Source organism: Nicotiana tabacum, chromosome 7 (genome assembly GCF_000715075.1).
Source record: "Nicotiana tabacum cultivar K326 chromosome 7, ASM71507v2, whole genome shotgun sequence".
NCBI classification, from domain to species: Eukaryota; Viridiplantae; Streptophyta; class Magnoliopsida; order Solanales; family Solanaceae; genus Nicotiana; species Nicotiana tabacum.
In genome coordinates this window covers 137,788,923-137,861,011 of record NC_134086.1, presented here as the reverse complement: position 1 = coordinate 137,861,011, position 72,089 = coordinate 137,788,923, and the positions used below count along the sequence as shown (strand labels likewise).

The 72,089-nt window shown below is 36.2% G+C and overlaps 3 protein-coding genes across 5 annotated transcripts; 2 read left to right on the top strand and 1 right to left on the bottom strand.

Moving 5' to 3' along the window:
* The first annotated feature begins 40,241 nt into the window (after positions 1-40,241).
* Positions 40,242-51,239, top strand: LOC107831097 (uncharacterized). 2 transcript variants are annotated; one of them, XM_075217701.1, is made up of 19 exons: positions 40,242-40,552; positions 41,051-41,160; positions 43,990-44,148; positions 44,486-44,551; positions 44,668-44,757; positions 44,886-45,188; positions 45,291-45,388; positions 45,842-45,877; positions 46,119-46,239; positions 46,422-46,658; positions 47,305-47,400; positions 47,514-47,579; positions 47,756-47,794; positions 47,864-47,998; positions 48,142-48,503; positions 48,742-48,835; positions 49,015-49,191; positions 49,445-49,561; positions 50,516-51,239. In XM_075217701.1, the coding sequence occupies exons 2-18, from the start codon at positions 41,062-41,064 to the stop codon at positions 49,541-49,543; spliced, it is 2,277 nt and encodes a 758-aa protein (XP_075073802.1). In that variant the 5' UTR covers positions 40,242-40,552; positions 41,051-41,061; the 3' UTR covers positions 49,544-49,561; positions 50,516-51,239. The 2 variants fall into 2 exon arrangements, with proteins under 2 accessions (XP_075073802.1, XP_075073803.1); XM_075217702.1 differs by having other exon boundaries at positions 40,250-40,548.
* A 4,485-nt stretch (positions 51,240-55,724) lies between these two features.
* LOC107831098 (uncharacterized) lies at positions 55,725-56,108 on the bottom strand. Its single transcript, XM_016658823.2, has one exon. It carries the CDS (start codon positions 56,106-56,108, stop codon positions 55,725-55,727), a length of 384 nt encoding a protein of 127 aa, XP_016514309.1.
* Positions 56,109-57,402: 1,294 nt separating this feature from the next.
* On the top strand, positions 57,403-69,025 carry LOC107831099 (phytyl ester synthase 1, chloroplastic-like). Of its 2 annotated transcripts, none has more exons than XM_016658826.2 (13): positions 57,403-57,767; positions 59,158-59,209; positions 59,350-59,405; positions 60,145-60,303; positions 60,398-60,502; positions 60,965-61,071; positions 61,541-61,662; positions 62,415-62,523; positions 63,533-63,663; positions 66,087-66,456; positions 67,859-67,972; positions 68,323-68,420; positions 68,546-69,025. In XM_016658826.2, the coding sequence occupies exons 2-13, from the start codon at positions 59,160-59,162 to the stop codon at positions 68,844-68,846; spliced, it is 1,722 nt and encodes a 573-aa protein (XP_016514312.1). In that variant the 5' UTR covers positions 57,403-57,767; positions 59,158-59,159; the 3' UTR covers positions 68,847-69,025. The 2 variants fall into 2 exon arrangements, with proteins under 2 accessions (XP_016514312.1, XP_016514310.1); XM_016658824.2 differs by lacking the exon at positions 57,403-57,767 and adding an exon at positions 57,997-58,831.
* Positions 69,026-72,089: the final 3,064 nt, after the last annotated feature.

Here is a 72,089-nt window from a genome sequence, read left to right as displayed (position 1 = left end):
CGATTCCATCGTCCCCAAGAGCCCAACCCTAATGTCCCAAACCCTAGCCGCCCCCTTCACCTTCCCCGTAAATCCGGCGACAAGGACGCCGGTGACCACCCCCTTAACACCCCTGATGCATCTCACCACCCCAAACCCAAATCTACTACCCCCTAGCCTCGAATCACCCTCCATCATCTCGAATCTTGATTTGAAGATTCGAGACCAAACCCCGATCTACACCAAACCAACCCAAACTCACACTGGACAACCCCCTGACCTCCCTCGTGACCAAACCAAGCTTGGTTTGGTCCGAATCTACCCACAAATCCTAAAATCCCAAATCTGAAGATTCAAATTCTGGAATAGAAGAACCTGGGGAATCCGGTCAGTTTCATGGGGATTTTGGGACCTAATAGGCTTTAATCAAGGTGTTCTCGGTCGAGAACACCCCGATTAAGGTTTGTTCGGCCTCAAATGGTCAAAATTGGTTCAGGTCTGGTCCGTTCTTGGTTAAGCTCCCACAGTAAGTTTTCCTTTTCCTTTTAGTTTGGTTTGAGTATTGTCTAAATTTGTTAGCATGTTTTGTTGTAGTTGTTTGTTATTTCTGATATTTTCCTTTCAATTTCTTCCGTCTTTGTAAAGACCATTTATTTGGTCGCTTGTTCTTCTGTGTATATGTTGACCACGTCTTGTGATATACATGTTCGTCAATTAGATTAGTCGTCGAGTAGATAATTCATACAGATTCTCTGTGTCGTGCAAAGTTGTTGAAGGCAGTCGATTGCCCTGTTCGTATTGTTTGATTGATTGGCTGATTATTTCATGTTATAATTAGTATAGTCGACCTGATAAACGTCGTCGATTAATTTTCTATGACTAAATGATCAAATGGTCTAACAACTTCACATGACTGATCGAACCCTGTGATTAATTGGATGCTTGACATTGCCTGAAATTAGCTTGTAACTGCATTGCAAAACAACTGAAAGATTCAGTCTAGGGCAGCTTTGAATTTGAACTTTCAGAAGTTCAAAATGCCCTGATACTGCAATGGGTTAGTACAGTAATAATCAGGTTTTAACAAGGGTAGTCTGGGGTTTGAAAAGAACAGAAAAAGCTTAGTTTAAGTGAGCTGACAAATAGGGTACTGAATTAAGATTAAACTAATGTATTTGTGGGGAAAAAACATAAGAGCATGGGAGTTTTAATACTTAAATGAACCCATGACCCTTGAATAGAGCAATAGGTCAGGCGTGGGGAACAAAAATGACCTGCATCAAGAAGATGCTTAGGCATGGGAAATGAAGGGGATGGGCAGTCACTGAGGCTGTGAAGTTCTAGGCAGCCCTTAGGGGTTCCCATTCAGTTATAAATAGAGTTGTTTTTAGTTAAGAAAGGGCTGGACATTTTTTAGTCTTCAGAGAAAGAAAGAAATATAAAGAAATTTCCAGAATATTGCAACCAAACACTGTCTGAAAACTGCCTAGGAGTTCAAGTTGGCCAAGCTGTCTTTGCTGATTGTTGTTGGTTATTTACCGAGCTGTTTGTGATTGTTGAACTGCTGGTGTTGTTACATTGAATACTCTGGTTTTCTGCTGGATTCACTGTTCTGTTTCTGGGATTGTGTGTTTGTTGCTCGACCACTTGTGAGCTTCATCATCGTTGGCTGGTTGTTGTTGCTGTGTAGTTGTTGTGTATCTGCTGTTGCTGTGTTTGTTGCATACTACTCAGCTGATCATTCTCCTTTTTCTTCTGCTTTGCTATTACCAGGTACACGATTAATACACTGGCAATGTAACTTGAAAGTTGAGCATGAATACAAAAAAGAAGAGTTGAAGATGTTTATTTCATACATAGACAGTTATATGGAACATCATTGTAATGCATAATAGTTTACATTTCTGTTTGGATACTGGCATTAGCCCTCATACTTAGCAAAATGACAGTTGTAGGGTAACTTGATATTTTAGTATGTGTGTAGGTTGAGGGATGAAAGGTTTGACAGTATACTAGGTTATAGCTCAGAAACTAGACATATGTCTGTGATTAACATGACCATGAATGCATGAAAGCTGCCAACCATTAGTTAATCTTCTTCCCCTTTGATCAACTGCCTTGTTATAACTGATAAACTACATCTTAGAACAAAGAACCAGTTCAGGGCCTCAACCTCACGAAGGTCGAGCCCAAGTCGAAACGGGCTAGGCAGGCTTTCACCGGAAATCACTGGCTCAGGCCTGGCGAATCCCGCATAAGCTGGGTTTGGGCCCATGAGGTCCGATTGCTCGCCCATGGGTGCGGCCCTATTTTCTGATTTTTATTTGAAAAGGCATTCGGAATTCCGTTATAAATAACCTGCAAGCATGTAATTGAGTAGGATCATTTTACTTTCAATTAGTAGAGACAAATGCGACAAGAAAACATAGCCGCTATAGGATATCCTTTAAAAATAAAGACGAGATGAGCCTCGACAAATAAAGAACGCACAAGCTGCGGGGCCCTCGTTAAATGTATATGTCAAAGCATTCAGTTTCCGGGGCGGACCGTTTAGCAAATTCCACGGCCCTATCCAAAATAACAATACGCTAGTCGCGTTAGGCGCGTATTAATAATATTATCTCCTTAAACTCGGGTGCACATTTATGTGACCCAAGCCCAAATCTCAATGGAATCGAAATGTGTCTCTAATCACGGGTACATTGATTGTGACGTGGTCTGAGATGCATTTCCATGACGTTGCAAATTCTTTCCTTTTAATAATGAATGAGACGAGCCTCGACAAACAAAAAATGCACAAGCTGCGGGGCCTTCTAAATGTATATATTAAAATACTTAGAGTTCGAGGACAGGTCGTTTAGCGAATTTTACGGCCTTCCCCAAAATAACAAGACGCTAGTCGCTTTAGGCGCGCCTTTAATAATTTATTTTCCTTAACTCGGGTGCACATTTATGTGAACCAAATCCAAATCTCAACCGAGTCGAGATATATCAAACAACTACGGGTGCATTGATGTAACGTGGTTCGAGATATGTTTCCACGACGTTGCAATTCTCGTAAAATAATAACAATAATTAAGAAAGCGGTAAAAAGATAAAATTTTGCACATAAGTTCATATTTGTATAAAATCAGATAATCAAGCCGAATATAACAGTTGAGCGACCGTGCTAGAACCACGGAACTCGGGAATGCCTAACACCTTCTCCCGGGTTAACAGAATTCCTTATCCGGATTTCTGGTACGCAGACTGTAATATGGAGTCATTATTTTCCTCGATTCGGGATTAAAATTGGTGACTTGGGACACCCTAAATCTCCCAAGTGGCGACTCTGAAATAAATAAACTAATCTCGTTTCGATTGTCCTTTAATTGGAAAAAACTCCCTTGTACCCTCTCGGGTGCGGAAAAAGGAGGTGTGACAGCCGTCGTCGTCGCTCGCTCGGCTTCGGTCAAATGATTGATTTATTAATTTTTTGGACCAAATTTATTTGTTAATAGTAAATATTAACGTAATATTATCCGTGTTTGTAACGGACCAGTTGCAATAGCAGCCGCCTAGTGCTCCTCCCACCATGGCTAAGTGCTTGCTCCATAACAAGCTAGTGCATGCTCCACCATGGAGAGGGGGTGGGGTCTCACAACTGACTGCTATAAATATGAGCAGCAGCAATTGGAGAATCACACAACGAAACAGAGTTGAGAGCTATTGATCTTCTCTTCACCGAAAACTCAACGTTGGCTATAATTTGCATTCCTTCCTCTCAGAATTTCCATTCGACTTCTAAGTTTTCCTCCCCTGTTCTGCATTGTTTTAAAACTACAAACAAAGCATTCGTAAGTGTGATTTGCTGCCGAACTTTGTATTCTCTGAAACACTGGGGTTTGAAGTACCGCTACACCAGTGTGTAATTCGTTCTATCCTGGGAGGAAATAATCCATAACCTTGGGTACTAGGAGGGGATTAAATTCCTTAAGGAAACACTGTGAATTCAGTGGGCTCGAATTAATTTCTGTTTTATTTATATTTATGTTTATAAGCTAACGTTCTAATTTCCAGAATCATTATTTACAAATACAGGCATAGAAACAACAAGTATCGCATTTAGTTGAACCCGGTGCTAAAGGGCTGGATCTGTCCCTGCCTACAACGGTCTCAAGTCATATATCATCATCATCATATATCATATACTATATTATAAGTGTGAATATCAAATGTGGAAGTTAAAAGACAAAAATACCCATCAAAAGTTAAATGAATGTTATGCCCTTCACATAAAAATCAATATATTAAATATATATCTTTTGTTAGTGATTAAGTGAATAGTTACGCGTGCACTCTTTCATCTTCTATTTAACGTATTAACTTTTAACTACATTAAACTAGTATTTATAAACGGCATTGCACGTTAATAATGATACATGATGGTTTAAACATTTAAATTATTTAAATGTCAAAAAATATTATTACATTAGCATAATACCTGAATTCAAAATAAAAGGACATCATCAAAACTTATATAAATGATCAATTTAGTCATGTTAGTTAGATAATTATGTATTATAGTTTAAAAGTATTTAATGTGATGGTATCTTACTGAACATTTCTTTGTAGACGACGTTATTTAGTGTATGTTTCCTTTTAATACTTTGGTTGATCTTTCATAACCAGAACTCTTGTTGTCGATATTGATATCCCTCTTGAAAGTGCAATATATAGTTGTTCGTGTAAGAAAATAAAATGCGGTAAATATAGTCAAATATTTAGGATGTTTGCCTTTGTGTTTTATTTATTTCCGAAAATTATTTACACACAAATTTAAAGTATATTCTTTAGTTTAGGAAGACGAAAGTTGAATTCGGGGATAAAATATACTTAGAACATATTGATCAGTATCATAATTTTTAAATGTATGACGTTATTGTCAAAACTTTTAAATACCATCTGTGTGCTATTACATAAGCTATTCGGCGGATCTAAGTTTTTCAGTAGCATGACAGGCATATTTTTCTTCAAATCAATCTATATGCAATGAAAAATTAATTTTAACTTAGTCTATTATATATACGGTGACATTAACATAGATAAGGAAAAATAAACTTGACAACAAACTTGTATGGTAGAAGGCCATTTGGTATTAAAGTATTTAAGTATTCTTCTTAGTAGTAATTGTTGATATCATTTTCTGCTGAGTCAAAAACTGAAAAATACTTTATTTTTACCATAAAACTTCGCAATCAACCTTTTTATTTAGTTGACCAACATATTCATTTTTGCTAGCTAAAATAACTTTTTAATTTCTATCATGCAATTTGCATAAATTGCGTTTTAATCTAATGATGGAAATATTTCCTTTATTAAATACACTACCATTACCATTAAGGTTGATAACTAAGTGTTCTAGAAGAACCAATTCATCTTTAATTGGATGCTCTTCTTTGTTTCCGCCATGAAGCAAGAAGTCACCGAATACTGGATTCGTTTTTACTTTATATTTCTTGTCAGTTGAATCTTTTTCATTTGATATCATAAGTATAATTTTGGCAAGGTAGTACAGTCTCTTCTTTCGTCGATTTTGGAACTACTGGTAGTACTTGACAGAAATCACCGTCCAAATCATTAGTTTTCACCAAACGGTTCATTGATATTTAATATATCTCTAGAACTCCGGGCATTATTTCGATCATTTGACACTTAGCCATAAGTTTTTCATCCCATATTATCAATTATGCTTTCCTTTTAATTTTAGCACTGTGAGCACGTGATTTTTGTTTTACGCAACAATCGCTCCAAAAGAAACAAAATAATAGCAATTGGTCTTGCTGTACATTTGTTGGATTTTTACATGGCATTTTTTTTGCTAGTTATTTGTGATTTTCCCATGATTGTTTTATTCAAACAAAAATAAAAAAAAATATATGTCTATATGTCGTGTGAACCGTAATCCGTTTATTAAAAGAAAAAAAATATAATAAAATGTGTGCATCCTTCATATTATTTTGTCATTAAGTGTTTAGTATAATTAAATGTCAATGCAAGTGATAATTGTTATTTTGAGTATTAATTAATATTGGTATGATTTTATTTTTTTTAGGAATTTTATTTTTTAAGTTGTAAGAAGGGAAACATTGGATTTGGGCCATAATTTCAAATGAAATCAGGCCCAAAACCAATACTAACGACCCAGTCCAACCAGGCCCTCTGCAAGACGCCCAAACGATGTCGTACAGGCACCATCTCTGTGAGCCGTTGATAGATTCAAAGGAACGGCCCAGATCTGGCCAATCCTTTACTTAAACGACGCCGTATGAGGCCTTCTAATCCCAGCCGTTAATCCATTTCTCATCCTACGGCCTCAGGACACGCCCATAAACCCGACCCATTACACCCGGACCAACCCGACCACGGTACTAAACCAAACGGCACCGTTTGGATTAATCTTTAGATCCAGGCCATTGATTTCGAGTGATCTAACGGCCCAGACCCAACTATCTACCCCGTATATAAACCCTTCCCCCTTCACCCCGCGCCTAAACCAAACCCCCCTGCCTTAGGTCGTCCTCTTCACAGAACCCCGGAACCCTAGCCGCCCCCTTATTCCTCACCATTAATCCCGGCGGCATGAACGCCGGTGGCCTTCACCTTAACACCATAGGACCGCCTCACCCCCCTGAACATGGATCTGTTGACCGTTTAGTTCGAATCATCCCTTAGGTTCTCGAATCTTCATTTGAAGATTCGAGCAAAACTCGATCCACACCGATGCACTCCAGTTTCATACCAGATAGTCCCCGGACCTCCCTCGTGACCAAACCATGCTTGGTTTGGTCCGAATCTAACCATGGAAGCCCAAGTCCCAAATCTACCATCCACGAACCCTAGAAACCCCAAGCCTGGTCCGTGTCCGTTTGATCCGAGTGATTAGGGTCTAATGGACCTTAATCGAAGTGTTTCTCATTTGAGAAACACTTCGATTAAAGTTCTTTCAACCCCAAGAAGGGTCTGTTCGAATCCAAGCTAAGACTTTTGATTTTTCGGGATTTAAGGTGAGTTTTTGTTTTCCTTTTTCTTTATTTTAATCCATGAGCTGATTAAAGGTCTGTTTGTTGGCCAAATGTCTTGTTTAATTCGTGTTTTGAATTTTTACCAACTGTGTCCTGTCCACTTTGCCTGAACCTCTGTTGTTTGATCGGGTTTTTCTTCTATTCATTGATAATGTGTAGATGTGCATGTGTTGTGCAATTGGTTGAACTTCAAATTTGACTGATTAACTGATTCCTCGAGTACAATTTTGCTTAGTCAGTACAATTCAAATCATGTGTTCGATACTGTTAAATGTCTGATCATGGTTTCGATGATACATGTTATGATTAGTATAGTCGAGTCGACATATGTCGTCAATTAGTTTCAGTTGTCCGAACAATAACCAATTGACCTGCTTCTGTTAAGCATTGCCTGAATCAATTAGGAACTGAGTTTAGTTACTTATAGTTGTTAATTTGATTTCAGAAATCTAAGGTTTGGTCTGTAATTGCAATCTGAATTGATGGCATGTGCACTTGTGCACAACATGTGCATAAAGGCCCTTTTTGAATTAAAATAGTGTGATAGCATATGCTGTCAGATTACATTCTGCTGCCCATATTCTGCTTTAGTTCCAGAAATAATAAACCTTACTCAAAAGGTAAGTCTGCCAGGGAATATCATGGGGTTGTGTTTTTATTTAAATAGTAAGTGGAAACTGAAAAGAAGATAGCACATGGGAGGGGTGTTCTGATTGTCGAACAGGCTGTTAAAGGGCTTATTTTAGGTTTATAAAAGGGAGAACTTCCATCAGTTTGAGGAGGACATTTTTGATAATAATAGAGGGAACTGAGAGGGAACATTTTTGAGAGTTGAGTTCTGAAAAATAGAAAACTGGAAAAGAATTCTTTTTGATAGCCAAAAATAGATTTCAAGACTGAAAATTGACATTGGATTTTTGAAAAGAAAAGAGATAGTGAAAGGGATAAAAATACAGAAATCAGAAACTGGTTTTCTTCTTGCTTTTGTTCAATTCTCAGTCTGCTCAACCTGTTCAGGCAGTTCTCTTTTCTTTCAAGTATCAGCTAAGTGTGTTAGTTTGGTTTGCATTGGTTGATTCTCTTGGAATTGGATTGTCTTGATTTCTGTTTCTATACTACTGGTCATTGCTGTCATTCTGCCATTTTTTCCATCGGCTCTGGTTGCCTTTTGCACTGGGATTTTGTTCAATTTGTCCTGCTGCTATTTATCTGTTACTGCTGCTGCTTCGTTTACACTGCTGCTCAACTGACTCCCCTGCTTTCTTCATTGTAAGCATCTCCTCAGGTACACATTTCGAATCTGTCTGATGTAACTAATGTCGCAAGGAAAGTTGAATCGAAAGATCTGAAGGAATTATAATCATCTGTTGCTTCACTTACAATTTTTTATAAATGTTGTTAAGCTGTGTAAGTTTTAGTCTGTTGGTCTAATAGAGAATACATTAGTAAGTTTGTATTTAATTAAAGTTTATGCTGATTTGAAACTGCGACATTCGACTCGTTTAGTAGTATACAGGATGTAAATACAATTCATGGAATGTGCAACTATTTAATACAATTGTTAAAATTAAACTCACTCCTCTAGCATGCTTTGAATAGGTAAGGGCGAACGGCTGTTAAATCTAGCCAAATATAATACAGTTTTGAATCACCCAGTTTTGACTTTCTTAGGCAGTTTTTAGGACGAGTTTTGAACATCATCGGTAACATCCTTTAATAAGGAATTCTATTGATCCTGTTTAAGCAAGTTAATTTAAATCCGACTTAAGGATGTTGTTCGGATTAAGTGTCGTATTTCGTCAATCTCATATGTAACTTCTTTGTCTAATTAAAGCATTTTTCATAAGGTATGCCGTCTCTTCATTTTGTGAATAATTAATTGATAAGGATCCGGATTAGGCCAAAGCATATACTTGAATTAGCATGTATCTTTCTTCTTCTATTTTTAGAGACAAACGCATTAGAAATGTAGTCGCTTTAGGATATCCTTTTTCTAAAAATAAAATAATGAGACGAGCCTCGCCAAATAAAAATGCAAATTGCGGGGCCCTCAATAACTAACCATAATAAATATTTAGAATTCAGGACAGGCCGTTTAGTGAATCTCATGGCCTTCTCAAAAAATAATAACGTGTTAGACTCTTTAGGCGCGGCTTAATTAAATTACATTCTTAAATTCGGGTGCGCATTTATGTGACCCAAATTCAAATCTCAACGGAGTCGAAATGTGTTAACAACTACGGGTGCATTGATTGTGACGTGGTTCGAGATGCATTTTCACGACGTTGCAATTCTATAAAAATAAATGATAATAATAAAAGCGGTTTAAACTTAATAAAAGCACATAAGTCACAACATGTATTTAAATCAGATATTTAGTCATTATAACAATTTAAGCGACCGTGCTAGAACCACGGGATTCGAGGGTGCCTAACACCTTCCCTCGGGTCAACAGAATTCCTTACTTAGAATTTCTGGTTCGCAGACTTCATTTGGAAAAGTTGAAAATTTCCTCGATTTGGGATTCAAGATAAACCGGTGACTTCGGGGCGGGCGCGCAAAAAGGAGGTGTGACAAGCACCATTGCTCTGCTTTGTTATATTTGTGATGTTTATTTCAGTTGTTTGAAGAGGTATATCAAGTCTAAAGTGAGTGACCTCACACTCCTTGTTGGTACAACACTTGTTATTATTGCTAACAATATCATGCATGTTGGTATGATATTTGCAAGTAATAGACGACATAGAAAAATTATTTTCATTCTACCGGAGACATCTACAAAGGATAATCCCCCTATACCAGAGTCAACTCTTTATAATATAGTCTTAAAAGCTTGTTCTTGTTTAAGATTTAGCTTTGATTGTGCTTCCCTAGATACTTGTAATTTGATTCTTAATACTATGCTAACCTTTTTTACTTTGTGATCTAGTTTTTTTAATCTCTAACGCTCTTTTATGGAATAAATTTATGTACCCTATGATTTTTTTTAACTTGAAAAATAATTTTACTCGTATGATGAATTTAAAAATAATTGAATTGGATTCTCTTGTTAAATAATTAATTGAAAGATTTAATTATTTGGTCTTAACATAAGAAATAATTTATTTTATGTTAATTAGATTCTTAATATTAGTTCATCTCTTCTTTTGAATATTTAATCTTAATTATAATTTTATCCAGCATAAATTTTATTTTCAAAAAGTAAAAAGATCGATTTAACATTTCCTCTTAGATTTTTATATTTGAAGAATCATTACTGCTATTGACTCTTACGAATCATTTTTCTTTATCTTTCTTAAATATTCTTAAATATTTCTCAGTTGTTGTTTAATAACTGGTATATTTTTCAATATTACACGAAAATTGATAAGAAAAAATATTATTTGAGTAGGAAAATAGTTCAAATATAATATAAAAATATATTGGGGCAATTTATTTTTCTCAATTTCAAAGTTTTATGCAATCAATTTAACATTACTTTTATCTTTTTTTGGTATTGGAAATTATGAATTGAGAATATGTTGCCAATACGGAGATATTTATGAAATTGGTTTTATTAAACTTTCCTACATATTTTTAATAAGAATGTAATAGACAAAATTTTACTAATTTTCAAATCTTAAATATTAAAAAAATTAACATATAAGGTATTGTAATCCAAAAAATAGGTTATTGCAGTTATGTCCTTTCCCTATGTGTACTTCTGTTTAATATTTTATGGCTATTTTGGTTAATCAATATTATATTCGTGCTTTTATAATAATATATAAAAGATATAGATAGATATAGACTCTTTTTATATATAAATTTGAACAATATAATACATTATCAAATTATATAAGTAATGGGACATTATAATAAGTTTTCAAATTAAATTAGTAATAGGAACTTCAAATTACCCGAATAAGAGATACGTCCAATATATGTATATATATCTCGATCAAATTAGAGCACTTTTCTTTGATGTGTTTTTGTTTTCATGTTTTAAATGCTTAAGAAATAAACTAATGCATATACATCAATTTAATTTTTATATTCTAACTATATTTGTGAAGTCCGAAATTATAGAATATTATTCTTTGAAATATTTGGCGTGAAACTACTAAATTTTTTTAATTGTGTCAACTTAATGCTCATAGGTTAGGTGAGATTGTGGGGTTCATCACGAAGGATTCCTAACGTGTAGTATTATATCCTAAAACTAATAGGATTACAAAGCTAATATCTAAAATTTCGGTTATATCCTTTTACTATAAGTTATTATGCTTAATATTATAAGATTATTTTTGTAAACCAACATTGTATTCATGCTTTTATAATAATATAGATAGATAGATAGATAGATAGATAGATAGATAGATAGATAGATAGATAGATAGATAGATAGATATAGATATAGATAATAGTAACACCCGAACTCTTTCATCATCTATCCATTATACAGATTTAACTCAATGCGTATTCGTTTTTTTTTTTTTTTTTTTTACATTTTTCAGCAGTAATAATATTTGTTTATATATATCTTATGACTTCTTTTGTTTCAAATTATAAAAAAGTCTACAATAACGTATAATATCACTTGCCCCTTTCTCTTCTTTCTAACAATTTATTATCAATTTTGAAATTATTTTTCCTATATAAGAACATTCGCTCATTTTATTTGATATACCTCATTCCATCTGCAATACATAATCAATTTGTATGTGTCAAAGTAGGTAAGTTTATTTCTCTTTCTATTGCTCTTTGTGGCTGTTATGGTAATAAGTTGCTCCTTATCATATATAATAACTTTTGAGGGTTGTTATCATGAAATTGTACATCAAATCGATAAAATTATTTTTCACCTTGGAATTTGAAAATTGAATTGTCTAACACTATTTATGATTTACAGCTTTAGCAACAATATTGCACAAAGTTCTTGTTGTAACAAATATCAGAATGGTAATACACCAACAACATCATTTATAAAATTGTATTAGCTAGGTGAGACAAGATCATATCACATGTTTGTACCAAACAATATCAGAATTAATTTCATTGCACGTTGTACCTAAGTAACTAAATTTTTTAACTTCATATGTTCAAACGATGCCTAATTATTTTACGTTCAAGAATCAAGTCGGCCGAATTGGTTCACCGTTCATAAGTTTGAAATTGTATTTTTCCCTTCAAATTTAGTGTAACTTATCGCACATATGTTCTAATATTATTTTTATTAAGTAAAAATATCAGTATTAATTAGCATACTATACACGTGCAACGCACATATCGGAAAATTAGTATAAGAAAAAAAGGCATAAGTATCCTTTGAATTGAGGTTGGATTTTCAATTATTTTTTTTAAAACTTCGTGCTCAATCAAATACTTCAAATAAAAAAAACAGAGTAAGTATTTGGCATAAATTATTTTGTATTAGGACCAGCTTCAGTTCAGTATCTCGCGTTACAATCTAATATTTAGCAGTTTTCATAAGACAAAATCTAGAGATTATATATTTTGTATCGGGAACAACTTATGCCATCCAATCTTTAACAGTCTTCATAAAATAAATCTAGAAATTATATATTTTGTATTAGGACCAACTTCAGTTCAGTATCTCGTGTCATCATCCAATCTTTAACGATCTTCATAAAACAAAATCTAGAGATTATATATTTTGTTCTAGGACAAACTTAAGTTCAGTATCTCGTTTCACCATCTAATCTTTAACGATCTTCATAAAACAAAATCTAGAGATTATATATTTTGTTCTAGGACAAACTTAAGTTTAGTATCTCGTTTCACCATCTAATCTTTAACGGTCTTCATTAAAAAAAATCTAGAGATTATATTTGGCTAACATTTAAAATCTAAGTCAAATACAGGACTAGTTCAGATAGATGTACATAATATGATCCTATGACTTATGCAGTAAAGGCAGGACTAGCTCCCTCTGCGTTACGCTATTCTTATTGTAATTAAATTCAATCAAGCTACACTTGAAATCTTCGTTGTCGATACTTGAGAATAACTATTTGATTTTTTATTTTGTGTTATACTTAAGAATGTTAGTATTAATTAGTGTAATATATACGTGTAACGCACGTATCGAGAAAATAATACAATAATAATTGGATTTCTAGTCAAATATTTATAGATATTTAGTAAATTTTTAATACAAATACGGACTTAGAGAAAAAACTATTAAATTCACGGGAACTCATAACCTTAAAGCTGGATCTGCCGCTGATTACATGGACGTTCCAAGCAACTTTGAGTCCTTGACGAATGTACTTGGTAAAAAAAGTGGGTTAATCTCATATGGTCGCGAAATTTTATCTACTCTAATTGTAAAGTTACGTAATTACTTTTTTTTTATATTAAAATATTGCACTTAACCCACAAGAATAATAAATCACCAAAATTTTACCTACTAAAATAGTAAAGAAATGAATTCTTACTTTATCTGAGTTAGGATTAAGGACAATATTGAATAATCAATACTAATGGGTAGGATAATTAAATTTGATGATCTTCTTTCTAGGTTGTAGATGTAGAAGATATTACTTATTGGTTGAATCAATTAGAGTCGGGCCATTTGGAATTGAAGCCCAAGGCGAGTGAGTATAACCAACTATTGATTTTTGACAAATAACATAATTTTATACGAGTTATGCGTGGTTAGAGAAATAGTTTTGGTAAAACTAGCCACCCACATTTTAAGTATGAGCTTTCAATACCAACTAAGTACGAGCAATAAGTGTTGCAAATGAGATATGTCCCTTGAATATCAGTATTGACTATTGAGATTTCCCCAAGCCAAAGGGCCAAAATTGAGTTTTCAATATGAAGTACAATGTTTGAGTAGACACATACACATGTTTGTTTACCCTAAAAATTGGATAACAATTAAACTTATAATGTGATTTTAAGGATATGTGATTTCACATAATACCAATTTATAAACGTAAAGATAAGTTATGCAAATTGACAATAATATAACGCAAACCAGCGTTTAGACAAAGCCCTCGAGCTTGGGCACTTTCGAGCTAGTTATGCAAGAACAGTTTAAATGCAACGAGCTGATAAACAAGAGAATGTAAATTAAAGAGAGAATATTATATTGCTTTGAATTGTGTGAATGTAAGGTAATTACAAAATGACTAGAACCCTCTTTATATAGTAGAAGAATCTTATCTATGATACAATTCTAATTACGGAAGTAAATTCCATGATTGGCATAAATAATCGCCCTTCATTTGATCTATTCCGGAATTTTCACTGTGATCTTTGACCGATTACAAATATCTCATCTTTTTGTTATCGCGCTTTGTTCGAATTCATATTTGGTCTCGATCGTTGTTGGCCTCGACCTCGGCGAGCACCTCGATTCTCGAACCTGATAATTTATCTTCGTGCCCTGGCCTAATCCATTACGAGGCGGACCCTCGACGTGATTCCCTAATCTCGATTAACTGGCAAAATAGGGCAAGCCATTTTTTAACCGTACACAGATAGTCCCCTCGTTTCTTGAAGTGTAATGAGAAGAAACAAACTGAGCCTTTGATTTTTTACCTCGGCCAGTTATGACGTAAGCGACGAAAGCGACTGAAGCATTGCGTCAGTACAGTTCCCAAAATCATTAATGAGCGTCAGTTGATGGTCGGCCACTAGTGTCTTCAAACCGTCATAGCAAATATTATAAATAGATATTCTTCATAATTTCTCAAATTTTACTTTCAAAACTTCTCTTAATCTTCAAAGCACTCTACTTCCTTCAAGTTTTTCAATTCTGCAAGTTCTTTGAATCTCATTATCAACCTTTTCTCAAAAAAACAAATCTCATCTTCTTCTTTCTCTGAATACACATAAAAATGGCAAAAACATCAAAAATCGTTCCTCAAAAAGAGAAAGCTTCTTCATCACAGCCGACCGGCGATAAAACACCGGTGGAGCCACGCATCGATGAGTGTATTCTCGGGATGTGCGATCCTACTTCCGGCTTCAAAGTTGAAAACCCCCGTCGGTCCCTGGCCTATGTGAGTCAATGTTGAGATATATATGCTCGATAAATGAGGGCGACCTTAAGCAGGTGAAGAAAGATTGTCATTGGGAAGGTAAAGAGGTGGTGATTCTGGCCCCCGAAGAGGACATCACTATTTACGTGAAAGGGTTCTTAAGTGTTTACACTTACCCTTTTACGCTGGGTCCCGTCGATCCTGTTATCCTCGACTTTTACCGCCAATACCAGATAACCTTAGGCCAGATCCATCCTTCTTTCTAGCGCATTGTTATTTTGCTTCGTTTCTTTGTGAGCAAGGTCAAAGGGATGCCTTTTACCCTCGACCATCTCATTAGACTATACAGCCCCCATCTCTATCGAGACGGATTAATAAGGCTTCAATGTCGGGCTACTAAGGTGCTATTCTCGAGCACATACAAGGACAAGGATCGAGGATGGATGGGCCAGTTTGTCCGAGTGAGGACTTCCGACAAGATCCTCGCCGAGAAGATGTCATTCCCCGAAGAATGGAACATGAAGCCTGAGTACAAATTCACCTATAGCTTCTTTTTATTGTTTTGTTTCTTTTGCCTTTTCTTATTGACATCCTTTCTTATGATGCAGCGGTTTCTTAGGTGCCTGGTGCAATCCTGAACCTTGAAGACTGGGTTCGGAAACTGGCATCGACCTCTTCGTATGCTGAGCGCTCGTGGTGCGATTTGGCAAAGGGCCGATGGGAGGCCAAAATAATGGTAAGCCTCTTTTCTCGTGTTTTATGCTCTTCTAAAATGTTTCTTTCTTTTTTATTTCTGCTTGATTTCCTTTCATACAAGTTTTGGAGACAATGCTGTCATGAGGTCCCCGTATGGGAAGGAGGAGGAGGTCCTGAAGCTGGCCAAGGATAAGAAGAGGAAAAGGGTCTCTCCCTCCAATACTCCAAAGCCCAAAAAGAGCAAGGCTCGCAGGTCAAAGAAAGATATCGCCTCCCTGCATATGAATGCAGTTCAGGAGCTTTGAGATGAAGAATAGGAGAATGAAGATGACGTCTTCGAGCTGGTGGCTCGAAAGAGAAGCGTCGAGGTCCCAAAGGCCACTGAGCCGGTGATGATTGAAGAGGTTCAGCCTCGGACCGAGGGGATCTCGGAAGATGGCCCGAGCAAAGTCCCCGAGTTATCAGAGGCTAAAGATGCCTCCTGTCGTGACAGTCAATCGGTGGACGTACCTGGAGGGGCCAGTTCTGAAGCCCTTCGAAACAAAGAGAACGACCCAAGTGACTCGCTTGGGGAAATAGATATTACCGATTCGTCGCCCCTCCCCACATTTTCCTAGGGGCAAATTCAGGAAGCCCAGGCCATGGGGACCCCCGATGTGGGAACGGCCCACGAAGGGGAGGACCCTTTCCGTGGTTTCTTCATGGGGATCGAAGATGCTTCCAATTTGGGTGATGCATTGAGTATCTTTGATGAGGATCATCGACTCCTGAGTCAGGTCAGCCTTATCTCCCTTTATCAATATCACTTTTTTTTTTATTTCCTCTTGTCTGATTTTCCTTTCTTTCTTCATAGGCCCTGGCGCTTCATCAGGAAGCGTTTTCTAAATCCCGGGCAGAGCTGAACCGGTGTGAGGCCGACCTTAGAAGGATTACGGAGGAGAGGGATGCCCTTAAACTTCTTAGTGGGAAAAAAAAGAGGAGATCAAGGACCTTCGAGCTGAATTGGCAATAGCTCATAAAGGGCAAACCGACCTTATTGAGCAGGTAATGTAAATTTTTGGAAGCTCGTTATATTAATTCGGGAATGACAACTAACACTTCGGTCTTGTAGGTTCAGCAGAAGGCCGAAAAGATAGAGCAACTTCACGAGGAGGCCAAGATGAAAGAGGCGGAGACTTTAGGGTGGAAACAAAATATGGACCGCCTTGACTCTAAGAAAGATACTACTTGGGCCCAGCTGTCTTCGGCCGAATGTCAACTCCGGAGCATAAAGGAGGAAGGCTTGGCCCGAGCCAAGAAAAATTGAGGAGCTTGAGGCTCGATTGGAAGATGAGATTGCAAAGGGCATATCTGAGGCAGAAAAACAAAGACTGACGTAGAGGTGCTCGTGGCCATCTACAGAGCTGATGCTAAAGGTGCTCACGCTCGAGCAAATGAAATTTATGATGATGCTCAGGCTCGATCATTCTGTGTTGTTGAGTATGCCAAATGCCAGTCTCGGAGAGAGACTCGCGAGGAAATTCATGCTCGTGGCTTCGACCTTACTGTTGATATTGAGAACGCGAAAGTACTCGAGGCTGAGGCCAAAGCATTGCTCTTTTCCGATGATGATGATTTCGGGAGCTCGAGTGGATCCGAGAGTAGAGGGGATGAAGATGAGGCTCCCGGGGAAGATTAGGCACTTAGAATTTTCTCTTTTTCAGATTTTTCGTGTAAGACCCAAAGTGGTCTTTGTAAATATTTTTGTATATATGAAAGATCTCTTTTATTTCCGATTCGTTTTCAATTTTCGTTTTGTGAAAGTTCTGTTTTGCTTCTTGTCTTATATTTTATGCCTTGTTAGAATTTTGGCTCACTTCCTTGTCTTGCGAAAATTTCGTCGAGATCTTTATAATTGAGTGAGTATTTACTCGAACTTGGAGTAGAAAAAACTCTGAGTTTCAAATGAGTGAGGGTGGATTCTCGAACTCAAAAACATGATGGCCCTTAAGCTCTTGAATCAGGCCGATATGGCCTTAAAAGAGCAACTTTTTCCCTTTTCGGCTTACAAAAGTTTAATCATATAAAAATTGTGCCTTATCACGAGATAAATATGTACCCTTTAGGATTAAGTGTTATCGAAAACCTTTTATTTTGTTATGCCTTAGCATAATCTTGTTCAAGAGTTCGAACAATTTGGTACCCCTTGAGGTTTTTGAGTGTTGATTCTATCGAAACCCTTTGTAACTTTGCCGAGGGTAGCCTTTTTTAACCGGTTTTATGAAAATGTTTGTAGGCCTATTTTATTACGAAATTCGGATGTCTCCAAACCGTGTTAGTTTGGTCGTAGCCTTTAACTCGAGATTTGCCCTTTGGTCTTGTTTCTCAATTGTACTTCGAACTTGTTCGAGGTATCAGTTCCCGGGTGGGGTGGACGTGGCCTATAAAATCAAGGATTGCCTTTTCAAGGTCTTATGGTCTCGAAATTTTCGAACAATTCAATTTTTGGATGGCAGTCCCCGAGTACAGGGTTGATAGCTCGAGCTTTAGTTGCGATCAGCACTTGAGCCAACTTTCGCAATAGATCATGAATAAAGTAGAGATTTCATTAAGGCATGGAACATCTAGTAAAGAAAAAATACTTCTTTCCATAAATTATTCATGTGTACATGTTTTGCCATCGGGGCTCGAGTAATCTACAAGGATACGGTTCATTTGATTGTTTGGCCCTTTACAAAATTTTACTTATTGAGATGGAGTATTTTCCTTGAGACCATAACATCCGAGAGTGATTAAATCCGAGGATGATGCCCCCCAGTATTCGAGGTTGATTGTAAAGTAGCCTCGGATACTGTTGAATTGTCCCCAGGTAGCACAAATAATTGTTGCCTCGTTAAAAACCTCGCCGAAAAAATCCATTTGGGAAACAAACCGATCTAAGGGAAAAAGAGTGAAACACGTGCTTTAAAACCTGGGGTCTTTGTGTTAAAGAATTTCTCGATGTCTTCGATTGAACACCTGCAATGAGTTAGTATTAAATATAAATGAAAAAAAGGAGAGAGTCATACCTTAACAATAATATCGTTTGAGGAGTGATATGTTCCAGTTATTCGGCAATTGTTTGTCGTTTACCGTGCCAAGTTTGTAAGAACCCTTTTTCGATGACACTGAGGACCTGATATTGTACTTCCCAATTTGAGTCGATTTTCCCCTCATTTGGTTCTCAAGTGTTGGGGTAACTTTTCTCATAACTAAGTCCCTGATTTGAACGTGGCAAAGATTGGCTCTTCGGTTGTAATATCTTTCAATGTGCTGCTTCTGTGCTACCATTCTCACGATGGCGGCTTCCCGTTTTTCATCTAGCGATTCGAGGATTGTGTTCATAGCCTCGTGATTCGACTCTTCTATTGTGTATCGAAACCTGACCTCGATCGGGATCAGGGCTTCGACGCCATATACTAAGGAGAATGGCGTTGCCCCCGTACTAGATTTCGACGTTGTTCGATACGCCCAAAGGACTTCGAGCAAAATTTCTCTCCATTTTCCCTTAGCGTCGTTCAATCTTTTCTTTAAATTCTGAATAATGGTATTGTTTGTTGATTCGGCATGTCTGTTCCCACTAGGATGATACGACGTCGATAATATCCTTTTTATTTTGTGATTTTCGAGGAACTTTGTTATTTTACTACCGATGAATTGTTTTCCATTGTCGAATACTATCTCGGTAGGTATCCCGAATTGCCATATGATGTGATCCCAGATGAAGTCTATAACTTTTTTTTCTCTGACTTTCTCGAAAGCCTATGCTTCAACCCACTTAGAGAAATAGTCAGTCATAAATAAAATAAATTTAGCTTTATCTGGGGCCGATGACAGAGGGCCGACGATATCTATTCCTTATTTCATGAACGACCATGGGAATAGGACTGAATAAAGTTTCTCCCTGGGCTAGTAGATCATCAGTGCATGTCTTTGGAATTTGTCGCATTTTCGAACGAACTCCTTAGTATATTTTTCCATATTGACCCAATAGTATCCTGCTCTGATGACTTTGTGAACTAGTGATTCGGCATCAAAATGGTTCCCGCAAGTACCCTCGTAAATTTCTCGTAGTACGTAGTCAAAACATACTGCCAACGGCCCATCGAACATCCTTCTATACAATGTTTCATATTCAGTCAATATGAATCATGCAGCTTTCGTTCGTAGAGTCCTCGATTCTTTAGGATCCGATAGAAGCTTCCCGTTCTTTAGATAATCGATATATTTGTTCCTCTAATCCCAAGTTAGGCTTGTGAAGTTCATTTCGGTTTGGCCTTCTTCGACTACCGACTTTGAAAGTTGTGTGACATTCCCCGAGCTAAATTCGTTGTCTTTGACTGATGACCCCAAATTTACAAGGGCATCGGCCTCACTGTTCTACTCTCGAGGCATATGTTGTATGGTCCATTGTTTAAACCAGTGTAGGGTTACCTGCAATTTGACCAAGTACCTCTGCATTCGATCTTCTCGAACCTTGAAGGTCTTATTGACTTGGTTAACCACGAGTAGGGAATCACACTTGGCCTCGATAACCTCTGCTATCTTTTAGCCAGCTCAAGACCTGTAGTTATGGCCTTATACTCGACCTCATTGTTAGTCAACTTAGGGGTTTTGATAGATTGTCTAATCGTATTGCTTGTGGGCAGCTTCAAAATGATGCCTAGCTCGGACCCCTTCACACTTGAAGCACCATTTGTGTAAATGGTCCACATCCCCGAGGATGTACCCGATTTTAGCGATAGTTCCTTTTCAACCTCGGGTACAAGGGCTGGCATGAATTCAGCCACGAAGTTTGCCAAGATTTGAGACTTGGTGGCCGTTCGGGGTTGATACTCAATATTGTACCCGCTGATCTCGACGGCCCATTTGGCCAGTCGGCCTGAGAGTTCGGGCTTGTGCAAAATATTACGAAGGGGGTAAGTGGTTACAACATAAATTGGGTGACTTTGAAAATATGATTTTAATTTCCTAGAGGCACTTATTAGAGCAAGCGCTAATTTTTCTATGTGTGGGTACCGGGTCTCAGCTTCACCTAAAGTTCGACTAACGTAGTAAACAGGAAATTCTGTACCTTGCTCTTCCCAAACTAGGACACCACTTATCGCAACTTCCGAGACTGCTAAATATAAGTAAAATTGCTCGTCCGCTTTTGGAGTATGAAGCAATGGTGGGCTCAAAAGATGTTGCTTTAATTCTTACAATGCCTATTGGAATTCCGGAGTCCAAGTGAAATTGTTCTTCTTTTGAGTAGTGAGAAGAACCTGTGACTTCGATTCGAAGACCTCGAGATGAACCGGCCTAAAGCGACTATCTGCCCTGTTAATCTTTACACGGCCTTAACACTGTCCACGACTGTGATGTCTTTGATTGCCTTGATTTTATTGGGGTTGATCTCGATTCACCAATTTGACACCATAAAGTCGAGGAACTTGCCTGAACCGACCCCGAATGCACATTTCTCGGGGGTGAGCTTCATGTTGTATTTTCTCAATATGTTGAAGGTTTCCTACAAATGTGTCAAATGGTCCTCTGTGCGCAGGGACTTAACTAGCATGTCATCAATATAAACCTCCATTGATTTACCTATTTGCTCTTCGAACATTCGGTTTACTAGGCGTTGATAAGTAGCACCAACATGTTTTAGTCTAAACGGCAATACATTATAGCAATAAGTACCATACTTAGTAATAAACAGAGTCTTTTCCTGATCCTCCGGGTTCATCTAAATTTGATTGTACCCGGAATAGGCGTCGAGAAAGCTAAGGATCTCATGGCCGGCCATGGCATCGATCATGCAATGGATGTTCGATAGAGGAAAAGAGTCTTTGGGACATATTTTGTTTAAATCTTTATAATCTAAGCACATTCTAAGTTTGTTCCCCTTCTTGGGGACTACGACTACATTTTCTAGCCATTCAAGATATTTTACCTCCCAAATGGACCCTATTTTCAGAAGTTTGGGGACCTCGTATTTGATGAATGCATACTTAACCTCGGATTGTGGCCTTCTCTTTTTCTTTACCAGTCTAAACTTTGGGTCCAAGCTCAATTGATGAGTGGTAATCTCCGATGGCATCCTTGTCATGTCAAGGTGGGACCAAGTAAAACAATTCATATTTTTAATAAGGAATTTAATAAGTTTTTCACTGAGCTCGAGGGTTAACCCCATGCCCAAGTATACCTTTCGATCGGGTAGATGCTTGATCAGTATGACTTGTTCCAGCTCTTCAACCATTGACTTCATGGCATCGGAATCATCGGGGATTATGAAGGTTCAAGGTATCATATAATCATCATCCTCGATAGTTTCCTGCTGCTCCAATCTGGTCGAGGTCAGCGACTGTGGTTGCTATTTGACTTCCTGCTTTTCCTTTAATTCTGGGCCCTTTGTCGATGTTAGTGCCGATACTGGTATTACCTCATCAATTGGAAACATCTCGTGGGCTACTAGTTATTCATCATACACCATTTTGACTCCTTCCGGTGTTGGGAATTTCAAGACTTGATGAAGCGTTGAAGGTACGACCCTTATATTGTGAATCCAAGGTCTTCCGAGCAGCGCGTTGTATCTCATATCACCTTCGATTACATGGAACTTTGTTTCCTGGATAGTTCTAGCTATGTTTACTGGCAAAATGATTTCCCCTTTGGTGGTTTCACTTACCATGTTGGAGTCGTTGATTAATCGAGTTGCGGGCACAATATGATCATGGAGGCCGAGTTGCTCTACGACTGTTGATCGAATAATATTCGCCGAGCTACTTGGATCAACTAACACATGTTTAACTTGAATTTTCTTCATAAGGATAGATATTACCAGTGCGTCATTGTGAGGCTGTTCGATCCCTTCTGCATCCTCATCGTTGAAAGATAAGGTATCTTCTACTAAGTAGTCCGGGTACATTTTTCCCTTGTGATTGTAACTTTGGTGCGTTTAAATATCGGGCCCTGAGGAATATCGACCCCACCAACGATCATATGAATCAACTGTTGTGGTTCCTCGTATTCGTTTTTCCTATTTGCATCCATGTCTTTGAAATGATTTTTAGCTAGGTCACTCAAGAACTCTCCAAGATGACCTTCATTGAATAAATGAGCTACCTCTTCCCTTAATTGCCTGCAGTCTTTGTTTTTGTGACCATGGGTTCCATGGTATGTGTATATTTGATTAGGGTTTCTTTGAGTCAGGTTGAGCTATAGGGGTCTGGGCCATCTGGTATCTTTGATCTGTCCAATGGCTGATACAATACCCGATGCATCAACGCTGAAGTTGTATTCTGATAACCGTGGCGCTTCCTTGGGCTCGACATGTTTATCGAAGCCACTCTTACTCATGAGAGCTCGAGATTTTTGTCCTCAATCATTTCTTCGATCATTCCAAGCGGGATTACGTTCTGATCCACTATTTCTATGATCCGCATTGTATGGTTGGTACCGATGTCTGTTTGATCGGGACTCTCTATCGATGTCCATTTGCATTCTACCTTCGAATCTATTTGGGTAAACGAAACCAGAAGGGGCTCCTAACTGATCATCCTCGACTCTGATCTTCGATTGGTACCGATTATGCACATCAGCCCAAGTTACATCTGGATATTCAATCAAATTCTATTCAAGTTGTTGTGATGTTTTCGAACTTCTTGGACAGCCCAATCAGGTGACCGGGGGTAGGTCCATGCGTTCCATCTGGAACCGAGATACGAATTCCCTTAGCATTTCATTGTCTTTTTGTCTCATTTTGAAGAGGTCTGATTTCCTAATCTCGGCCTTTAGTGCTCCGGTGTGTGCCTTTATGAACGAATTAGCAAGCATGGCGAAGGAATTGATGGAATTGGGCGGCAAATTGTGGTACCATATCATTGCCCTTTTCGATAAAATTTCTCCACATTTTTTCAACAGAACATATTCAATTTCATCATCTTCTAAGTCATTTCCTTTTATTGCGCATGTATAAGAAGTGACATGCTCATTAGGATCAATAGTTCCATTGTACTTGGGAATTTTTGGCATGCAGAATTTCTTTGGAATGAGCTTCGGAGCCGCACTTGGTGGGAAAGGATTTTGTACGAATTTCTTTAAATCCAAACCCTTTAAAATCGGTAAAAATGACGTGGGGTAGCCACTATTTAAGGCGGTATTTATTTTTTATCTAGCAATTCTGATGTTGAGCAAAAATAGTCACTACTCTATTAAAATTAATATAAAAAGGTATTTTTACCCTTTCTTCCATTGCTTTTCTTCCCGAACCCTCGCTTCTATCTGCATCGAATACATTGGCTCTGGTTTCTTGGTATTACAACTTGCATTTTTGTTTTGGATCATAGATTTGGTGCACCAGACAAAACAAACACACACACACACACATAAGCAAAAACGAGCAATACATATCATGTTTCTTTGAAACTTAATTTTATTGTAGAATTAACATCCGATACCTACCATTTGGTGTAGAACTTGCTTTTTAACAATGCATCAAACATTGTTTATTTCTGAGTATAAACAATATTTATACTGAATTCACAAGTAGTCCTGAACTTAGAGTTCCAAGTTAAAAAAATAAGGACATGTAGTCCTGAACTTAGAGTTACAAGTTAAAAAGTTAAGGACATGTAGTCCTGAACTTAGAGTTACAAGATCAAAAACTAAGTACAGGTAGTCCTTAACTTAGACTTACAAGCTCATAAATTAAGGACAGCTAGTTATGAACTAACAAGCTCATATATTAAGGACACTTGGTCCAGAACTTAGAGTTGGAAGTTAAAAAATTAAGGACATTTGGTCCTTAACTTAGAGTTACAAGCACAGAAATTAAGAACTGGTAGTCCTGAACTTCGAGTTCCAAGTTCAAAAGTTAAGGACATATAGTCCTGAACTTAGTGTTACAAGTTCAAAAGTTAAGGACTAATAGTCCTAAACTTAGACTTACAAGCTCATAAATTAAGGACAACTAGTCTTGAACTTACAATAACAAGCTCATAAGTTAAGGACACTTGGTCCTGAACTTTATGAGTAGAAGGGTATTTTTGTCCAGGCGGGAAAAGATTATTAAAGTAGTGGCTAAAGACTAAAGATATTTTAAACAGTGGCTTAAAAGTAAATACATGTCTTATTAGTGGCTATGTTATGCCCTGCAGTATTACGTCAATGTTACGCTCCGCAATATTATATTACGACAATGTTACACACTGTAGTATTGTATGTTGAAATTATTGTAAGATAATTGACATAAGTTTATGGACAAGATTATATTGGATATTATAAGTATTATGCTATTTCAAACAAGTAATAAGTAAATTCGTGAAGGTGAGAGGGTAAGCGAATCGAAGAAAAGAGGTTTCATCGAAGTTTGTTAATTTGGAACAAAATACGGTCTAAGCTATAATACCTTATATTTATATACTAGTGCCATACAAGGTACCACATGACCATGATAATAAGGTGTATTAAAAGTGAGTATTATTTTAAGTAATTTAAGATAATTCTTAATTATGTGGGTAATTAGTTAATTATTGGATTAGTAGGGAGAGGGGGATTAACAAGTTAATTAAGGAAATGATGGATAATTATTGAGGTGGATACGCATTAACCAAGTGGCAGCAAGTAGGGACTCAAATAATGACTAGGCAAGTCATGGATTAGGTGGCACATTTAGAAGAATTTTTTGGCCAAGTCATACATAAGTGGGGCCCACACCCAAAGAATTAAGACTTCTCTAATTCACTTGGTGTCTCTACAATATAATGAAGAAAGATTTCAGTAAACTCTTAAGAGACTTTGGTCCTCTACTTTCTTTGGTTTTCAAACGTTTTCAAATGTGAAAGGTTACTTTCTTAAATAGAGTTCAATTCTTGGATCAAAAAGTAAGGAAAAAGAAAAGGAAAAATACAACAAGTAGTCTCAACGAATGAGATATCAAGTTGGAACCTTGAAATTCTAAGAGAACACAGTACAATCTTTCTCAAGAATATCATACGATTTTTTTCCTACTTCGATCCGCCGTTACATGTTTTTCGCAAAAGACGGGTGTTGGAGAGATTGTCAAGAGAATTCGATTAAGTATGTTAAGGCTATCCCTTCTTTATTTTTGGTATGATTCATATGATACAAACAAAACGATCAAATGCACAACTTCCATAAATGACTTTATTCATAGAATACTAGAGGTCTTATGTTCTTGATTCCCGATATGTCTTATTATTTTATCGTCTGTTCATGGGTCTCAAAATATACGTAAGTTGATAAAGTTTGTTTCATGATATTAATGAGATGTAAAATGGTCTTATGACGTTCCGAGAGATTTTATTGACGTACTTCTCATGCATTGCATTCATTTATATATGTACATTGAACCATGACCATATGGCATTATATACACGTATATATATATATATGGGAAAAGGTTACGGCGTTATATACACACTACCACCTGTCAGCTGGTATACGTTGATGATTTTGCCCTCAGTGGTCGAGATAATATGATGGGATGCCCTTAGAGGCTTGATGATGTTATGAACATATGTACCTATGCACGACATGACATTCATATGCATATGCATCACACTATAAGTATTTCATGATTTACAGAATTATCCGGACTTACAGGTTGAGTCATTTACTCCATGTTTCTTCCATGTCTTTTATATACTTATTTATGTACCTTACATACTCGGTACATTATTCGTACTAACGTTATTTTGTTTGGGACATTGCATTCATGACTGCAGGTATAGATAATCAGTTTGATGAGCCCTCATAGTAGACAAGGTTACCGTTTAGTGAAGTATCGGTACTCCACCTCATTCGGAGTGCAGTCGAGTCTATGAGTCATCATGTCAGAATTTTGCTATAGACTTAAGGATAGGCCGGTACCCTGTCCCATTTGACATCAAATACTCTTAGAGTCTTCGTAGATAGAGGTTCATTTTGTACAGTATATCAGAGGCATTGACGGCCCATATGTATTCATGTTTTAAGAAAGATGGTTCATTGATATATTATTTTCCCACTTATAGTTATACATTACGAATTGTGGCCATGTTGGCTCAGTTATCAATGATGGTAAGATAAGAAAGATATGTTACGTTGGTATTCCGTTGGGTAAGGCACCGGGTGCCCGTTGTAACCCTTCGATTTGGGTCGTGACAAAAGTGGTATCAGAGTAGTTCTGTCCTAGGGAGTCTACAAGCCGTGTCTAGTAGAGTCTTAATTATGGGTGTGTCGTGCACCACACTTATAAGCAGGAGGCTATAAGGCATTTAGGACTGTCACTCTTTCTTCTTACTCTAGATCGTGTGGTAGAGCTTAGTTGTAAGAACTCAATTTCCTACACTCTATCTTTTTCGTAATACGACGATGCATACATCTATAAAGATGGTTGGTAAAAGATTGCATGTGGCTATGGAAGAGTTGAGTTAGAGGAACTCGATTTTGCATGATGCTTATGATGAGTAAATGTGAGGTCTTCAGTAGATCATGTGCGTACTAAAAGATATAGGCATTTTGAGTTACATTCCTACGACATGAATATCTATACACCTATATGGTAAAAATCAACGAAAGAATCAGAAGGTACAAGTTTCAACAAGTAAAAGAAGCAAAATGAAGAAGGGTACGAGGTACCTAGTTAGTGAAGATGATCATTATCTACAATTCAGGAAAAGAGATATAACCATTTTTAGTTACTTTCGACAGTAATAGAGGTATGTACAATCGGCCACATCCATCTCAGTTATGCCCTATGGGGGCTAACAGGTGTATTTTAAGAGAAGGACGTGATATCAGGATCTGGTTAGGGTTAGAGTAACCCGAAATGATGAATGGATTGTTTCGTTAGTTGACATTTCTGAAGGATATTGCAAATGTGCTAATAGATCTCTTGTGAGACACCCAGATGGTGCACTCTAAAATAATACAGCTAGATATGAGTACTACAAAGATAGGCACTGGAATCCTGGAAAGGATAAATATTACCTTAGTGTGGCTTCCGTCCATAGTAGAAAGAGAATATGGGCAACCCGAAGAGTTAGTGGATAGATCAAGGGGAGCTAAAGGCAAGATAATGAAGCATTATGAGTAAGATGTGACACATGGATGACAACGGTATATTAAAAAAATGACAGTATTACAGAGTCTATAGTCAAGTCAAGGAAAAGACGAGAGGTAACAGGCCCCTAGTCAAAAAAAGAGTACAGTCCGTAAAGTCATATCCTCATTTTGAGAAATAAGTTTGTGACTCTAACGTGATTATCAGAAGGAAAAGTTAGACCCCAGAGTAATAGGAATCATTATGGGCTGGTAAATAAGATAAACTAAACATGAATTAGGGACTGAGTGATTTGATAATAGTCGGCATCATGAGAAATTCAGAGATTGCGTTCCGACAATAATGGAATAGACGACAGAAGAATAGCCTTTAAAGGTCATTCAAAAATACGCTTCCCTAAAGCAAGCAATGTGAGCAAAGTTAAGCTTAAGGAACTATGTGTGCCAGTTACACTAGGTGTCACCCTCGTGAGTAAGGAATTTTGTTATCCTTGGTATAGAAGGATTACTACAAGGCGAGTAAAGGTCATCGGTGATGTGAAAAGACGCTAAAAATTAAGAGGTAAATCATCTATAGGTAGATCGTCGAAGCTCTAAATCTCATTACTCCCCTAAAGATGGGAATATAGAGTGATGTGGCACTACGTCAGAATTAAGTGGTTCTAGTAACTATAGAATGGCAAAGGAAGAATGCGATAAAAATGAGAAAGGGATGAGATTACACTTATTCAAAGCCTACAGATATGCTACGATTCCAGAACATTATGCAAACACGGCGTCAAGGAGAGGAAGTAAGGTTTCCTGCCCGAGATGTTATTGATAGATAAGGAGCCAGTGCAAGACATAAGTTAAGACAAAGGAAATAACCCAAGAAAGATTTTGCGGGTTATTGATATGAGAATGGGCCAACGAGTAGTTAGTAGTTGATTTAGGAAGAGCTTAGTTACGACTAGCTAGGAAGTTACACACAAATTAACAGATCATGCAAGATAAACATAGTAAAACTCAATATAGTGAATTCAGTCTCGCAGATATGACATCGTGACCTTGAGAAATATTCAGATAGAAGTTGGGGTAGATAAAGATATAGTATGAGTGTTACGAAAATAAAAGAGAGTACCACTAGGAAGTCAGTCAAAATAGTAGTTCAGAAGCAACCCTACAAGCACAAGGGCATGGAGATAAGTAACTACGGATAATTATAGGCGAGGACGAACATCAAAAATTCCGTCAAGCATACGATGGGGTAAGCTCGCAACTTTACAAGAGTCACAGGATCCTCCCTAAGTACTACAATGAAAGAATAGCTGAGGAAATAAGGAAGAAGGCTTCAACCTAAGCACATTGACCTAAAGAGGAAATGGTCGTGTAACAACAGTCTCACGACAAAATTGTATGCACTCCAAAAGAAAGTGGCACCTACCATGGCTAGTGAGCGGGGAGTAAAACCAAAAGTAATATTAGAGACCGTATGAGTTGCACAAAAATTCTAGCATGCACGCAACAAGGGGGCAAAAAGACTAGGAAAGGTAATAGCTTAAGTTTGAAGAAAGCTGAGAAGAAACGAAAAAGATGATTCGATCAATGATCCAGAGTTAGTTACGTGATGAATGCACTTAAGATTTCGGAGTATTCTCCATAAACCATATATGTTGACAATCATACAACCGTAGAAGACTCCGCTATAAGTTAAAAGAAAGAATTGAGCCCAGGGCATAGACAAAGGATTGGATTATTAGAAGACTGTATCGTGGATATTCCATAGCGCCCATGAAAGGCTAAAGTAATAACTAATACCATAAGCTGCAGAACGGAAGATAGTTTAAGCCTACATAAAGGTTGATCAGAGGGAAGAGAAAACTAAAGAGTTACATCAACTAAGTAAATCAGGAATCTGATTATTGGGCCTAGAAAATTATATGCCTCGTAATTGAGAACTGTCACACCTCTTTTTTCTACCCCGAAAGGGATATAAGGGAGTTTTTCCAATTAAAGTGACAATAACCAAAATGGAATTATTTATTCAAATTCAGAGTCACCACTTGGGATAATTTATGGTATCCCAAGTCACCGGTTTAAAATTCCGAATCGAGAAAGTTGACTCTTATTTATGGTCTGCGAACATAGAGATCCGTGTAAGGAATTCTGTTAACTCGGGAGAAGTGTGTTAGGCATTCCCGGGTTCCGTGGTTTTAGCACGGTCGCTCTAATCATACTTGGCTTAATTAAATTGTTTAATTACTTATTTTTAAACCTATGTGCATTTTTACCTCTTACCGCTTTTAATTACGAAATTAACCTGAAACGAATCACGCGTACGTGTACTCATTTCTTTTGGCGCGTCAAGAATCATGTCACGCGTACGTGTCCACAATTCATCACGCTTTATTATTATTAAGAAAATTTGGCCGAAGTTGCACGGACGCATACCTCGATTAATTTTTAGAAAAATCATAATTATGTTACGCGAACATATGCACAATCACGATGATTTGATTAATTAATAATGTTATAAGCATGTTGTCATGTTTATAATTATTGAAGAGGGGCTAGCTTATGAATAAATATATATCATCTGTTAACAAACAAGCAAATTAGTGAGATTCAATTACATCTGAAAGATAAAAATCAAATTGAAATAAAATAGATCTCAACTTCCATTAACAAACTTATTCACTCAAAACCATTTAATATCTCACCTTTTTTTCTTTACGTAAGCTATCAAAATTTCAAAGATACGGAATAACAATAAAATAAGACGAAGGACAATACATAATAATTAAAGCCTGGACTTCGCACACGTACACTTAAACGTCCGTTTGAAATTAAGATCAACAGAAGACTATGTAGAATCAATAAAAATCAACTCAAAATAACTAAACAAAAATCCAATAAAGCAATATAGGCTAATAATGAAAAAATCAGAGACAAAGTAAGAAGAGAACCTCAAAACATAGCCAAAGCCAAAGATTTCGATTAAACAATAAAATCTTTGCGTAAAGTTGTACGACAAATGTATTGTTTGAATGAGAGCGACATCTAAAACTTGAAAGAAACAAAGGACTTCCACCGGAGCTCGAATAGAAAACTCGATCGGCCTTGCCGATCCCATCTCGAAACTACACATACGACCTCGACACTAAACCCGGCATAAGAGTGCTACTGTTTTATGGAAAAAGGAGACTGTTTTAAAGTGTTTTTAATGGGGTTTTTCGAAGTTGGTTCAGTTGCGTTTTTGAAAATTTTCAGCTGTATTTTTGTTGGATTATAGTGAGAAATTTGAGCTGAAAGTGGCTAAGTTTTTGGAGTTTTACATGGCTGGAAATAGAGGGAAGAAGATGGTATTTGGGGTGATATTTTTTGACAATTTTTTGGACTCTAATGGCTAATTTTATGGTGGAAGAAAGATTGGTCGTTGCTGTATCTTTTTAGGATGGAGGAAAAAGAAACTAAGCTCTCCAAAAGAGAAGTTGCGGCCGCTAGAAAAACTTGGAAAAGGAAGGTTTCTAGGTCTCCTCCTCTACGTGCTATATGGGTAAGGTGTTATATGATGTGTGTGTATTAGATGGTCTAAGGTGTGTGAATTAGGGGGCAAGAAAGGGTTAATCACGTGAGGAATCAATTGAAATTGAAAACAAATCTTATTCTTGTTACTATGCAAAATTCTTATAGTAAAATTGCTAAAATCCTTCTTGCAAGTGTGTGATTTTCCATTGGCTCTAAATTTTTCTTATTCTTTTTTGATTTTCTTTTAAAGTATAATAAATAGAATCTATTTCTATTAAATAAATAAATTAAAAAAAAAAGCAAGGTAAAATATTAATCACTTCAAATCTCTGGATTAAAAACATATATTTTTGGAAACTTTTCTTCTTCTTCTTTTCTTTTTTTTTTTAAATGAAGAAAAAATTTATTCTAAAAAAATGTGGCTCTTTTATATTATTTACAATTTTCTTAAGTATAACCTATAAAAATTTGAAACAAAAGTTAAAATATAAAGATTAAACTTAAAACTATATAAATACTAGAAAGTGGTAAGAAATTCAAGAATGGTCAAAATTTAGGTGCTCACAAGAACATTATAGGATCACTCTTAAAGGATCGCTCTTAAATATCAGAGGTACAAGAGAGATAGTACAACCGTCATATTCTGTAACGGCTCTACGATAAAGCCAGTTAAAAGAATACCAGCCCCATAAGAAGTCGGTATGAATCTCCAACCGGATTGTGTATGCACCAGAGATGCAAGTATTATGATAGAGCTTCAAGTCGTGGATGTGAATTCTACCTATGTGGAAGGAAGGTTATGAAAGAGATTGAAGATGTAATGCAAGATTTTAAGGTAAGTAAGGTGAACAACTTACGAGATACTCAAATGCGGAAGGTTGTGAATAGTCCATACTTCGCATAGAAGGCTAGAACCGCTGGGAATCAGTATCCAAGAATGATAGCAGCGTCGTCAGTGGCATATCTTCCAGCCTATAGTTTCTAGGTACTAAAAGGTCTAGTTAAGAGAGTAAAGAAGAGTTAGAGATAGTATGATGCCTCGCTTGATGTTCCAGAATAACACAAGAAAATCTATGGTACAAGCAAGATGAATGAAGGTTGCGAGTAGTATAAATGGATATATGTAGGTCGACGCTAAAGTATGGTAGAGCGACAAGGTCTTAAAAAGGCATGCGTTAGGATAAGGAAAGGCGGGTAAGAAGGTAACGAAAATGGATAAGTCCTTAGGATTAAGCCCATGAAAACAAGAAAAGCTGATTAGGCAAGTCACTTCAGATATCCACCGATAAGACGTAAGCCCTAGTGGCAATATATTACGTAAGAAGTTTCAAGTTATCAGTAGTAGATTGTAGATCAATAATGAGGTGAATCAACAATGGATGGATAAAAGTTCAACAGTATGAGATGATATTTCTTGGCCAAGTCATATATAAGTGGGGCCCACACCTAAAAACTTAAGACTTCTCTAATTCACTTGGTGTCTCTACAAGATAATGAATAAAGATTTCAGCAAACTCTTAAGAGACTTTGGTCTTCTACTTTATTTGGTTTTCTAACGTCTTCAAATGTGAAGGGCTACTTTTTTAAATGGAGTCCAATTCTTGGATCAAAAAGGAAGGAAAAAGAAAAGGAAAAATACAACTAGTAGTCTCAACGAATGAGATATCAAGTTGGAACCTTGCAATTTTAAGAGAACATGGTACAATCTTTCTCAAGAATATCATACGAATTTTTCCCTACTTTGATCTATCGCTACATGTTTTTCGTAAAAGACGTGTGTTAGAGGGATTGTCAAGAGAATCAGCTTAGGTATGTTAAGGCTATCCCTTCTTTCTTTTTGGCATGATTCATACGATACAAACGAAACGAGCAAATGCACAACTTCCATAAATGACTTTATTCATAGAATACTAGAGGTCCTATGTTCTTGATTCCCCATATGTCTTAGTATTCTATCGTTTGTTCATCGATCTCAGAAAATACGCAAGTTGATAAAGTTTGTTTCATGATATTAATCAGAGGTAAAATGGTCTTATGACGTTCCAATAGATTTTATTGACGTACTTCTCATGCATTGCATTTATTTATATATGTACATTGAACCATGACCAAATGACGTTATATACACGTATATATATATATATATATATATATATATATATATATATATGGGAAAAGGTTACGGCGTTATATACGCACCACCACCTGATCAGCTGGTATACGTTGATAATTTTGCCACAGTGGCCAAGATGATATGATGGGATCAGAGGCTTGATAATGTTATGAACACATGTACCTATGCACGACATGACATTCATATGCATATGCATGACACTATAAGTATTTCATAATTTATAGAGTTATCCAGACTTACAGGTTGAGTCATTTATTTCATGTTACTTCCATGTCTTTTATATACTTATTTATGTGCCTTACATACTCGGTACATTACTCGTACTGACGTCCTTTTGTTGGGGACGTTGCATTCATGCCAGCAGGTATAGACAATCAGTTTAACGAGCCCCCAAAGTAGACGAGGTTAGCATTCAGCGAAGGATCGGTAAGACTCCACCTCATTCGGAGTGCAGCTGAGTCTATGAGTTATCGTATCAGAATTTTTCTACAGACTTATGGATAGGTACCCTGCCCCATTTGATGTCAAATACTCTTAGAGGCTTTGTTGACAGAGGTTCATTTTGTACATTAAGCTAGAGGCCTTGACGGCCCATATGTATTCATGTTTTAAGAAAGATGGTTCATTGATACATTGCTTTCCCACTTATAGTTATATATTACTAATTGTGGCCATGTTGGTCTAGTTATCAATGATAATATAATAAGAAAGATATGTTACATTGGTACTCGATTGAGTAAGGCACCGCTGCCCGTCACGACCCTTCGGTTTGGGTCGTGACAGGCTAACTGTGCGCTTCTCCCTTAAAATCTGGGGTGCCCTCGATATTTGATCAACCTGTGAGTTGTATGTTTCTACCTTTTTATCGTTAGCCTCAATTTTATTTTCTCCTGATTCAATCCGTTTAGTGAGCTCCTCGAGCATCTTCATGATGAAGGGGTCAGTTCCCGATTTGTTATCGTTCGATTTTTCCGGTATAAGCTCGACCCTGTGAATAACTTCCCGTGATGCATGGAGTTCGATTCTGCTTGGTGCTTGATTCTGATTTTGAAGATGTGCTATCGCAACTTGCTAAGTCTGCAACATTTCAAATATCATTCGAAGGCTAATCTCGTCTTCTTCACCACTTTGTGCGTTCTGATCGGCTGCCCGAGCATCTCTACGGACGCTATTTTCAGGGTCATCGCCAAAATTTCCATGAATCGCAACACGAGAATTGACATCGACTGGATCTACGGCCTGTGGCCCGTTGAGGTTGATTGGAGGTACTTCGTTTCCCGGGGCAACTATGTGCTCGTTCTCGCCATGAAGACCAAGGTCGGTGTCTGTGTGAGTGGGCACTGCTTGAGAGTTTGACATGTTGATTCCTGAAATCAAAGAAACTTACGAGAACAAGTGTAAAAGCAATGTGTGTTATGAGGATTAATACTAGACAACCACTATTATCCTTAGCCCTACGGTGGGCACCAAACTGTTTACCCTAAAAATTGGATAATAATTAAACTTATAACGTGATTTTAAGAATATGTGATTTTACCTAATACCAATTGATAAACATAAATATAAGTGATGCAAATTGACAATAATATAAAGCAAACCCACGTTTGGACAGAGCCTTCGAGCTTGGGCACCCTCGAGCTAGTTATGCAAGAACAATTAAAATGCAACGAGCTGATAAACAAGAGAAAGTAAATTAAAGAGAGAATATTATATTGCTTTGATTTGTGTGAATGTAAGGTGATTACAAAATGATCAGAACCCTCTTTATATAGTCGAGGAATCCTATATATCGTACAATTCTAATTATGGAAGTAAATTCCATGTTTGGCATAAATAACTGCCTTTGATTTGATCTGTTTCGGGATTTTCGCCGTGATCTTTGACCGGTTACAGATATCTTGCCTTTCCGTTATTGTGCTTCGTTCAAAGTCATATTTGGTCTCGATCACCATTGGCCTCGACCTCGGCGAGCACCTCGATTCTCGAGCCTGATACCTTATCTTCGTGCCCTGTCCTGATCCATTACGAGGCGGACCCTCGACGTGATTCCCTAATCTCTCGGGCAACCCTATTTTAACCGTACACAATGTTAAACTATGCTCTCATTTTATTCCAGTTATGTATATATAAAAAAGAGCAATCGCATAGCATGATTTCTATCTTGCTTGTCTCATTACAACTATAGATTATATCATCGTTCAATGAGTTAGTGGGCTCGCATCTTACGTGTCATGCATTTTAGATATAGGAGCGACAAACTAACTAAAGGCTTGAGATTAGCCATTAAGTTAGCTGCTCTAGAAAGTCCGAGTTACGTGGAGGTGTTGTCTATATTTTGTTTAAGTATTCGACATTAACAGTTATATTAGGCATTTTAGAGGTTCTTTGTGATTATATAACAGAAAAATAACACTGTATAGCCGCTCTTAAAATAATAGTCGAAAAAATATAATATTTTTTTGTCTACATTCTATATGTTATATATAAAAATTATACAATTTTATACACTTTTTTGATTATCGAATATAAATAGTTTATGACGTGAGCTAAACATGATAATGTCCCTTATATAACTGATATCATTATTTGTTGAATACGTTGGTAATGAGTTACGAATTTACGTCTATCTATACTATATTAAAAGCACGAAGGCCCTTAACGAAATGTCGTTCGCCTTTTTTACCCTTTAAAATTGGAGTTCACACTAGACAAAATAATCATTTAATTATTCTCCTAATATTTAGTTCTTGAAATTGACTAAAATATTTGTTATTAAATTATTTTCCATTGAACTAGGCAGGAAATCCTAAAATTTAGGACTTTAAAGTCAATTAAAACTTTACCTAACTTAAATATTTTCCTTATTTGAATTATATATGTCACATAATTATAATTCTTACATGTTGCTTTCATGGATATATATTATGTGAAAAAAAATAACGTATGTTTTAAATAAAATTAAAGTAAATAACTGATCCATCAATTTTATGCCTAATATTTAAAAAGGCACGTAAGAAATAGTGCATTTAAGTCATAGTTTTGATTTAAAAAAAATGAAAACATTAATGATAATTCATATTAAGGTGGCATGAATTTAGACTTTAAAAGCAATTGTGACATTCTATTTTCTTTTAACAATAAGGACGTAGAATTTGAAATATACTTACAAGTTTTGTCCATTTTTATTGTCTAAATATTAAGAAATAATCAAATGATAATCTTTTTTAAATGTGACATTATTTTAAATGGTAGAATAAGTTGATCAATATATATTTTGTACACAGAAATATGGATATAAAAAGAACATATATATGTAATTGGTCGCGAGTAAAAGTACTTTAGAAAGAAATTTTAGGTAAAATAAGATAATAATTGAGCAAAAAAAAATAATATAAAAATTGATAATAATAATCGAGTTCGGATGCCTATATGATTATTAAGTTATTAATAGAATAAGGTTACAACTTTAGCAGTACCGTAAAATGAGTAAAGATAAACAAAAATTAATTGTTGGTAAACTATCTTACATAAATTTTTTAATAAGTAACATGAAATATACATGCAATGTACGTACCCAAGTCCTCAAGTAAAGTTGAATGATTTTTTTACCTTTCAATCAAACGCTACTCCTATAATTTTTTTTGTACAATAAAGCAAGCAAGAGAAACTACTGAAGGAAGAACTATTAGACTAGATCAAACTCTTAAAGAAGAACTACTCTTAATTTTATATAATAACATAAACATATTTTTGAATATTATTTATTTTATTTATAAAATTTTATATTTTATTAACACGAGGGACACGTGCAACGCGCGTATGCTAAAACTAGTATATGTAAGTGCGTGTGAATATTAGCGTTTGAACATATTGGTTTAGTGGGTGAACCCATTAAATACTATTACAATCCTTTATTCTAAATTATGACAAAAGTAATAATCGTAAAAACTTAAAGTAAATACATATTTAAGTTTTTTTTTATCCTTACTTTTTATATATGTAAGATAAAATGGTTTCCAAGTCAAAATAAAGATTTCACTAAAATGGTTTCAGCTCGGGGTGTTAAATGGACAGGTCGGATTGATTTTGAGTAGGTTAAAATGAGTTGAATTAATAAATGGACGGGTCATTGTCCGCCCAAAAGCTATTGAGCGGGATAGGCTAGATCAAGATGGGCTAAAATTTGAGTCATATCCCAACCAGCACTAACTCTTATCAAGCATTGATTGATATGTGTTGTTTTCTTATTATTGTTTAATTATCAAGTACTTTTTTCCTTTTGTTATAGTCATATACAACTTATCAAACAAAAAAATTACTCATTGATCAATTTAGGCTAAAAAATCACTCCAATTTTAGATGAACTGAGATGAGCTAGGTTAAGATGGGCTAAACTCAATAAATAGCCGGGTCAATGACTAACTCAACCTTGAGCAAGCTGGGTGAATTAAATGGGCATGTGCTCAGATTGCCACCCCTAGTTTCAGCTTCCTCAATACATGCAAATTCTTAAAATAATGAAGAATTAACCTAAATAGTCATCTACCTAATCGCTTAAACTAAAAATAACCAGCGGATATATATAATCTACATATATCGACTAAAAAGATTAATACTTAATACGACAGGTTATTTGTGTAAAGATTCCTAAACTAATTTACATATACTACAACAACAACAAACCCAGTATATTCCTACAAGTAGGGTCTAAGTTACCTAGTGGAGGTAGAAATGTTGTTTTTTCAATAAACCCTCGGCTTAGAAAGAGTGAGAAGAAGAAGAAGAAAAAGAGAGAGAAAAAAGGGGAAGCAGAAGATGAGAGAGAAAATGGGAAAAGGGGGGGAGGGTGAGAATATGTAGTACTAAATTCTAACAACAGGAAATACGATAGCAAATGTGAACTAGATAACATAACGTAATAACGATCTACTTAAGAATATGTAGGAACATAAGTGCTACTAAAGTAACTGGTAAGAAAAGTAGAAACTTACAACCACCTACTAACCTTCTACCCTTACTTCGACCTCCACACCTTCCTATCATGGGTCATATCTTCAGCAAGCTCAAGCCGCGTCATATCCTGCCTAATCACCTCTCCCAGTACTTCCTTGGCCTACCTCGACCTCTTCTCAAATCCGCCACTGTCAACCTCTCGCATTTCCTGACAGGAGCATCAATGTTTCTCCTTTTTACGTACCCGAACCATCTCAGCCTCGACTCCCGCATCTTGTCCTCCATGGAGGTCACTCCCACTTTGTTCCGAATAGCTTCATTCCTAATCTTATCTCTCCTGGTATACCCATTCGTCCATCTCAACATCCTTATTTCTGTCACTTTTATTTTCTGCACATATGAGGTCTTGATTGGTCAATACTCCATCCCATATAGCATAGTTAGCCGGGCCACCACTTTGTAAAATTTACCTTTAAGTCTTGGCAGCGGATTCCTATTATATAAGACGCTGGATGCAAGCCTCCATTTCATCAATCTCGCTCCAATACGATGTGCAACATCCTCATCAATCTCCCGATTACCCTGGATAATAGACCTGAGATACTTGAAACTATATTTCTTGGGAATAACTTAGAGTATCAAGTTTCACATCCACATGTGTCTTGTGAGCCCCGTCAATGAATTTGTTCTCTAAGTATTCTATTTTAGTCCTGCTCAACTTGAAACCTTAAGACTCAAAGGTCTGTCTCCAAACCTCCAACCTTTCATTAACCCCGCTTCACGTCTCGTTGATCAATACTATATCATCGGCAAATAGCATGCACCATGGCACTTCCTCTTGTATGTGTCGTGTCAGCACGTCCATCGTCAAGGCAAATAAAAACAGACTAAAAGCCGATCCTTGTGCAGCCCTATCACAACTGGAAAGTGCTTTGAGCCCCCTCCCACAATCCTCACTCAAGTCTTAGCACCATCGTACATATCCTTAACCACCCTAGTGTACGCTACCGCAATGCCTCTAACCTCCAAACACCTCCACAAAACTTTCCTCGACACTTTATCATACGCTTTTTCAAGGTCGATAAACACCATATGCTAGTCCTTTTTCCTTTTCCTATACTACTCCACTAATATCCTCACCAGATGAATAGGTTCCGTAGTTGAGCGCCTCGGCATGAATTCGAACTGGTTCTCAGAAATAGACACGCTCCTTCTCATCCCGACTTCCACCACCCTCTGTCAAATCTTCATAGTGTGGCTCAACAGCTTTATAACTCTATAATTCTTGCAATTCTGGATATTACCCTTGTTCTTGTACAACTGAACCATCGTACTCCACCTCCATTCTTTCGACATCCTTTTCATCTTAAAAATGATATCAAACAACCTAGTGAGTCACTCCAAACCTGCTCGACCCACGCTCTTCTAATTCCACTGGGATTTCGTCTGGCCCCGTCGCTCTGCCCCTGCTCATCTTGCGCATAGCCCTTCCACCTCCTCCACCTTAATATGCCTACAATACCCAAAATCTTGCCGACCCTCAGAGTGCTCCAACTCACCCAGTACAATACTTGTGTCCCCTTCATTATTCAACCGTCTACTATAATTCCCTTTTTGAAATAATTTAAATATACTTAAAAAAGGAAAAAACTTCTTTTATATAATTCCCTTTTTGAAATGAAATACTAGCCTTTTAAGGTACACTATTTGTGGTGTCCCATATACGAGCGTGAAATGTAAAGTTGAAAGAATATGTTATACTCCAATGGTCTAAAAATAATAATTGGTCAACTGACCCCCCAAAATAATAAGAAAAAAAAGAAGAAAAGAAAACACAAAACATCAAGAAGAGTTCTGTAATTAGAAAAGAAGAAAAGAAAAAAAGAAAGAAAAAGGAAGCTCCAAAGGAAGATCAGTTCATCTCAAACCCCAAGCATTGAAAGCATTAAACAAACACACCTCTCTCTCTCTCTCTCGAACTCACACAGACTATACCCACACCGATATTTCCCTATAATCTTCGTCCACTCTCAACAGCGAAGAGAAAAAAAAGTGCCCTAAATAGAAATCGGAGCAACCAATTGTATCAAAAAACGTAAAAAAGGGGTTTATTTTTCACACCCAAAGCTTCAGTCTTTGTGCAGATTTTAATGAAGTAGGTTGGTTTTTTATCTCTAATACTTCACTTCTTTATTTTTTTACCAAATCCGAATAGTGACCACACCGTTGTTCTTTTTTTTTTTTTTTGGGTATCTGAATTTAGATAAATATCTGATTTTTACGTGTTTGACTTGTCTATAAATGGGAAAGGTTCTTGTTGTTTGATCCGATTTTGTTCTATTTATAATTGAGTAAACAATTGCTTTCGTTATTGATCGTGATATTTCTTGAATTGGGTTCGCGGTGAATTTTTTTGGGTGTTTATGTCAATTGATAAAAGATTATCCTTTTTGGAGTTGAAAGAAATTGGAGAAATTTTGAGGTTGAGATTATAATCTGCTTAGAATAGAGTTGTTGTAAGTTGTAGGTTGGTTCTTGACGAATATTTTAGATATTTGTATGGTCTAAACTAAAGATTTCCTTTTTGGGGTTTAGAGTGATTGGAGATTTTGTCCCCCATAAACAGAATATTAATGTGTGCACATTTTTTTGGTTAGGGATTTCTGCAATGCACCGTGTAGCAAGTGCAGGCAACACATCCAATTCGGTTCGGCCTAGAAAGGAGAAGAGGTTGACATATGTTTTGAATGATGCAGATGACACTAAGGTTAGTGATTGTTTGAAAGCTGTCCTTTTTTCTGTGTAAACTACGGTGACTAACTTTTCCACTAATGTTGATTGTTTCCCTTAGTGTCCTCCGCCCCTTGTTCTCTCACTTTCGTCCTTCTCTTATGCGCATTGTGTTTTATTTATCTATTCTGGATAGCCGGGAGCTGAACTAAGCAGAGTGGAAATTGTGATTGCTTCGTTTTTGGTTCAAGCAGCACCATGTGATTGGACAGAAAAGAGAAATTATCTAGTATTGGAATGAAATTGATGTGCATAGAATGAAATGAATAAGGAGAATTCATATGCGTACCTAGACAAATTTGAGATGGAAGGTAGTTAACTTTTTTATTTTCCAAGCGTCAGTTCTAATAAAACATTCTCAAAGTGTTCCACACTCCCAAAAAGGCCGTTATTCCCTTACTTTTACTGATAATGGGGATGTACAAGTTCGTTCGCGTGCATTTTGATTAATCCACCTATTCTTGCTACTTCCCACTAGCACAATGACTTGGTAACTTTCACTAAGGCTTAGATTGATGTGAAGAATTCACCTGGCATTGCCTCGCCTGTGATTTGAAGCTTGTTCCCAAGGTTGTTACTCCATCTATTCAACTACTAAGGCGCCCTTACTCCCTGATACCATTGAACGTTCTTTGTTACCTCTCTTTTGGGTGCCTAAGATTTGTATGACTTGTCCATGTGCGGGGTCCAAAGATCATAGAGAAAGTCAGCCGCTTTTCAGGTGGTAGTTTATTTGAAGCAGCCATAAGCTGTAATTTGCTAAAAAAACGGATGTCCTTGATTTGAAAGTTCAACTGAGCAGAGATCAACCAGCCACATAAAGTGTTCACGCCATATATGCTTTTGCTGCTAGGAGTTGCTCATTTTTTTATATTTCATCTCCTTAATTTTAACATACAGCCAAAGGTACCGATAAACATATGCTAAAATGGGAAAGGATAAAACAATATGAGGTGTAGCATATGGGATTGGGCTGCATTTTAGTTGGTGTAGAGATCAGATGAGATGGTGCCTCTTTTACTATACTGATATACTCGGCTGGAGTGAATGGTGGATGGTTGTCTAGAAGCGTGGGTGAGAAAGGGCTGTAGAAGAGTATATCTCGGTTATTAAAATTACGATATAAATTCCTTCTCAGAAAAAGAAGTTAAGATATAAATTGAATGGCGAAGAAGTATGCTAGCTAGGGATGGAATCTCTCTCTCTCTCTCTCTCTCTCTCTCTCAAGGGCTGAAGGGTGTGGTTGTTTGTACATTGCTTCTACTATTAAAGACAAAAAAAGCTGAGAAGGCTTATCAGTCCAGCTCTGCCTATGTTGATAACCAAATTTTAAGTGGATGCTCAGTGTACCAGTTATACTTTGACTTGTTAAATATCTTGTACGAATGCCTTGGCATGGATTCGTAAATTATACAATGTCACTTATTTATTCGCGTTACACATCCCAAAAAAATAAAATAAAAATGGAGAGCTGTTACCGATAAAATACCATTCTGTATCAAAGTTACCATGTGTTTTGGCGATGTTAAAAATATAAAGTAGTGATTTAAAATATCAATATTAGCTACCAAAATTGTTATCCTTTTCTTTTTCTTTTCTGATGAGTTCATAGCATCAAGCGCAAATGGAGAAAAACTACAAATATGTATGTGTAGTCAAAAACTAATATCTATAAGCATGAATACCAAATATATGGAGAAAGAAATTGAAGAAATTTACGATAAAATGAATATCAATTGCTTAATGTTGCCTCTTCAAGATTACGCTTGTTAGCAAGGAAAAATATACCTTAGAGCCTTGATGAAAACAATGAAGCGCCCTCTAAGCGAGATGAATCGTTCAACATGTTTTGAGCCTCGCTTCAGGGCTTAAGCACGCCTTTGACAACACAACAGGGCTCTTAACTTGTTATCCATCCGATGCAAGCTACTTTAGCCTGTGCTTTAATTTATAAATCATCTTCCAAGGCCACTGTCCTCTTCTACCCCCTTTTAGCCATAAGTACGTTGTAGCATGAATTCTCTGTATAACATCGCATCTTTTCTAGCTTTCTAGTGCAGGACATACGTTCTCTTACAATTTAATTGTGCTTTTGTCTATAGATCAAACACAACTCAAGAGAATATGTGATTCCAACAGTATTTTCTTGTCAATTTTATTATTTCAAGTCTTTAATATTAAATACGTACTAAGTTAGAAATAGTAATTTTCCAATCAAGCTTTCTAAAATACATTGACGCCTGCTCTGAAGAAGCCTATGTATAGTCAGTAGTGTAAAACGTTTTACGTTAGGTAGCAGATTGCAAGATCACTCCCATCTACAATTCAAAGCAATGTAGCATTAGCTGACACTTTCTTCTGTATTAAGCTGAAAAGTTTCTATGCTAACTCAGATTCATTCCTGTGACTTAAGTGATTAATATTTTCCCTTTTTACATCTATATCTTTGAAAGGTTATGCTGTCTCCGTCTTCTCTGTCTATCTTTTGTTGGTTGTTATAAAATGCATTGATGTGAAGGATCCATCTCACCTCCTGTCCTGGCAACCAAAAAAGAAATGAACTCCTTGATGTAGTTTGACTTAAATTAATTTAAGTTCTATTACAAGGTGGTTATCTTGAAGATTGTTCATCTTTCTTTCACTATTTTTTGCAGGTACACTATATTAGTATATATCCATTAAATGCATCAGTTTTGCATGTATACCTTTCATTTTTTGCAGTTCAACAAATTCTGTTCAGTTACTTTGTTTTTCATCTCTGCTAAATGATTTATACCGTTGGTTCATGACATTTTTCTGTTTACAGCATTGTGCAGGTGTAAATTGTTTGGCTGTATTGAAGTCATCAGCAGCTGACGGATGTGACTACCTATTTACTGGGAGTAGAGATGGCACGTTAAAGAGATGGGCGTTGGCTGAAGATGGTGCCACTTGCTCTGCTACATTTGAGTCACATGTCGACTGGGTACTGGCCTGTCTGGCTTGCTAGTATTATTTCCCTGGGCTCCTGCTGAAGTTTAATTTCATCTAGTTTTCGATATATATACTCGAGAAGAATATGTGTTCCTCAGATGAGGATCACCAAGTATTAGTTCCAGCTTCTGCAGTGCTCCATTTTGGCGTGGAATTCAGCAGATTAGACGAGTGAATCTCGCAACCTGGTGCACATACCAGGATGTGTTGTTGACTTGTCCTTGAGATGCTTAATTTAATACTTGGTGATGCAACTATATCCTGTTATATCTTGTTTATTATGAATATCACAGACGTTGAGTTGTTCTTGGGGCTCATTAATTGTGCAGGTAAATGATGCAGTTCTTACAGGTAGTAACAGATTAGTGTCATGCTCCTCAGACACCACAGTCAAGGTTTTATTTCTCTTTTGAACTTTTTATTATATATATTTGTGTACAACTTTTACAGTTTCTATATAAAACTAATTTCGAAATTTCTTTTGCTCTGCAAAATTTATGTGGATCATTAGGTGTGGGATGGCTTATCAGAGGGCTCTTGTATTAAGACACTCCGTCAGCACTCTGATTACGTCACCAGCCTAGCTTCAGCAGAAAAAAATGTACAATTTTTCTACGAAACCTTTTAGTATTGATTAATTGTTTGATGAATCAAAGTTATGGCCGAATATTTTGGGTTTAATGTGAGTATTTTCCTGTAATTTCTGATTTGTTGTTACCATAATAACAGAGTAATGTTATTGCATCTGCTGGTCTTGGTGGTGAGGTTTTCATATGGGATCTTGAAGCTGCACTTGCTCCGACATCTAAATCAGGTGATGCAACAGAAGAAGACTGTTCAAATGGTGTCAATAGTTCAGGAAGTTCATTGCCCATGACAAGCATCCGTCCTATTAGTTCGAGCAATAACATTTCCTTGCACACCCAGTCTCAAGCATATATTCCTGTGGCTGCAAAAGGCCATAAGGAGTCAGTATATGCATTGGCAATGAATGAGAGCGGATCCCTTCTTGTTTCTGGTGGAACTGAGAAGGTATATTTCTGGTTGTTAGGTTAGTTTTTAATCTTTTGGAATGTGCAGTTAGCTTACTACCAAAGCAGCTGTGTGTATGACTGTGTTCTGATTTTCTTCTAGGTTGTGCGTGTTTGGGACCCAAGAACTGGTTCCAAGACCATGAAGCTAAAAGGTCATACAGATAATATTAGGGCACTACTGATCGATTCTACTGGCAGGTATGTTGGATAAGCGATGCTGTGAAGGCATGTGAAGGCATTTTGACTGCTTTTAGCTCAAGTTGCAATATTCTTTGTTCATCTAAATACCATTGCTTCTAGCTGCAAAAAAAGAAGCGGGAAAAGCTAATTTAATTGTCTAGGCATAATAATATGTTAAGACTCACAAAATCTTAATCGTAAAACAATATACTACTATATAAGTTATTATCAAATACATAAAATAAATGTATAAATAAACTTGTGATCTCTTAGGCGGCATTGTTCTGTCTCCCAACATGAACTTATATTATTGGTCCATGTTCCACGTAGCTTTAGAGAAGTACATTTTTTATCCATATCTAGAAGTTTTGCTCTTGGGTTAAGTTCTTACACTGGTCGAGGCATCCGTAGTGCCTTCAGAGTGCGACCCATTGAATTCTTTTGAATAATGATTTTACTCCATTTTTGTAGGTTCTGCATATCTGGGTCATCTGATTCCATGATTAGGTAAGTATTGATTGTTCCATTACCTAGTTTTCATAGACAACAGCTTCCTTTGCGTGGTAGGTGGTTTGGGATTGAATCCTTAAATTCTGGCAAGTTTATGTTAGTGTAGCAAACAGCTTGGCTATGCTATCTGCATTGTTTTGTGAAAGGAGGTCATACATATTTTCCAAATCATATTTTGTGTTCACACTACTCTGATTTTCATCTGATTAGAAACTTCACTTTGCCTTCAACTCTTCAGACTGTGGGATCTAGGTCAGCAGAGATGTGTGCATTCTTATGCTGTGCATATGGATTCTGTATGGTCACTTGCTAGCACTCCGACATTTAGTCATGTTTATAGCGGTGGAAGAGACCTCTCTGTAAGTGAACTTGATACTTATCCAATATGGCTCTAGCAAGAAAAATGGTTCTCTCTCTCTCTCTCTCTCTCTCTCTCTCTCTTATGTATATATGTATCTCTCTCTCTCTATCTCTAGCTCTCTCTACCCGAATTGCTTTCAGAGCCATTGTTCTCTTTGCTAAATTTTATTTGCACTTGCAGTTGTACTTGACAGATTTGGCAACAAGGGAGAGTGTATTGCTCTGCACGAAGGAACACCCTATTTCGCAGTTAGCATTGCATGATGACGGCATTTGGGTGGCCACAACTGATTCATCTGTACATAGGTGGCCTGCAGAAGTGCGTAATCCCCAGAAAGTTTTTCAAAGAGGGGGCTCATTCTTGGCTGGAAACTTGTCCTTTTCCAGGGCGAGGGCTTCTCTAGAAGGATCTACGCCTGTGAGTTTCAGCCCCTTTATATCCTTTTCTAATGTTATGGTTAAACATACTTGTAATTGCATCTGCCGGGTTCCAAAATAACTGCTAGTTCTAGATTCCTGTTGAGAAAGGATGCATTTTAAAGATGAACATGCTTATGAGAATCGCAAACTGGCTTATGTTTAACGACTGAGCACATGAAGAATATATTTGGATTTTGAGTTTTTGTTGGGTTTTCTTATTTCACATGGAGTTTACAAGGTGTACAGAAGAAATATTTCGCCTTTTTATGTTCTGTTTGCTCTGTGTTCTCCTGGGCTTAACCAAGAAAGTTTCATCAAATTCAAATGCCTATTGTCTATTGGCATGCTAACATAAGTTGCTATATGCAAGACTCTATTCGGGAACTTATTAAAGAGGAGAGTATTAGGATTTATTATTTTTTGTGAGCTCTCTATGGATCATTTGTATTTCTAAGTCAAAATCTTTTTTTCTTTTTCTTTTTCTTTTTCTTATGCGACGTAGCAATTGTAGTTGATCCTTGTTTGCTTTAAATTCCATAGTGTTTGAGGGAATAAACAAGCAATTTATTCCCAAATATTCTTTTCTTTCTTTATTTCTTCACATATTTAAATCTTGAAAAACTGACAGTTGGCCAATAATGTAGGTGCCTGTCTATAAAGAACCATCTCTTAGCATTCCTGGAACTCCAGGAATAGTGCAACACGAGATTTTGAACAACAGAAGACATGTCCTGACTAAGGTAAATTTGTCTTGCCTTTTTCCCTTGTGGCTTCTGACTTATTTTTTTAATGGGTTAAACTATCTTTGAAAGAATATAATCATGTAACCTGATTCTGGATTGTGCTTTTAAAGGATGCTGCTGGTACAGTGAAGTTGTGGGAGATCACTAGAGGTGCTGTGATTCACAACTATGGAGAGGTTAGAATGTAATGTTTCAAGTGATGTGCTAAGTGATAATGGCATGTGTTGAGAATGCTTTTACTTAATTTCCTTTGAGTTATGATAATTGTCACCTTCTGCCTCTAAGTTTTTTTTTGTTGTGTCTTAAGTCTTAACTTCCTTTCACCGTGTTTTCTTTTCTTTTTCAAATGTAGGTTTCATTTGAGAAGAAGAAAGAAGAACTTTTTGAGATGGTAAATATCTTTGTAGAATTCTCCAACTTTCATATGCAAATTTCCTTCTGATATTGTTTGCCTCTTCAGGTGAGCATCCCTGCATGGTTCACCGTGGACACTAGGCTTGGAAGCCTGGCTGTACATCTGGATACTCCACAATGCTTTTCTGCTGAGATGTACTCTGTTGACCTCAACATTCCGGGGAAGCCTGAAGATGACAAGGTGTTTACTGATAACGCTTCATCTGAACTTTTAGATATTTCAGATCTTATTTAGCTGCCATTTTCCTTTTGAAATAGTAAGTATTACTATATATTTATGCAAGAGATGAACTAACTTTTGTGTTTGGATTTTTTAATACTTAGGTTAATTTAGCTCGAGAAACTCTTAAAGGGCTGTTGGCTCATTGGTTAACCAAACGAAAGCAGAGATTTGGATCTCAAGCTTCAGCCAATGGGGAAGCCCCACCTGGAAAGGATGTATCTACAAGGAATTCGACTGCATCAAGAGTTGAAGTAGACGGTAATGCTGACAATGATTCTGCAGTATATCCCCCCTTCGAATTTTCTGCAGCATCCCCTCCATCAATTATTACAGAGGGCTCTCAAAGTGGTCCATGGAGGAAAAAGATTACTGATTTAGATGGAATGGAGGATGAGAAGGACATGCCATGGTGGGTAATGGATTGCGTGATGAACAATCGCTTGCCTCCCAGGGAAAATACCAAGTAATATTTCAATATAACTGTTTTCTAAGTTGTTCACAGTCCTTGGCTTGCATATTGATATTATATAGTAGCATTTTTTTTACAACTAAAAGGAAGTCTTTCTGGAGGGCAGTTACATCTCCACTAACCCTCTGAGCTACAGCAATACAAGAAAAACACGTTATGATCTTTCCTTCTTGACGTGCAAAATTACTTTTTCCACTGACCAGTTTTTCCCCTTTTCTCAATGGGGTTGCAGATGTAGCTTCTACTTGCATCCATGTGAGGGCTCTACTGTCCAGATCCTTACCCAAGGAAAGCTGAGTGCACCTCGCATATTAAGAATTCACAAAGTAAGCTTTTTCCTTGAATCTTCTGGTTTGTTCAGTGTTGGCTGCTCACGTCACTTGTTATGTTCTGCATGCTACACTTGCAAATTTTTCTTTTCGTGGTTCTCTTACAAATCTATTGCAAAATAATCTACATTATGTAGAGGATGAATATGATAAAGTTGCACTGATTTGTTTTTCAGGTCATCAACTATGTCGTTGAAAAGATGGTTCTTGACAAACCCATGGATAATATAAATTCAGATGGAACTGGAGGACAGGTTACACACCCAGCTCTTGGAGGAGATGGCTTATTTCGGACTGGGTTGAAGCCTTGGCAAAAGCTTAAGCCATCTATAGAAATCTTGTGCAATAACCAGGCAAGTTCAGGTTTCTGTCTTCTAGTGTGTGGTATGCTTAACTGGTTAAGAATTAATTTCAAGCACTGTTTTGTTTTTCCATTTCATCTTTTTGTACTTTATGGAAGTTCTGAAAGTCATATTTTAGCATTAGGACTGCCAAACAATCTTTGTATATGTTGGAGGATGTGGTAGATAATTGGTCAATTGGTAATATGTAGGCTCTGCTTCACTCTGGTTTCTGGTTAAGAACTCCCTTTTGTTCTTTTACCAGGTTTTATCTCCTGATATGAGCTTAGCAACTGTCCGTGCCTATATATGGAAGAAACCTGAAGATCTTGTCCTCAACTACCGTGTGTTGACGAGCAGGTGATAGGATTATCTTTATCAGGTATATTCATCATTTTTTCTTTACCTATTTTGTTTCCTCCCCCCCCCCCCCTCTCTTCCCCCACTTTTTTTTGGGCAGTTCAATTTCTTCCATCTTTTTTCTTTCGGATGGAGCTATTTTGGTGGGTTGGTTGTGATTTAGAGTTGATTAGTTGTTAAGGGATAGATGAGAAGGAGTTAGTTTGGGGTTTTGATGCAGACCAAATACCCATGCTATGTGGTGACAAATAACAATCTTTAGCGCTATTACATTAGCATGATGTAAGAGTTGTAATTGCTTTCCTGGTTGCATATCCAAACAATCTGACAGTTTCACCTCCAGCTCTGAGTTCGTGATAAAACAAACCAAAAATCTTAGTCAGGAGCACTGTTCTATATATCTCAAAGATGCAATCATATGTCCTACTTACATTTTACTTGATCTCCTGTTTGCTAGCTCACGCTTGTCTGCTTTTGCTTTGATAGCTTGCTGCATTGACTAAACTATTGAGAACTTATCTTTTCCTTGCAAATGGACATTGCTATATTCTTCCTGCTTCCCTTCAAATTGAAAATAATCAAAAACCCTGCCTTGGACTTTCAAAGGATCTGCTAACCAATTCTCTCTCTCCCTCAATCTTATGATTATTGGCTAGTTGATTACTGTTATTAGGTAATCCTTGCCTTGTATTAGAGCATGTTCCTTCTTTCCCTGCGTCCCTTTACCAAAACGTAAAACCTAGTAAACTGGAGAACTCTTTGATTTTCATTGTCCCTTGTTTTCACTATTGGTGCTGGTTGTAAAATTAAGAAAAGTTGGATTCTTCCACGGTCGTTACAACATAATATAATGTAGTTTTGAGGTATAGGTGCCATGATATTCTTTTATTTTTAGATGATATGAATAAGTGTTTTCTAAAGGCAAATAGAGAAACCACAACTATCACATGTTTTCTGTTTTTTTATTCATATACAGAGGAAGGCATGCTTGAGCAATTCATATACAAAGGTTTAGCATCAACTGGCTGCCGGCTGCTGTCATGATTTATTGCTTCCTTGTAGATCTGGGATTCAAGTGGTTGGAATAATTAGGAAAATTCACACGAGGACCACTTTGCTGTTTGCACGTCGTTAAGGTGGTAATTATTATTGAATTTTGGTGTTTGGTGCTTTTAGAAAAAATAGAAAGCTTGCATTTGCTGAAGGAAGGAATTTTGGTTTTGAGGGTACATGAGACTGAATTTCTCAAGAGAAAGAGCTCATGACAATGTCGGGAGCCTGTAGATTTATATATATGAGGCTATTGCAAATGCAAGGGTTTGGATGTTTGGATTGTCTTCCAACAACCACACCGTAGGGAAGGCGAATAATATCTCCAGAAGTAAAATTTACCTCTTCTGACCAAACTAATTTATGTATTTACTTTCTTTCCTGTTTCATTTACGTTGTAAATCTTCTTTGTTATTGGTATTCTCAGTTTTAGTGGGGAAGATTTGGTGATAGGCATTTACATAGCAGAGCAAATTGGTTTTACATTGACCTAGCCAGTTCTAACTGATGTTGCTATGGTGTTGCTCTGAATTTCGGACATGGTGAAGTTTTGTGCTTCTGTATTTAGAACTATATCTATTAATCATTCAAATTTTGAATGAAATATTCTGGAAATAATGATGGAAAATAGAAGTGCAGTCCTAAAAAAATAATGGTGTTTGCTGGGATCTGAATGCATTCAGATCAAACTTGGATTATAAGGTTCTTTGCACTCTGTATATCCTCTGAGAGGCATGGGCATGATGTAAAGAAATACGGTAGAAGTTTTCATTGCCACAATGCTAAAAGTTACAGGATCTCCAAATTTAACACTCTGTACTAAAGGTTCAATGTAGTATCTTATTAACTTCATTTTTTTCCGTTAATGATTCTACTTAAGAACTTGACTAATATTGTTTAAGAGCACAAGATTAACGATTAAGTTATGCAACTTAATGCACCATCTTTTAATGATTTTACTAGTATCTTAATTTTCAGAGATTTTCAAGACGTTATTTGGACTATAATAATTTGATGAAACACAAACTGATGAAATATTTGAAAACGTTCCATACTATCTCAATTGCCACAGTAGTTAGACTATTATTACTTCGTAATGTGGACAATTTAATGAAGAGCTTCCGTGAGCAAAACCATGGGATCGTTTGGTATGTGGGATAAGGTGGTGTAGAAATTGGGATTAAATTTATCTCATACTTAATTGTAGGGATTAGTTAATCCCGGGATAATTTTATACCACAATCTTGGATTATTTAATACCATCTCATAGCAGGATAAGATTCCAAAATTACCATGTTATCCTGTTAAGACCTTTCACTTTTCACTGTTTTTGAACTGATGAAATGTGTTTGGATTTTCATTCTAGTAGTCCTATTAATTCGAATTGAACTCCATTAACAATAACAGTACAACGAATGAACAGAGAATATGATATGGATTATAAACTTTATGTGATCAATTTTGGAACCGGCCTAGAACATTTTCTAAAAAACAAGCAGTGAACAATAATAAAGTAGTGATCCAATCTTTTGATTCTAGAATATTACAAGACAAGGATTATAACATTACAAAACTTCTATTCTATAGAGTTATATTATAGATCTCTTTTGGTTTTTGTGATATCCCCATCTTTATTCTTAAAAAAACTAAATATATCTAAGTCTCTAAAATAACTAAGGTTAAAAATTGAAACAAATGATTTGTTCAAGTTTATTTAGTTTCAAATCAAATACAAGTTTTGGGATTATACACGGTATATCCTATTTTTAATTCAATGAACCAAACAAAGCATTGGTACTTAATCCAGAGATTATTAATCCCAGGATTACAATCCATGAATTATAATCTCGAGATAACTCTGTAACCAAACGACCCCTATGGAGTTGAATATGGTTTTGTGAAGTTGTTGGCTTATCGATAATTCCTTTTGTTGTTGAGAGACTTTAATTTTTTTTTCTTCCATCAAACAAAAAACATTTGGGGGAATTACATATAAATACAACTCACACACATACATTGTAACTAAGTCGCTTATATTTAACTTCACAAAGCTGTAGCCAAAAAATAATAGGCTAAGATTCAACATTCAACTCCAAATAGGTTTTCGAAATTATTATTCAATTTTTTCAAAAAAATTCTCAAGCTTTTAATATAATTTTCGAATCTGTAATTTGGAGTGGATGTTGTTTAGACTTGTTAGAAATAATATAAGGAGGTTGTATACAAAATTTGAAGTCATTTAGTAAAGATTTAAACTGGTCCATCATTGTTAAACAAGCTTAAATAAGTTTATTTAAATTTCGAATCTGCTTTTGTGAGAAATTTGGAATGAGGGTCCTTTAGACTTGTTAGAAATAGCATAAGGAGGTTGTATACTAAATTTGAAGTCATTTAATGGAGATTTGGAATGATTTTGAACAAAAATTGCAACTGAAATGTTACATATCGCGTTTTCGTACGTTAAAATTTCGTTTTCAGTTAACCGACGTGAATTCGGGGATGATATTATCTTGATGTTAACATATTTATGCTATTTGTAACAAGCGATAAATAAGTGTCATGAAGGATAAAGGGTATACGAATTAAAGAAAACGAGTTTCGTTGAAAGTGGCCAATTTGGAGTAAAATATGGGTCGAGCGATAATACCCGATAATTACGAACTAGTACCATGCAAGGTACCATATGACCACGGTAGTATAATATATAAAGTATATATATGAAGTATATTAAAACTAAATAGATTTTTAAAGTAATTTGGGGTAATTTTTAAATTATACGGATAATTGGTTAATTACCGAATAACGAAACATTACCCAATTAACTAATAAGTGGGTAAAGATTACTAATCTTCGCCCACTCTCCACGTGGCACAAAGCCACCAATTTAAAAGGGTGACTCATAACTCTTGTAAATAGGTGTCTTACACCTAAGGAATAAGAAAAGTTTATTTTATCGAGATAACTCCTCGAAGGAATCTGACAATCCACAAATGTGATATTATCACAAATTGATATCAAATCCATTCCAAGGCTAGAAACAGAAGCAAATCAAACCAAGAACGTAGGAACAAAATAAATTCCATTTGCATTCTGTCTTTGAACCAAAAACGTGAAAAGCAGAATAATTTCGTTCAACAATTCAAAATTTTCAATTGAAATTTCAAAGAAGCCACCAAATTTCGTTTCAAAATTTCAAGGGATTCAGGCAGAATTTCATTCTAACATATTTCACGGAAGCAGAAGCTTTATTCCGTTCAAATAATTCCAGGAATATATATGTTAAGGCCCTCCATTCTTTCTTTTGGCATGGTCCAAATTATATTGAAGAAACGAACAAATACACAGTTTCCATAAATTACTCTATTCATAGAATTATTAGGGGTGTCTATATTCTTGATTCCCCATGATAATTTTCTGTTCATGAGTCTCAGAATAATACGCAGTTGGAAAAATTTATCCGGAAGAAATATTGAGATTATTACGTATTTTTCATGCATTTCACTCATGTGCATTGACCCATGACCAGATGACGTTATATACGCATATATATGTAAATATATGTATATGGGATATGTGAAAAGTTTACGGCGTTATATACGCACCACCACCTGATCAGCTGGTATATGTTGATGATATTGTCCACAGTGACCGAGATGATATGATGGGATGCCATCAGTGGCTTGATGATATGATGTACACCCATACCTATGCATGACACGATATTTATACGCACGTGCATGACATTATAAACGTTTCAGAATTTACAGAGTTATTCAGATTTAAAGATAGTGTTTCTGCATTCCATGTTTCATCTATGTCTTTTACATACTAATTTTCATGCCTTATATACTCAGTACATTTTTCGTACTGATGCCCTATTTCACGGGGGTCCCCCTTCTTAGGATCCTTGATCAGCGAGAGTTGGCGTGCTTCACTTGATCTGGAGCTGCTTTTGAATTTGGTACGATACGTTTTTGTGTGTGTGTATATATATCCCGTCTTTATACAATTATGTTTCCATTAGAGATCTGTAGACAGTATGTCTAGTTGGGTTGTATGTGGCTTTGTCGGCTTTCAATTTTGGATGTATAGTTCTCTATAGCAGCCTTGCCGGCTTTCCCACTGTATTCTGCCTGTATACGTACATATGCCTTGTTGACAGGTTTTCTTCACATATGTTATTGTCGTAATTCAGCAGATGTTATTCATATTTATATCTTAGACGTATACTTAGGGGTGGACGACAGGTAGGATTCAGGCACCCGTCGCGGCCCATCGGTTTAGGTCGTGACATGAAAATCGTGGAAGAAGTTCCTATACAGACGTTTTGTATAAAGATATATAAAAGAGTATAATAGTATATAAGAGGTATTTATATACACATATACACTATTATATAATATTATACATCATTATACAAAAACTTACTAGTCTTCTTCTTTGCGTTTTTTCTGAAATTTATCTCAAATATTGCTCAAATCTAATCCAAATCACTTCAAATTTTAATTTTGAACTCCTCTTGATATTTTCAATTAATCGGACCAACATCCGATCCAAACAACTAACAAACTTAAAAAATGCTATTTTCGAAATCGAAGTTTTGAATGTTATTCGATAGTCTATTCTTTAATTTTCTCTTCTTCAATTTTCTTACGTCCACCCGCAAACACTGCAAGTAGGTTTGCAAATCTGTAACCCAAACGATAATAGGCCAAGGTTTTAAAGAAATTAATTTTTGGCACACAATCAACTACTATTTGTAGCAGAAAATGCAAAGCAGAAGCTTCAGACAACTAAATCGGATAGCTATCAATAATTTCTTTTCAAATCATGACACATTGGGCTAAGCCGGTTAAAGATTTGAAATATGGGCCAATTTGCGTTATGTGGTCTAAGTGTAATTGTTCCAAAACATTTCAATTATCCAGCAGTTCAGAAATGACATGAACTTTTAAAATGCAAAGATGGAGAAACCGAATCCGGCAACATCAGTTGAAACAACACAAAATAGTAGGACATTAAGAAGAGGTAATAAAGAGTATTTTCATGTACTTGCACATTTTGGCACCTATTTACACGATCAGAGTCTCCAGTTCTGCCCTGTAAAATTCTTTTCCTTTGATCTGTTGTTTCTGTCACTGATCTTTCAAAACTTTGGCGAGAGCATCAAAAACACCCTGTAAAGTAACATCCTCGACAATGAGGACCTTATCCCTGGATTTCGACCCAGAACCTATAGAAACTTGTCTTCTTTTGACCCCAACAACGGAGCTTATATAATCGATTAGGGCAGCATTAGCTTCACCATCTTTAGCAGGTGCGTCAATTTGGACACCAACTGCATCGTCATCCAAGTCAGTGACGGTCGCGATTTTCGACCCTGGCTTGGCGTGGATCGTGATGGCGACGGACGACGGAGGAATGGCGCGGAAGCACGCCGGAATTTTGGGAGTTGATACAGCCGGCTGAGTTAACTCGGCTGAGTTGCTTTTACCTTTGCTTTTCTTCGAGGGAGGCATCTCTAATCTAAAGAATGGATACCTGTCAGAGACTTTAATTATCAGAACCGGGGAATATTAATATTTAACCCGACATATCTAAGAAGTATATTCATTCTTTTTTAAGAAAAAAAAAACAATCATTAAAAACTAAAAGGCTAGACCTAATTATCAGGTTGGACAATAATGGGCCTCATTCATGACCCAATTCGATCCCAGCAGACCCAAGCCCATGCAGTATAAGAGAAGAGGAAAAGGTGGGCGAAGTGCAGCAATACCCACCCTTAAGCCCGCTGTTTAAAATATATCTATAATTTACAATGAATTTAAAGATTAACTAATTCACCCAAACTTCAGGACTAGGTATTCTGAATTTCAAATTAGCAGCTCAAAAATTTAGAATATTAAGTGTCGTGAATTTCTGAACTACTAATTTAAAATTTAGGACATAAGATTCGAACTTCTGGATACAATTTTCGAACTTTAGGACACGTCCTGAAAGTTTGAACTTTGAGATTTAAATTCTAGGATGCTTTGTCTTGAAGTTTGAGCAAAATTGACTAATCTTTGAATATATTGTAACATGTGGATATATTTTAAACAAAATACTTAAAAGTGGCTACCTGGTGTCATTTTCACATAAAAGGTAAGGGAAAAGGAAAATGGAATTTTGAGTTATTTATGTTTTTTTTTGGGTGGTGGGGTAATTTGGCTTTACCGGGGGGGGGGGGGTGTAAATGGGTACAAATTAACATTAAGGTCGTTGTTAACTCTACCCACAGAATTGCTCTATATGAGTTCTGATTTTGTGTTTTCACAGAACTCTACTGAATGGGATAATTGTTTAAAGAAACACAAAACTCCAAATAAGTTATACACATAATTGATATGACCTTCAGGGAGGGATTGTTTGGTTTTGAAATAAGTTATGCATGGATGAAAAAAAAAAAAAAAGCTTAGAAACATATTATGTACGAATTATAATAGGATATTAATAATAAAGTATTTTATTTTACGTTCTATAAAAATTTTGTGGAAATAAAAGCAATTTTATGCAGTATTAGTCAACATCACTAACCAAATGTCACTTCAGATAGGGATGTCCTTAACTTTGTCAAACAAGAACACTAATGTAATGATTATTTTTATTTATTATTGCTCAATAATGACAGCAAATCTAAAGAAGATAAATGTTAATTTATTCATTATTGCTCAACAATGACAACGAATCCAGAAAAGATCAATGTCCACCTAAATTGCATATTAACTACTGTATTTGATTTTGAAATGAGACGTCACATAGAAAAAAGTCTTTACGAAAAAAATATCTACTCAAAGTCTCAAATGGATGAATTTCACATATCAAAGTATTTGAAGAGAAAGGTGCAAATTTTCCTATTGACTACGATTAAGAATTTATTATGGAAAAAAAAAAATTAGTTAAAAATATTTCAAAGGAAAAGGAAAGAGAAGAAAACAAAAAGAAGGAAACGTTTTAGGTACTTTGCAAATTATAGAATCTGCCACCAAATTCTCCACCAACAGTCACCATCAAACAATTCAAGCTACTTACGAGATTCTCCATTCTCTGAAAAAGTTCTAGCATTTTTTTACCTTTAAAATTTTCCATTAATGGAGTGTAACTCCCATAAAAAGCCACATATGGGTTCTTCTGATTTGGTAAGTAAACATCCAATCCCGCCTTCATTTACAATTTTTAATTGTTTATGAATTATGAACAGTGCATGTGCTTTTGTTATCTCGAGAAATTTCCAAGAAGTTTGTAAAATATTGTAATTGGATGGTATGTTTCACTAGTTCAAGTAAGGCCACATGTAAAAAGTGTAGTTTTGTCAGACCCCACTTGCCTTATTTTACTATATCTCCCTGCACCTTCCACTTTCACCTCACTGAGAGGGTAATTTGTCTGTTCTGGATTAGCTATGAAGTACTAGTGGTGAATTCATTGTTGTTTTTTGTGTGTTTATTTATTGTAATAGACTTTTTTTTAGACAAGAATCTAACAAAACTTTGTGTCTTTAAGCTTTCTTTAATTGGTTGGTTCAGATTTCATGTGATTAGAGAAGTCTTGAGTTTTCAAAGTTTCTTTGTTTTTGCAAATTAGGCATTCATCTTTCACTTTCACCTGCTATTCTTCTTGTCATTCCTTTTGATGGTAGTGGTGGACAAAACGGGTTAAATTTCGCTTTCTAGTGTTGTTTTCATAAACATATAGAGAGTGAGAGAGAGGGCCTATATTTTGGAGCCTATTCAGTACTTGTTCAAAAGTTTGAACTTTGCAGTTTTGTGGCCATTGGTTGCAGAAACCATGGCTTCTCTTCTGCGAAATTTCTGGGCAACCCCTCGTTTTGCTCTTAACCAAGACTATAAGCCTCAGTGTATAGCTCAAATCAGGTGCTTAGCTAGCAGGGACTCCACATTATTGTCTTCAGATACTGTTAAAGTTAATGGTGTATCTTCTATTGAGGAAAAGGAGAAAGTTATCCCAGTAGATGATGTGGAAAATAGTCATCTGACTTCAAGTATTAAGGAGAAGAGCAAAGAGGATATTCAAGACAAATTGGAACCCCTTTGGGATGACGGATATGGAACTCAAACTGTGAAGGATTTTCTTGAGATAGCATCGGACATTATTAAGCCCGATGGAGGTCCTCCGCGGTGGTTTACTCCCATATCAGCTGGCCCTCCTTTGAAAGACTCCCCTCTCCTTCTTTATCTGCCTGGTAATCTTCAAAATGAAAAGAAAAATAATGATTGAACAAAGCTTTTGTTATAATTTAGTGGTACAGATAGGGGAATTAACACCAGTATTTGTAGTCCTAAATTTTGAGGAAAAGCCTTTGAATCGGTTAGATATATGTAGCAGTTCATTTCAGCAAGTCATGCGTGCGATTTCTAGGACACAGTTTTTGTTGTTGAATTTCTGTAGGGTTTCCTTTGCATTTTTAGATGTAGCAATACATTTCACCAAGCCATGCATGCTGTTCCTAAGATACAGTTTTTATTGTTGAATTTGAATGACTAACTAGAATGCTATTCGAATGTATAGGAATGGATGGCACTGGTTTGGGTCTTGTTTTACATGAGAAGGCTCTTGGGAAGTAAGTACCGCACACTCTTCTATAACATGTAATAATATTCATCTGGTTCTGGTATTGTTCTTTCCCTATTGATGCCGAGGCAGCAATCAGTCAGCTTCATGATTCCACAATTATATGATACTGTAACTTGCTTGTTGCAGAGTTTTTCAGGTTTGGTGCTTGCATATTCCTGTGTATGATCGAACACCATTTGAAGGTATAGTATTTCTTCTCTTAATTACTGCTTTGTGCATATGTTGGTTGGTTCAATTGAGAAACCATCTATTCTGGATTTATGTTGTACTTGCAACAAGTATCACTTTTTTAGAAGCTTTACTGTACAAAATCACCAACCGAAAGAGGTCACTATTAAAAAATATCATAGGTTCCTGCATTTGCAAGGACTGATAGAAAGAATTTGGGTGACTACTTGAAGAAGAAACATTGGAGGCTGCTGGAAGGAATCAATATAGAAGGCAGTAGTTTGACATTATGTATGTCTCTCCAATTATCTCACATGTGTCTCTCTTTTAAATGATCGAATTGAGAACCAAACTACTTAATCACATGCTTAGGGAATATAAAATTGGCGAAATTGGAGTTTTATGTTTTCTTGCTTTCTACTTCTTTCTCTTTTTCATATAGTTGTCCTTGTATGGTTAACCGCCAGCCAAAAGCTTTAAGAACTGGAATAAAAGGTAAAGGTGTACTTTTTACCATTTTGGAGATTGGGGTTGGAAATTATGAATGATGCTTCTTTTGTGGGTTCAGTTATTGAGAGTTTGGCTTTTACCGTTTGCAAGTTTGGAGTTCAGCTATGACCTCAGAATATTTTCTTTGACATATGTTGATTTTATCTGAATGTGTTTTGGTTTTGGTTCATCTGTAAGTGAGATTTATCACAGCTGGAAAAGAATATAGTTTATGATAATATTCTATTTGCTTAAATCGTATAGAACTGGTGGAATATGTCGAGGAAACTGTGAAGATGAGGCATGCTTCATCTCCAAACAAGCCTATTTATTTAGTTGGAGATTCATTTGGAGGGTGCTTGGCTCTTGCTGTTGCTGCTCGTAACCCTAAGATTGACCTTGTTCTTATATTAGCTAATCCAGGTAAGCTATCAGAAAGAGAGCAACTTCTTACTGTAACTCCTTATGGCATGCTATAGTAATCCATTATCTAATTTTCAGTTTCTGTATCTTTCAGCAACTTCATTTGGCAGGACGCCTCTCCAACCTTTGCTTCCTCTTCTAGAGTCTTTGCCTGATGAATTTCATGTGACAGTCCCTTATCTTTTGAGCTTTATTATGGGTATAATTCAATCTCTTCCCCAGAATATAACCATCTCTAACTTCCAAGTTTAGTTTTGGTGCATTTATTAAAATGTTTCTTTGATTTCTGACCTTTACAAGATCTGTGTTGCCTTTAACCGTTGCGTGTTAATTGATGTCGTCATTTTCCTCTTTAGCTGAATAATATTTCGAGTGTTCATAGTGTTGATATTTCTTCTACTAGAAACTTGTACCACACATAAATCTTGATTATACCTTGCAGTAATCTCGGAACTTTATGAGACATCAATCCAAAATTGAGTTGCTTATGCATTCTTAGTTCTTGTTGATTTTTTCCTGTTCGAAAATTGTGTTGAAGAGGATATATTTCTTATAACCCTTTATTTCGTCCTTTTTCCCTTTTACATTGATGAACAATGTGCAGTTGCAACTGGCAAGTTCTTCATATTGTCGACAAAATAATGTGCCATTTCTGCATCAGGTGATCCAATGAAGATGGCGATGGTTAACATTGATTCCATGCTTCCTCCTAGACAAATTATTCAACATCTCTCTGACAACCTCACTGCTTTCCTGGTCCACCTTTCTGTAAGTTCTGCTTGAACTACTTTGATTCTTCCTGGATTTAGGTTTCTCTATTGCTACAGGAAGACTTTTGTATAGACTGGTTTTAGCAAGTGCTAGTTTCAGTTTCTTCACTTGTTGTCTAGGATAATAACTATGATATTAACCAAAATGATAGTTCTGTCAGAGCTTGGATCAAATTAAAACAGAACTCCTTGTATGAGTGACAGAACTTTTCATGTTTAAATACTCTAGAAACTATACTAAGAGAGTAGAAAAGAGAAGAAAAGAGTAGGCCAAAATTAGAAGTAGCAGAAGAGGACAATGTGCATACTAGAAGAAGAAGAACGGCCATTGTTTAAAGAAGAGAACTAAGAAGATAGATTCTTATGCTTGGTCAGTCAAATGATTTGAAGTTCCATGTCATTTTTTCCGATAGGAAATTGTAAAGGGATTCACGTTACAGTAATTGTATCCCGCTCCCTTTCTTCAGGGTGTGGCTGATATTATACCAAAGGAAACTCTTCTCTGGAAGTTGAAGCTTCTTAGATCTGCTTCATCTTATTCAAATTCCCGTCTCCATGCTGTTAACGCTGAAGTACTTATGCTTGCTAGGTCTGATCTCTGTTCTCTACTTCTCTTTATGTTGTTGTGACTGAAGTTTTTTGTGCGGGTATGTAGGTTCAAGCTTTTTGCTCAATTCTGAATATTGGTACACTAGGCCTTGTAGTTATGCCTCATAGGCCTTTTCTAGACCAATTATCTAAAGAATTAGTTTATGTTTCTTCACCTTTTCTTTTTTTTGGTTTTTCTTTTTATTTTTTCGTTTTCTCTCTTTTTGGTGGATCATCTCGTACAGTACGAAGCTTATAAGTAGTCTTTGGACCAAAACATTTAATTCAAATATCTTGCACTACAGCGAAGGTGAAGTTCATGGGTAGAGTCTGTTTTGGAGTAGTTACCATTTGCTTTACGAAATTGCAATAATCAATTTCATTGTTTTTGTCCGGGATAACTCATGCAGAACTAAAGGTGAGAAATACTCTATACTTAGGTTTTCATCAGTTGTTATACTTTAGGGGTCATAATAGTTAATAAGCGTCAATTTTTTTTCCATAATAATCCTTCGGTTCCATTAAATTCTTTAATCTTTCTTAATTGATGTTCTGAAAAGTGAAAAAAATCTCATGGAACCTAAATTGATGTATATCCTTACGAGCATACTTCTGCCTTATGAGGAAAAGATTGCTAATATCCTCTGTAGGATTTTCTCTCTGTATTCCATGCATGCATGAGCTTGAATTTATTCTTCCTAGTGGATAAACATTTTTAAATAAGAAGTGATGGAACTGAATTGTAATGTATAGTGGCAAGGACAACATGCTTCCAAGTGCAAATGAAGCTCAGAGGCTAGCAAGTTCATTAAGAAACTGCAAAGTACGGTACTTCAAAGACAATGGACATGCTATTTTATTGGTAAGTGAGGAGTTCTTCCCTTTTTGGGATCTTATCATGCTTCTTCCTTTTAAAGAAATAAAACTAACTGCTTTCTTTCAGGAGTTACTGTCCTTACTATATTTGTGGTAACTTTAAATAAATCAGACGGTAGCTGTAGGGAGCCTCAATAACTTATCATTGTTTTTAATAAGTTTCATAATTTGATTTAGTCCCCAATTGTTTTTCTTGTTTCTCTAGGTGCCCTAGAAATAGATATTAAGATAACACTTCACTCTTACTTTAATTTACTGATCCAAAATAAGCTGTCACTTGCCGCTTGCACTTCTTAGTTTTCGAAGTTAGAACAATTGAATAATTTAAAAGTTTTCTATAAGTACAAGTCCATCTGGACCTTTTAGATTTTTTTTCTCAAGTGGTGTTCGGTGTTAAGATAATAATAGCATTTGAGCATGCTTAAGATTTTATCAAGTTCAAACATGAAGTTTGCAGTAAAAGTAGCATTAGAAAAATAAAATTGCCACATTTTACACAGCTTAGATAATAATAGCATTTGAGCATGCTTAAGATTATTATTATTTTTATTATTATTGTTTTATTGTGTTTTGCCTTTTATAACTTGACATACTTTTTCCATACCCTCGTTAAAAGTTTAAAGCTATAATGGTATCCGATATTCATGCCTGGAGAGGGTTAATAAGTCGGTGCGTATTCCTTCTCCATTTCAATTTAGTGTACATCCCCCTCAATGCCTGAGTGTAGTCAATGGAAAATCCTATCTTTTGCTAAATGCAGATGTAATTCTATGTTCTCTTTCCCTTTCTGTTTTAGTTTTTTGAAATTGTCTGAAATCTGCAGTTGAAAATCTAATAAAAAGACAGAAAATTAGAGGTTGTTTTTGGATTCTTATGGTTTTTGGTGAGTCTGGTGACTGGTAGTTGTATTCCTGTAACATGACCTTATGCTATGTGGATGGATTCCGTCGTGGGAACTTTGAAGCAGTTGGTTGACTGCAGTTTTGATTGTGCAGGAAGATGGTATTAATCTGCTATCCATCATCAAAGGTACTAGTAAATATCGTCATTCAAAAAGGCATGATTATGTCATGGATTTTCTGCCTCCTAGTATGTCAGAGTTCAAGAAAGCAGTCCAGGACTTTAGGTAATTTGACTATTTGAGTGTAAGGTGCATCAGGCAAATACTTGGTTGTAGCATATCATCGAGCATAAGCTTATCCCTTTTTTCCCTTTTCTATTTTTCCCAGTAGTTCTTCCTTGTTTCTCGTTGTTCTTTCTCCCACTTGTTTGCATGATCTTTTCTTTCCCTGTGCAGTCTGTAGTAGAATACATATGTTTGTGTAGTCGAGCATATGTGATACAAATTAGGGCTGATTTGAACTACAGCTTAACATTAATTTAAATTATATGACTAATTGTGAACCACACCTACTTTGACAAAATATTCAACTAACCTCTATTTGTTACCCTTTATCGATAAAGACGTGGAGAAGCAAATATATATTTAAGAATCTGTGATGAATTCCTATGCTGACTTGCATTTAGAACAATAAATAGTCACTGCCTAACAAAGTTCCACAATGCAAGAGTCTTGAATTGGTTGACTGCGATTTGTGTAAGGTCATTAAACTTCAAGGGGAAAAGGAGATGGGAAATCCCTCCTGCAATATAAGGAAGGTTGAGTCAATTTGAATCTAGAGATTGGCCAAAGTCTTCACTGATAGACCATCATTGAATGTCCACGCGGTAGACAAAATTACTTGAATAAGTGATTAGAGGAAGGGGTGATTGAACTAGTTGAAACAACCAGGGGAATGACGCTAATTTGTCATCCTTCTCTTTTGAACTTTTTTTCTCTTCTAAAAAGGACAAATACATATACATACCATTAAACTTAGCCCAATTTTTCATTTTGGCACTTTAACTATGCCTTGCTCCATTTTGGCCCTCCAACCTCATTTCTTTTGTTCCACTTTGACACAAAAATTTTTCTCCCAAGTAAAAATGCAGCTTTAACTTTTTTTTTTGTAATTTCAAATTATTATTTTTTTCATTTTTTCTGCCCACATCCCGGGGAAAAAAATATTTTTTTAATATATTTTCAATAATAACTACGGGTTCAACTGAAACGCAGAGTAAAAATTTGTATGTAAAAATTCATTAAAATTGTAAAAAAAATAGATATAAACCCATAGCATTTAAAAATATAATGGGTTCTTTTGTTCCACTTTGACACAAAAACTTTTATCCCAGGTAAAAATGCAGCGCGGACAAATATGCAGCTGCTACCCCCACCCCATTGCCCCACCCACCCCCCGCAATTTTTTTTTGTCATTTCAAATTATTATTTTTTTCGTTTTTTCTGCTCCCCTCCCGTGGAAAAAATATTTTTTATATATATTTTCAGTAATAACTTCGATTTCAACTAAACCCATAACTTTCGACGGGAGTAAAAATTTATATGTAAAAATTCATTAAAATTGTAAAAAAAATAGATATAAACCCATAACTTTAAAAATATAATGGGTTCAATGTTAAAAACATTAAAATTGAATCCATAGGATTTAAATTCTAGATCCGCCTCTACGATGGGAGTATGAAATTTGGCTTAAAAAATGGCTCTCACGCGTCTACAAGGGTGAGGCAAATCACACATGGAATCTAGTCAGCTTTTGTGTCAAAGTGGAACAAAAAAAATGGGGTTGGAGGGTCAAAATGGAACAAGGCTGAGTTAAAGGCCAAAATGAAAAATTGGGCCAAGTTTATTGGGTTGTCTATGTATTTGGCCTTCTAAAAACTTCTCTTTTGAACTTGTTTCTTGGAATTAAGGTTACATTGCGCAAAAAGCTCCATTGACATACTAAAACGGCATGTTAAAAACCAAACAGATAAAGGGTGTGTTTGGTATGAAGGAAAATGTTTCCTGGAAAATGAGTGGTTTTATCACTTATTTTCCCTTGTTTGGTTGGTGAGTGGAAAATTTTTTCCCGAAAATATAATCTAGTGTTTGGTTAGAGAGTATAAAATATTTTTAGGAAAATAATTTTTTATGCTACTCTCCTCAACCCACCTTCCGCAAAATCCCCATGTTTCATGTACTCCTTCCCCACCCCCTCCCTCCGGACTCTATTTTCTTTAAGAATTTAATTATTCTTTTCAAAATTCACACAAACACAAAGGAACTAATGTGCTACTTTACGTTTTCACACAAGAACAACATTAACATTTGAGCTTGATAACTAAAAAAAAAAAATACTTTATTTTGTTGAAAAAGAAAGTATCTTTTCTGCAACACAAAAGGAAATTACTCATTTTATTGAATAAAAAAAAATACTTTTTTTACATCATGAAAAGAAAGTACTTATTTTGTTGAAATGAAAGAAAATACTTTTTTCTACATGATATTGCAGATGGTATCTCAATTTTTCTACATGAAAAGAAAGTCTTTCTTTTTTCCTTTAATACGCCAATCAAACTAACAAATTTTCAGCTACCTTTTTGATTTATAATGCATGTGTGTTAATATCTTGCACCTTGCAGCTAATATTATGCAAAATGATATTGCAGATGGTATATCAATTTTACTGGTTCAGTTATGTTATCCACAATGGAAAATGGGAAAATTGTAAGAGGTCTAGCAGGGGTCCCATGTGAAGGCCCTGTATTGTTGGTTGGTTATCACATGCTTATGGGTTTAGAAGTAATCCCTCTTGTTGAAGAATATTTGAGGCAGAAGAAAATTTTACTTCGTGGTATAGCACATCCAACATTGTTCACTCAGCTGATTGAGAGTGAAACTAACGAAAGTTCAATCTTTGATATGCTGAGACTATATGGAGCTACGCCTGTCACTGCCAGCAACTTTTTTAAGTTGCTTGCAACAAAGTCACATGTTCTGCTGTATCCTGGTGGTGCCCGTGAGGCCTTACATCGTAAGGTGCGTCATAATCTTCCCTTGGTTAATTCCATCTTCTATTTTAATGGGAAGCCTTGTACTATTGCTGTTCATGCCTTCTCCTACAAGTCTGTTAAAATTGTTATCCACTTTAAAGTCATTATTTGACTCCAGTTCCTTACCTTTACGCTAGGATGTGAATTACTGGTACTTAATACTGGAATTCTCTGCTTGTAGATACATTTTCTTCTGTAACTAGAGGAATTTAATGAATAGTGGAGTCATGGGGAGTATACCACTCATATATGCCTAAAACCATAAAGATGGAATTTCCTTGCAACTAAGGACAGCTAAAAATAACTCACTTCAGAAAAGGAAAAGTACCGTTAGCTAAAAGTAAGGCCAGTGCTGAACAGAAAGGCTCACAGAGGAGATTCTTAACAGTTTTGTAATTATTCACCTTAGCCAGTGGTCTCCATTTGATGGCAAGCTAACCACTATGATATACACTTGTCTAGTTAGTGTGTCTCTTTATAGAACATTTCATAGTTGTTAAATGGTGAAATTGATGATGGAAAACTACATTTCTGCATGTGTATAAATGTCTCTATATGTGTTATTTAATTAACATGCATAATGTGTTGGTTCATGATTCTTATAAGTTATAACTTGGCTGAACTTCCCATCAAGTTAGTTAAGAATATAACTGGACATATTGGAAAAGTTTTAGAGATTTAGGTTGTCTGTTACTTCTCGTTAGTTCCATACACTGGAATGTCAAGGGCGTAAAAGAGGATGCTAATTTAACTGGAAAATAAAAAATTATTTATGATGTCAGTGACGTTAATGAGCAATTAAAGCTCATTTTGCTTGTGAATTTGATGGACATCTAGTAACACAAAAATAATAAAGCAGTGCTTTCTTGCTGGAAAATAAGAGAAGAGACTTAATGTATCAAATAATTGACGATACGATGAATACATGACACACTTTAAGTCAACCTCAATACGCATAATATTTGTCCATTGTGTGATATGTCTTACTTGAGAATTGAATCTTGAAATATTCTCACTCTTATCATTTTAACTATTAACAGTTTACTTCTAACATAACAGCAAGCACCTCATATTCTTGAACTTCGACAGAGCTTATGTAGTCATAGTCTCTTTTAGGGATATGTTACAACTGGTATTCCCAATAACAAAGTGAGAATATCACCTTTTCTTTTGGAAATGTTTGCTTCAAAGTGGATTTAGTATAATTTTCTGTGCTTTTCTGTAACTGCTATTCACAAAGGTAAGTTGAAGAGAAAGACTGGTGACTGGCTGTCTTCTAGTGTACCTCATCGAAATGACGAGAAAATAACGATGACCTCATTGTCATCAAGTTAGGGTTTTTCCTTGTGATGTTATTTCCTATGTTGATGGTTTTGTATTTGTGATAGGGAGAAGAGTACAAGGTGATTTGGCCTGACCAACCAGAATTCATCAGAATGGCTGCAAGATTTGGTGCGACAATTGTGCCATTTGGCGTTGTTGGGGAAGATGATATAGCACAGGTTTGTTTATGCTGTCCTACATATATTTTCCTTTGCAACATTAGAAGAAATAATGACGCTTTTTGGTTCCTTGATATTATTTCCCTTAAAAGCTTTGGTCACGTATCTGTTAGCTAGTCTCATTTCAATTTGGAAGATGCAGCGAGTTATTTTCTCTTGGGTATATTGCATTTTCGAATAACTTGATCTTGAAAGAGAAATTTAACTCATAGAAGTAGAAGAAGTAGAACAAGGAAGAACTATTCACTTATCCCTTTGATCTGTATATACTTGTTCATACTAGGAATTGGAACCAGTTATATACCATTTCTCAGCATATTCTTGCCTGATCTTAGCTGTTCTGATTGCAGTTAGTTCTCGACTATGACGACCTAAAAAAGATTCCTATATTGAGTGATCAGATAAGGCGTGACAACGAACTGGCAGCGAGGATGGGTGTAACAGTCAGGTTCATTCATGGTTCCCTATTGTTTTTGTCTCGTTTCCTAGTATTTGCTCCTACCTCTCTTGCTTCTTTCATTCTGAACCATTTATTGTTATATCCACCTAACTGTTCTATAAATCTTTCTGTAGGAGGGACATGACTGGGGAGGTTGCCAACCAAACGTTGTATCTCCCGGGCATTTTACCTAAGGTACCCGGTCGTTTTTACTACTTGTTTGGAAAACCTATTCATACAAAGGGAAGGCAGGACTTGTTGAAAGACAGAGAGAAAGCAAGAGAATTGTACTTGCATATAAAATATGAAGTTCAAAATAGCGTGAATTATTTGCTTAAGAAAAGAGAGGAGGATCCTTACCGAAGCGTCATTGATCGGACCACATATAGAGCATTTTCTGCTACTTTTGATGATGTCCCAACATTTGATTATTAGGTGATGAGTTAGAAGTTAGATTTATTTTTATAGTAGATGATGTATACGTATTCATGGTTCAATTTTATGTTGTATATTAAACTCATCTCCCAATATGAGCAAGCTTTCCACCAATGACTAAGGAGAATATCAAATCTTTATCATAACTTGCATATAGAACTTGATCAAGCAAAAACAAATTTTAATTTTTTTCTGCAGATATTGTTCTAATTGTCAAAGATTATGTACATATTGCACCTATGATCTTAAGGATCTTTTGATTAAGTACCACTTGATCCTAGTTTAGTTCAATTTCCAAGCTACGCCACTGACTATGAAAACTCAACTGCAGTTACTATTCCCTGTTAACATCACAACATGTGCATCAACTGCAGTTGATCCACTACAAGAAATTTGACTTTCTGCAGCCATTTTTAGCGAAGGGACATAAATCTGATCGTTATAGATGTACTTAAAATGACCATATCTTTTTGGGGTCGTTTTCAACATTGGCAAGAGGATAATATACCGTCCTTAAGAAGCATAATAATATTCGGATTTCGGACTATTTGTTGGTTATCACAGGTTGTTTGGACTTTGGAGCTGAAGTGGGTGGATGTAACTGAAGAATTGAGTGCAGAAATTTTTTTTGGTTCATTATCTCATCCAGATAAGTTTGCACCAGATTCTCTTCTAAATACATATTCTGCCATGAAAATAGCACGAGCTAGCCAGTTTTCGAACTGATAATCAAAAAACAACCAGCGTTTGCAAAGTTATTGAAAGATAGCCACTGTTTTGCTGAAACACGGAAATTTCTAGTATAATATGCTGGATTATGGAGCTCCTTCGTTTAAACTTCTAGCATATTATGTTGGAACTCCAACACATTATGAAATTCCAGCACATTATGCAAGAATTTCATATGTAAAAAATTCGAACTCTAACATATTATGCTGGAATTTTTTCCGGGTTTTCAAGGGTGTTTTTGTTCAGATTTTATCTTTACATGAAAAAATTGCTAAATTTCGATTGCTTTTCAAACTGCGGCTATTTTTCAATTGCCAGTTGTAAATCTGACTATTTTTGATTCTTTCCCTATTCTGCCTTCCAATATAACAAAAACGGAACACGGAGTTAAAGAAAGAAAGAATTAAAGACTTTTGGAACATGTCATTAAGATTTTGAGGCAATAAAAGCATGTCATTAAGGATAAATAGAAAATTAAAATTTAAATTATTTCCAAATATAAAAAAGGCGTCAATTATTTTTGGAACATACTAATAAGGAAACAGTATCGGGTTAAATGTTAGAATTTTCAAAGAGCCACTACTTTCCCCAAAAGTCATACTCCTATTTGGTTTCCTGTAGACTGTAGTGCAAGTAAAAAGTTGAACGGGATCTGTTCCGTTCATACTGATTTCAGAGCACCAATTTGGTTTCCTGATAACCGATGGACAACTCACATGTTCCTTTTGTAGTGTGCCACAGAAAATGTTATAAAAAGGAAATGAAATAAATTCCATGGAATGGAGGTTTACTGAAGTTCACTTCAAGTAAAAGTAAGAGATTCTATTCCAATGGCAAATATCCTTATCTAGTAGCTTGTTCTAATTCTTGGAGGCTTAAATTGGAATAATCTTATTCTTTGCTTCAAAGAGTGAAATATTCACATTTATCTCTTATCTTATACCTTGAACTATTCTCACAAAAAAAATCTCTTGTTACCTGTTTCCTTCTTGGCCTTATTAGCCCTCTCATGAAAATCCACCAATAGGAAATGAAAACCTCACAGCCAGGCAAAGTAGGAGAATTTGGTTCTTTCACAGTATAGACAAATCTAAGAGAATCCAAAGATATAACAGTAGAAACAGAATAAAGAAGAGAATGTATACACGTACAACATGACTCAACTTCTCTATATAAGGAGCAACTTTAACTTGGTTAAAATCAAAGAGGAAGAAAAAAAACTAAGCAATAAGCTATAGTCTAAATAATAGTTTATGGCTGGTTATGGCAAGGGTATATACCAAGATGATTGGGGGAAGCCAATTACTACTGTAAGTGACTACCCTGATCATGTCCATCGCCCTGTTATCATTGGTGGCGTCGAGGGTTATGTGGTGAGAGCTCAAAGAATTGTTGAAGTTCGCCACAGTTATGATTCGAGAGGTCTTGTAGACGAGTACAATGTGCACGACGAATGGGACAATCATAGTCCTAGAAAGGTCCATGACTTCTTTGATAAAGTTCATAGTGAAGCTAGTCGATCAACTCATCCCACTCTTTTGAGCTCCCCAAAGTGGAGCACTAAGCCTAGTTGGAGTGAAGATCATGACTCTCCAAAGTATAATGAGCATCACGATTTTAGTGGAAGCCCTCTACGCAATAAGTTTGACGAATTGCTCCTTCAAGATAATCGAGGATCAAGTCCATTTTCGTACAGGAAAGATGGTTATGAAAAGCCTAGCTTCACTCAGTCCGCGGATTCTCCCAAGGCTGGCCATTTCAAGGACTATGGAGTCAACAACAAATGGGATTCACCACCTAGATCAAGAGGAATAAGCCCATATAGCAACACCAATGATGATTATGGCAAGCCAAAATTCAATGGAGGTTACAAAACAACTAGTCCTCCACTTAGCCAGGCCACAAATGATATTGGCACTGCTATGAAGATCCTTGAGGAAGGTAATAACACTTTGGCTTCTCCTACTTATGCACCGCAATCACATTTTCCAGCATCTTACTCAACTCCACATAGAAAAGAGAGTTATCCTGAGAGAACTCAAGGTGGAAAGCCTCTGGCTTCACCTCTTTCTACACAACCATCCTATTATCCAGCATCTAATCCGACAACTGAAAGGAAAGAAAGTTACCCTGAACCAACAAAAGGAGTGAAGCCTCTGTTTTCCCCTGGCTATGCACAACCACATTTGCCAACTTCAAACCCTCAGCCTCAAAGGAAAGAAAGTTACCCTGAAACAGCGCATGGCGCAAAGCCTCTGTTTTCCCCTGGTTATACACAACAACCACATTTACCTACTTCAAACCCTCAGCCTCAAAGGAAAGAAAGTTACCCTGAAACAGCGCATGGCGCAAAGCCTCTGTTTTCCCCTGGTTATACACAACAACCACATTTACCAACTTCAAACCCACAGCCTCAAAGGAAAGAAAGTTACCCTGAAACAGTGCATGGCGCAAAGCCTCTGTTTTCCCCTGGTTTTACACAACCACCACATTTACCAACTTCAACCCTGCAGC

Bases quoted from the DNA above. Each gene is read 5' to 3' on its own strand.
- LOC107831098 (XM_016658823.2), bottom strand. From the start codon at position 56,108: ATGCCTCCCTCGAAGAAAAGCAAAGGTAAAAGCAACTCAGCCGAGTTA.
- LOC107831097 (XM_075217701.1), top strand. From the start codon at position 41,062: ATGCACCGTGTAGCAAGTGCAGGCAACACATCCAATTCGGTTCGGCCT. The intron at 47,580-47,755 runs GTTAGAATGTAA...TTTCAAATGTAG, and splicing joins TGATTCACAACTATGGAGAG to GTTTCATTTGAGAAGAAGAA. The intron at 48,836-49,014 runs GTAAGCTTTTTC...TTTGTTTTTCAG, and splicing joins GCATATTAAGAATTCACAAA to GTCATCAACTATGTCGTTGA.
- LOC107831099 (XM_016658824.2), top strand. From the start codon at position 58,417: ATGGCTTCTCTTCTGCGAAATTTCTGGGCAACCCCTCGTTTTGCTCTT. The intron at 59,210-59,349 runs GTAAGTACCGCA...TGCTTGTTGCAG, and splicing joins CATGAGAAGGCTCTTGGGAA to AGTTTTTCAGGTTTGGTGCT. The intron at 66,457-67,858 runs GTGCGTCATAAT...TATTTGTGATAG, and splicing joins GTGAGGCCTTACATCGTAAG to GGAGAAGAGTACAAGGTGAT.